Source organism: Mustela nivalis, assembly GCF_964662115.1.
Source record: "Mustela nivalis genome assembly, chromosome: 5".
Lineage (NCBI taxonomy): Eukaryota > Metazoa > Chordata > Mammalia > Carnivora > Mustelidae > Mustela > Mustela nivalis.
Window position 1 is genome coordinate 113,562,764 of NC_139024.1, and position 69,847 is coordinate 113,632,610.

Sequence of the window (69,847 nt, forward strand, 5' to 3'; positions counted from 1 at the left end):
CACAGGGCCTGGTATGTGATACAAACTGATAACTAGCTAACATTACCCTCAAATTCTGAAAAGTAGAATGACAGTGCTACTCTTTTTTTTTAAGAAGTTATGAAAGGGAACACCTGAGTGGCTCAGTTGGTTAAGCATCTGCCTTTGGCTCAGGTCATGATCTTAAGGTCCTGGGTGCAAGTCCTGCATTGGGCTCCCTGCTCAGTGGGCAGCCTGCTTCTCCTTCTGCCTGCTGCTCCCCCTGCTTGTATGTTCACTCTCTCTCTCTGACAAATAAACACATAAAAACCCATTTTTTTTTAAAGTTATGAAGGTAGTAAAAATGCTGTATCTGTTATGCCCCAATAATGGGTCCGTGATTAAAGGAGCAAGACTGATACAAAGCGAAGGTCAAGCAAAGCTTTATTTCGTGCCAAGCATCAAGAATCTAACCGAACGTTCAGGGACGCACCTCTTACAAGAGAGGACGACCCTTCCCTGTTTTACAGACTAGTTTTTAAGGGCAAAGGCCATGCGGTTAGGCCTGGCCATGCACAGGTAACCAGTGAGATTGTAACACACACAGGAAACTCCACAGTGATGCCAGGTGACCAACTGAATTACAATTTACCCTAGTAGACAGTAGAACCAGTACTAGCCTAGTAGGCTAGTAGAACCAGCCTATTACACCTTGATTGGGATTGATGCCCAAAAGGCTCCCAAAAGGTGGGACCCATATACTCCTTGATAACCAGGGAGACAGTATGCATCCCGTCACTGATGGGATGTCTCCACCTGGCGTGACCCACCTTTGTAACTGGGCTTTGTTACCTGAAGCTGGTTTCTGGGACTTGTTTTTAAGTGAATCCCGTGGGAAGGGGAGCAGGGACAGTTTCTAAATAGGTCCTTACAGTATCAGCACATAGTGAAACAGAACACAGAAAAACTATACTAAATGTGAGTTTGCTAGGGCTGCCATAACAAAGTAACAGACTGGGAGGCTGAAACAACAGATATTTATTTTCTCAAAGATCTGGAGGCTGAAAATTCAAAATCAAGGTGTCAGCAGGGTTGATTTCTTCCGAGGCCTCTCTCCTTAGCTGGAAGATGGCTGCCATCCTGTTGTCTCCTCACATGGTCTTCTCTATGTACTCCCCTATCTGTGTACATATTTCTTCTATCCATAAAGACCCCAGTCATATTCAAGAAGGGCCCACCCTTAGGACTTCATCTCATTTTAATTATCTCTTTAAAGGCCTCTCCAAATACAGTCGCATTCTGAGCTACTAGGGGCTAGGGTTTCAACATGTTACTTCATATAAAGGATGAAAATGTGTAGGATCACTTAGTAATTTAATTCTGGATAATTTTTAGAATTAGAATGTTTTAAGCATAACAGTAAAATAATGTTCAATGCCTTTGTAGATTCCCCACTAAAAATAACATGTAGGAATATTTTTAGCAAATTTCTGCAGGAGGAGAAAAAGCAAGAGTACCTAAACCTAAAAGTAACGGGTTGGGAGAAGGGGAAATCACACAGAAAATAATTAGTTTAACTGCACATGGTGAAAAATTTTCATATGCAAAATTTTGAGAAGGAAAGGGATGGAAAATACCAGTTATAATGGACTATTATTTGTTACAAAAGCTTGTACGGATGATAAAATCCATATCCTCAGAGTTTAAAGAATATAGGCGTGAATAAAGAAAAATGTAGAAGCATTTTATAAAAATGTGAAGCAAAGTAGGAAAACGTTCAATATCACTTATAATCAAAGCAGCACATTTTAAAAGACTTGTGCAAGGCACCTGGGTGGCTCAGTCGATTAAGCCTCCTACTCTTGATTTCGGGTCATTATATCAGGGTAGCGGGATCCAGCCCCACATCTGAGTAGTTCTAGTCTGCTTGGGATTCATTCTCTCCCTCTCTGCCCGCCCCCCACTTTTGCACAGCTCTAAATAAATAAATAAGTAAAATCTTTAAAATTAAAAGACTTGTTTTTGTGTGTTTAAACCCTTGTAAACAGCTAGAATCCATCATGCATAAGGATGAAGAAACTTCATGAGTTAAATCAATTCCAACTCTGTGCTGAAGCCACAGAGCTCTTGAAAATCTCTCTCCCAAGAATCCTGTTTCCTGAAAGTGGAGGCAGCAAGAGGTTGAGTTGTCTTGCACAAATTGGTCATAGCATGGTAATGGGTAAGGGAGAAACAGCCCAGTTCATGCAGGGCACCTGTGCAGGCCTCAGAAGAAAATGAGACAGCTGGCTTGGTGGCAGGATGCCTTCCAACAGCCAAGATGCCAAGGACCTTGGCTGTTCTCTGGTGAATCACAACGCTGAAAGAAGAAAAAACCGATTGCCTCAGCTTTCATGTTGCAGCACCCACCCATGTGCAGGGAGGAAGCCTCCACTCCAAGAAGAAAATGCACACTAGGTGCTATCCAGAGGCCAAGCCACCAACTTGAAAGTGAGAGCCTCAGAGGAGAAGCATTGGTATTACCTATGAGCTTATTAGAAATGCAAATTCACGGGCCTGTTCTTGAGGGCCTGACTCTGGCCATAAAATCATAAAAGGGTTAATAGATTCAAAATGATAGAGACAAAGGAAAGAACAAAAATAAAACCACTACCTATCAGCCTATTACCCACCCCACATATCAAGACATGAATGAACAGAATTAATCTTTCATATATTTGCTTAAATTTATGTGAGCAAAGATCGTTATGTCAACGGACAAAAAGGAAATTCATTTCTTTACTAGAATGGCACTACAAACTCACTTTTGCATCAAAATAAAACAAGACACAGAAAAAAAAGAATGTTGAGATGTATGGATACGTGCTTCTCTTGAACTTTAGTAGCAGAAGCAGGACCGTTTCTCACAATGCTCCTGAAAATACTTGTGCAACAGGATGCTCCGGTGTCTGGGGCTCTGACGCATGTGCCTTCAAGAATTCCTCAAGTTGTTTCATCTTCTCAGCTGAATAAGGAAAAATGCTTTCTGTTCCAGACTACTTCATCACTGAGGAGAGTATAGGGGAGGAGGGGAGGTCCTAGCAGTATCACTTCTCAGGTGGAGGTTCTGAATCTAAGGTGTGGAAATAGTGGTGAAACCAGGCTGCGTGGGCAGTGACAGGCCTGAATGTGTTAGATCTCAGTTTACTTTCCCAGGGTCCCACTTGGGACTCTTCTCACAAAGGGACGCCCAGGGGCTGCACACAGAACACTAGCGTTAGGAAACTGCAAAAAGTTTTGGTAAGGTAATAAAGGAAGAAAGCCTGGTACAGCCAGGTGGTTCACCCACATGTAGGACTTTAGAGACCCTCACCTCGGGCACGAAGTTTCTGGTGCCAGGATGCCAGGCTCAGGAGCACGCTCTTCACCCGATTTTGTACCCGGGGCCGTCCGAAGATGGTGATTTCAACTAAGTCCCCAGAGTTAACTATGTCCACCGTCAGCAGGACTTGGCTCATCCACTCCATTTCTGGAATTACGGCTCGGTCTGGGCCTACACAGAAAAAAAGAGACTCTGAGGGGAAGCATGGTCCAAGGTGAGTAGGAGCTAAATCTGAATGTTGGCCAGAGGAGGGAACAGCTGGAAGGTGGGCATCGTGGCGTCCAAGCTGCTCTGCCAACGCGGCAGAGACTGCTGAGAGTGGCTCTGCGGGGTCCCTCTCCTCTTGGACTGGAGGGGTCAGACCACCAGCACCAGGGGGGTGGCTCACCGAAGATCGAGTCAGCCAGCCACGCCTCCAAGTAAAACACCAGTGGGTCTCTCAGGTCCTGCACAGGAAACCACCACGGCCGGGTGCGAATCCGCGGTGCTGGAAGTGGTGACCTGAGCAGTCTGTTCAGGGACTGGGCGGGCGTCCATTTGTCCCCCTGGGCCTTAGCAGCACCTGCGTCGTCGACCATGCTAGGTCCAGCAGCCCAAGCAGAGCAAGGGCCAGGAAGCGCCCACGGAAGTCCAGGGAGGCGCGAAGGCTGTGCCCCCTTTTAGGGTTTCCGGCCAGCCCCGCCTCTTCCTGCGGCTCCTCGTCATGCGTTCCGGGTGAGCCGACCCAATGGACACCGGGAGACTTTCCTTGGTGGTGCGGGGAGCCAGCCCCCCGGGCTTCGACCCAGACCCAGACCCAGAGTTCATTTGCGTTTCGGCCCGCTCTCAGAAGCTCTCCGTGATCGTTTCCGCCGCGTCAGGTATCACTTAGCCTCAAAGGTCCCTGCGCCGGCGCACAGCTGATTGGCAGCGTGGTCTGAGTGGCGGCCTCGTTGACCGGGACTCACTTCCCCTGCCTGCGTTAAGCTTTCTGCGGTTCTGTCCAGAGGTAGGTAGGTGGATCCGGCCGAGGGCAGGCTCCTCGAATCTACAGCTTTCGCCCTTCTGCTCCCTGACGTCTCCCCACTCTCCTCCGCTCGGTTACTACTTCAAAATCCTTCAACCAAGTGTGTCGTGTTTTAAAATCTGGACATCGGAGGTGGTCCCTGTAGAACACGTAGGGACTATAGACGAATCCCCTTTATTTCCAACATCCTAAAACAACTAGTGTTGATGCATATTTCTTCCCAATGTTCTTAATTTTAACAAAAAATATAAATTATGAAAGATGTCACACCTTCAAAAAGTTGTGTAACCAGTATCTATGTAACAACCCCCACCACCGCGCCATTTAACAAGATGTTAACATTTTCCCACGTTTGCCTCACCTCTCTCTTCTTTAGAATAGCGCTTAAAGCATCTTTCCTTTCCCTCCCCACAGGAAATCATTGCCCTGAAGCTGGTGTGTATTATCCCATACTTTTTCTAGCGCATTTCTAGAAATCTTGTTTGGTAGTTGTTCTAGAATAGATAGAATATGCTGTGAAAATTTTTGTTCTTACTATTAGCTATGATATGTCTGTTTTAAAAATCCTTTCAATGGAAAATTTTGATCATTTACAAAAGGCTGATAGTATTAATGTCCTGAATTCTCTCATTCACATCAGCTGGGCTTCAAAGATTATCAGATAATCTCTATGAGTGGAGATATTGACTCTAACTTCAGTGGATATTTTTATTTCTTCAATTTAATTTTAAAAATTAATATATGTGCATTGTAAAAGAAAAGTTCTCCAGGATATAAAGTAATATATGAAAGTTCTCCCTTTCAGATATTCTCCCTCACTCTCTTACTAATCTTACTAATCTTACTAATCTTTTTCCAGTTGTATGTATTGTGAATGTCTTCAAGTTTAATTTTTTTTTCACATTAAGGTGTCTTTTGATAAGTGATATTTTTTATTTCAATATAGTCAAACTTGTAAGTCTTTCTAGTAAGTGCATTCTTCCTTAAGAAATCCTTCTCTGCCCTGAGATCTAAAGATAGTCACTATACTTTTTACTAAAAATGTTTACTAAGTTTTCTAAATATGTAAATCCTTGAATCATCTGGGGTTACTTTTTTTGAACTTGGGCATAAGAGATATAATTTCATCATTTCATAAATTAATAATTTTTTCCTTCAGTCATTCTCTAAAGGATGCATCTGAGCTGAAGCCACTTCAAATGATCTTGAAATTTTTCAGGCTCCTACTTATAGCATGAGTTAGCCACAAGGCTGGTTTGTAGTAATTAATTAGCAATACTAATTAATTAGTATTACTTAGGTAGTAATTAGATTAAGACATACTTGAGAAAGGCAAGACCTAAACATGTTCCTTTGCCATTCCCATCTAGATAGCAAAATTTATTTCTGATGTAGTTTTACTTTGGAAGTATAGCCATTAGGGGTAATGCAGAAACTCCATATTAAGTTTCCCACATCTAGCAAGCCTTGAGTTTTATTTCCTGACCTCATGGCAGCTTCAAACGGAATTTTTTGGCATTTAGCAGAATCTGCCAAGAAGAATCACTCTATCTTCTTAATTTAATTTTGACAGGGAGGGGGCATGATTTGAATAGTGCTCCAACATTTTCTAGCTCTGTGGCTGAGTGCAAGTTACTTAAGCTCTCTGCACTCTATAAAGAAAAAAATATCACCCAGAAGATGTCAGCAGACCACATGATTTCATTTTCTTTGCTTAGCCCTGGAAGAACTAGTCTGAGGAACTTTGGGTTCAGACAATAAAGTATGTGAGTGAACTGATTCTCAATGAAAAGCTTTGTTTCTTAACTTCATTTCTTGTCATTTTCAACTCTTAAGAAATCTCTGTACAATAAAAAATGTTACAAATAACAACATCAAAATATATAGATAGGAAAAATGGTTAAAATGGAGAAAATAAACTAGTAAAGAGATATTTAACAGATTACAAGCAAGGAGCAATCATGCAGAAAAAGAATACAATAAAACCCTAATAGTTCTGAATATAGGACATTTTCCTAATGTTTTCCTAATGTTTAGGAGCATTACAAACAGTAATTATATACTGGTTCCCTCAGATGGTTGGACAGATAGATGGATGGATGGATAGATAAGGACACTTTATATCACACTCCTAAATAGTCAAATAAAGTAAGAAACGAAAATCATGACTGATAGTCTGTTTAGAATATAAGAATAATTTACAAAGTCCATTTCAAAAACATGGAAAATGTATATTCAGAAAAATCTAGTTTTCAATCCCTTCTTGTTTATCCTGTCTTCTTCCCAATATAGTTAACTATTATCCATTTTTGGATTATCCTTCCATTGCACCAAATGTAGATACAAGTATCTACATTTTTACTTTTACTTCTTTGGGAATTTTTACTTTTACTTCTTTGTAATATTACATGTATTTTATTGTATTCCTTTCCCACCAATTTTTTATTTTGAAAAAAGTATGGGAAATGTATGAGAAAATTATAAATATAAGAAAATTATAATTATATAATTTATATATTTATATAATTTATATAATTATATAATTATAAGAAAATTATAAGAATATTAAATTTACATTCTGTACTTTTCAGTTTTACCAGTTAACATTTCTTTCATTTATTTTATCTCTACCTTCATATAGTTTTTCATGTTTATAAGTTGCAAACATCATGACACTCTATTCCAAGTATTTCAACAATATCTCCTAAGAACAAAGATATTCTCCTACATAACCATTTAAAATTCATCCAAAAAATATAACATTGATTCAACACTCTTTCTAATATATTGTCCAATTTCAATTCCCCAATTTTTCCAATAATGTACTTTATAGCTAATTTTTAAAAATCTACAGTCCAATCAAGGAGCATGCACTGCATTTACTTATGTCTCTATTCTCCTTTAATCTAGATTAAATCTCCTTTAATCTAGATTCACTCTCTGTTGTTTAATTTAATCTTTAATGACACTGACAGTTTAAAAATATTTTAAATTTTGTATTGTGGAAAATTCTAAACATACAGAAAATGTATCTGGCCATTGTTCACTTATATATTCAGTCTCTCAGTTCCCACTTTTGGCCATTCTCTCATTTTTGAGGTGTTGACAAGTTCAGGGAAAATGAGAGATCCAGATCTTCACTTTTTGGAGACCTTCTTTTGTCTTCATAATCAATTATATTGCAAGATCTTGCTGCCTTCTTTGTTCATGGATCATCTTAGAGATCATCTAGTGAGAGTGTGACTGTGTAGAAGCACAGGACTCTGGATAGAAGGTGTCAAAAGAAAATTCAGAGAACTTTACATGAGACAAATATTTTGAGTGGGAGACAAACTGTTGGGAAATAGGAAGACTTCCAAACCAAAAGTGACTTGAAGCTCAGTTTATAAAGCATAAATGAAAGCACCTTGTTTTGTGTTGTGATTGGCTCCTAGAAATACATTCCTTTTAGGATAGTAGTACCACGTAAGCTTACCTGTTTGTACCTGATTAGCTAGGAAGCTACAAGGTTATGTTGACATGAAAAAAGCTTAGGTTTTGTTTCAGGTCAGAGTCAGAATTTTAGGGAAATCAGAGTAGCTTTAAGTTTTGGTGACGCGCGACGATGAGTGTTTGATGCAGAGGTGTATTGAAACTGTGGCCTACTTTAACACATACAATAGAACAACATGAGGCTATTATGACAAAAACGAGAACAATAGGGTACCTGGGTGGCTCAGTGGGTTAAGCCTCTGCCTTTGGCTCAGGTCATGATCTCAGGGTCTTGGGATCAAGCCCCACGTAGGGCTCTCTGTTCAGCAGGGAGCCTGCTTTGCCCTCTCTGCCTGCTTGTGATCTCTGTCAAATAAATATATAAAATCTTTTTTTAAAAAAAGAACAATTAATCCCTGTAAAATACTTTGGAATCAGGAATCTTAACTGTCCCACCCAGGCCAAGAGAATGAATTCTGGAGACCATGAGCTTGTCTGGCTCACTCATGCAAAATTTCATGAAATGACTTTTTGCAGTTAGTGGTAACCTGGGGAATGAGGCTGTCAGGATCTCAGCTCAGCAGGGAGCGAGAACTGAGCGCCCAGGTGTTGGAGTAGCCAGTTAAAGCTACAAGCCAAAAAGGAAAGAGTTAAACCTTTAATCACTTATTGCAGTTGTATAAGCAAGAGGCAAAAAGCAGTGGAAGCGCTGCCTCTGTTCCATTTCCCTCACGGAATGTGGTCAGGTCCATAAACCTGGACATAGGTGTCTCACAGTTGAGGGAAAACAAAAAGCTCTGGCGGTTTTATGGATCCTGAGGTGGGTGGGGGCAGAGGAGGAAAGAAAGAAGGAGGGGCTCAGAGTGGGAAAGTAGTAGCTACTGAGTGAGAGTGATGAAAAATTTCTTCATGGTTTCCTCCTCCTTCCTCTCACTTCCCCTTCAACTCCTACAGAAAAAGACCTCTGACTGGGAATGTAAATATTCAAAAGAGCTTGATGGGTCTGGATGGGCCCGGAGTCCCTGACTACAACTCCCTGCAGAGACTGCGATGCACTGGCTGCACATTCTCAGGAAGGAATCTTATCAGTTGACTTCTTTTGATGGAATATATTCTCCTCTTCCTGGAAGGTAAATGTGTTGACAGTTCAGATGCCCAAAAATGTTTTTAAATTCTCCATCTGTCCATAGTTTGGTTGGGTTATATTCTGAATTTTCAATAATTTTCCTTTAAATATTTAAGGGAATTCTTTATTGTCTTCTGGCCTCTAACGTTGCAAGAGTACTGAGATGCCATTCTGATTTTCATTCCTTTTTTTTAGGACTATCTTTTAGAACAGGTTTAGGTCCACAGCAAAATTGAGCTGTGAGGGGCACCTGGGTGGCTCAGTGGGTTAAGCTGCTGCCTTCAGCTCAGGTCATGATCTCGGGGTCCTGGGCTCTCTGTTCAGCGGGAAGCCTGCTTCCTCCTCTCTCTCTGCCTGCCTCTCTGCCTGCTTGTGATCTCTCTCTGTCAAATAAATAAATAAATAAATAAATAAATAAATAAAGCTGTGAGTTCCCATATACCACCTTCCACCTTCACACAACACAGCCTCTCCACGAGCAACATTTTACCCCAGAGTGGTACATTTGTTAACAATCAGTGAACCCAAAAAAAAAAAAAAAAAAAAAAAAAAAAAACAATCAGTGAACCCACAGCGACATATCACCCAAAGTCCATGGTTTACATTAGTGTTCGCTCGTGTACATCCTATCATCCTATGGGTTTTAACAAAGTATAATAACCACCATTGCAATATTACACAGAATAGGTTCCCATATTTTGGACCTTTTTTTTTTTTTTTAGTCCTTTAGCGTTCTGATGAAGTGTAATTTTTTCGGTGTAATTTTCTTTTATCCATTGTGTTTACCAGTCAGTGTGCCTTCAATGTGTCTTCTCTCAGTTCTGGGAAAGTCTTTGAACTACTTTGAACTATTTTTTTTTTTTAAGATTTTATTTATTTGAGAGAGAGAAAGAGATCATGAACAGGGGAGGGGCAGAAGAGGGGCAAAAATAGACTCCTCACTCAGCATGGAGCGTAGTGCGTGTGGATGCCAGGACCCTGACATCTTCACCTGAGCCAGAGTCAGACACCTAGTGGACTGAGCCATGCAGGTACCCCTTTTTGAACTATTTCTTTGACAGTTTCCTCCTCAACATTTTCTCTTATTTTCTGAAATCTTTGTTAATTGATTGCAGCATTCCATAGTGGATCTATTAGACTCTTCCCATATTTTTCTTATACTTACTTTCCTACTTGATAACCCTCTTTTAGTCTTTGAATATTCCTTTTATAATGTTCTTATTTCATGAATTTAATGACTTTCAGATGATATTAATGCCTTTGCAAGTTTTCTTCTGTTTACTACATTGTTTCTGTTTTCAGATTTCTTTTTATCTTTTGTCTCTTAAGTTAGAGATTTTCTTGAAACATTGCTCATTATACATGGCTGTTCCTGTGTAAGAGTCAATCTCTTAAAAAAACCTGATTGGCAGCTTTGTAACTAGGGGTTTACTCAAGGGCTTTATTGTAAATTAAACTGTCTCAATAGTTTGTAAACTTTAGCTACAACAAAATCACCTGGAGGACAAGTTATAAAACACATTACTGCCCCACCACTAACTCCCAATCTCCAGAGTGGGGAGCTGTTCCTAAGGATTGCTCATCACTTAGGAAACTCAGTAGGCAAGTCTTTCCTTCTCAGTTTCAGGGTTTTGTGTTTGTGTTTTCTTGAACTAATCAGTTTCACAAGGGGAATTATCCACTTTTCTGCCTGGAAAGTGTAACCCTATGTCACAGGATCAGTTGAGCCAAATAGGGATGGAAGAGTTGTATTAATCTCCTCATTTGCTCTTGCACCTCTTTACCCTTATAGCATCTGTTGGCCCAGAGTGTAGAACCGTTCTGGATCTAGACCAATCTCAGACCTTCAGTCAGTGCCGGGAACAGAATGGTAGGAGGAGGAGCAGTCCTTCTGCCTCTTGTATAAACTTTGAATAGTTCTTCTACCCTCATCCTCACTTTGAGAGGTACTTTGTGCCTCTCATTTCTGAGGCAGACTGAGATTCTACAGAAAGATACACAACCTTTTTCAAGGCTTAGTTTATGGCTTTCTCTGGTCTTAACCAAATACCACACTTTGATCTGCTTTCTAACTTCCAGTAAAAATTTTTTTTCTTCCTTCATCCTGCCCATTCTTTATATTCTTATGCCTTTATGTCTTTTAATAATCTATTTACTATCATTTTAGAGTGATTTTGGCAGAGTGCATGATGAATGCTGTGTGTTTCAATCTGTCATTATTTTAGGTCTTTCACGTGTAGTATTTTTAATCTTCCTTCATCTTTCTTTTTTTTTTTTTTCTAAGAGAATCTTAAACAGGCTCCATGCCCACCACGAGGACTGAGTCAGGACCCAGTCTCACATCCCTGAGATCATGACCTGAACCAAAATCAAGACTCAGACGTTTAACTGACTGAGCCACACATGTGCTACATAAACTTCCCTCATACTTGTTGAATAGTCTGGGTATAGATATAAGATTTAAGTTTTAAATAATACCTAAAGTATATTTTACATATGAAGCTAATGATACATGTCCAGATTTGCACTCTAGAGTCCTATGCTAAATGCTTTCAGTCTTTAAAAATGAGAGGAAATAAATGAACCTTGAAGTGAACACATGCCTTTAGAAAAAGAATAACCCTCCAACTCCAGAACAAAGTAAAATAGGGCATTAATAACACGTGTAAATGAAATGTTAAATGGTTGAAATTTTTATTACATCAAGAGGAGAAGTAATATGAAATGAATATTGGGCATGAGAATTAAACATGAGATAGGAAAAGCCCCCAAAAGTGATACGCATATCACAAAGTCCTTAAGACTCCCCTAGGACAAGGCTACCAGAGGGCCTCTGTCAATTCTCTGCCTCATGCTTATTAGTTCTACTTAATCCCAGCTCTCCCTACTTTACATCTCTTCCCTTTCCTTCCAACTGTCTGCCCTGAAGTTTTCCAGTTACAGCATCCATGCAAAGATAACTGCCTTACAAAGACTATTTAACCAGCTTCCATAATGATGTCAGGTCAGATCCTGACAACAAAGGGGAAAATTTGTCATTACTAGCAGATGATATGATTGTTGAGAGAAATAAATAAATAAAACTAATGAAACTAATGAAAGAGTGTAGCAAGTTTATCAAATACAAGAACTACATATCAAAATCAAATGTGTACTGGTATACCAGCAGATAGTGATAAACAGAAAATATAACAACTTATATTCAAGAAAATTTCAAATAATCAGGGCATCTGGGTGGCTCAGTGGGTTGGGCCGCTGCCTTCGGCTCGGGTCATGATCTCAGGGTCCTGGGATTGAGTCCCGCATTGGGCTCTCTGCTCGGCGGGGAGTCTGCTTCCTCCTCTCTCTGTGCTTGCCTCTATGCCTACTTGTGATCTCTCTGTCAAATAAATAAATTTTTTAAATCTTTTTAAAAAATAAATAAATAAAAGAAAATTTAAAATAATAAAAAATAAAGCACCTAGTAATAAATCTAGACCTATATGAATAAAATGATAAAAGTTTACTTCAAGATATAAAAAAAGGACCTAAACAGAAAAAGAACTATATCATTCGAACATAATGACTGTCCAAAACCAGTCAAATTCTCCCAAATTCCAACAGATTTAGTCACTCTGAAAGCTGACATGGCATTACCTTATTATGCTGAAAACTGACATAGAAAGGGGAAGAACCAAGTATGTACACCACCTTTCTTGTAAAAGCTCTATTTCAGGATAATCAAGATAAGAAAAGTACTTTGTTTAGAACTCAAGCCAATAATAATGAATAAAAGGATAAAAGGTGGAATTAAATTATTATCATTCTGCAATCCCTGATGAGATAACAGACCAAAGCAATGATCATCAATGAACACAAAAACCATTAGATGAAAGACTGATGGAAAATTTCATAATAGGTGAATCAGTATGGTAACACTTGAACTCACTAATTAATTTTTATATTAGAAGTCTACAGACAACACATGCATCCTGATTTGCAACAGGAAGTAAAGAGCACCACATATAAAGTCTTCCTTTCAAAAATAAAATTGAAGCTAAAGCTATTCAAGCTTCTTGTTCTAACTACCAGTTTTTAGGAAACCTGGAGATGGAAGAAACAAGAATACAAGAATAGAATCAGCCAATGAACATGGGAGAATAATCTGGTTTTCTAGGTCATACACATGTTCTAAATTTTATTTTATTTTATTTTTAAAAAATATTTTATTTATTTATTTGACAGGCAGCAAGAGAGAAAACACAAGCAGGGGGAGTGGGAGAGGGAGAAGCAGGCGTCCTGCTGAGCAGGGCACCCCATGCAGGGCCCGATCCCAGGACCCTGGGATCATTACCTGAGCCAAAGGCAGGCACTTAACTTGACTGAGCAACCCAGGTGCCCAGTATGTTCTAAATTTTAAAAAGACTGAAGGAGAGCAATCAAATGTGATAGGTAGATCTTTAACATCTGGATTCAAATAAATTAACTGTACACATTTGGTATGATATATTAATGAACTAATGTTAATTTTATTAAACATGATAATGGCATTAAAGTTATGGATTATCCTCTACTCTATTACCAGTCTTGACTTTTCCATGACCCTCCCTTTAAAGCATAGTGTCCTGAAGAGCCCATCCTCTGGTTTTCTTCTTTCTCTTCCCACTTGGCTCCTAAGAATTCTTTTTTTTTTTTAAATAAACATATAATGTATTTTTATCCCCAGGGCTACAGGTCTGTGAATCACCAGGTTTACACACTTCACAGCACTCACCATAGCACATACCCTCCCCAATGTCCATAGCCCCACCCCCTCTCCCAAACCCCTCCCCCCAGCAACCCTCTGTTTGTTTTGTGAGATTAAGAGTCACTTATGGTTTGTCTCCCTCCTGATCCCATCTTGTTTCATTTATTCTTCTCCTAGACCCCAAACCTCCATGTTGCATCTCCACTTCCTCATATCAGGGAAATCATGTGATAGTTGTCTTTCTCCGATTGACTTATTTCACTAAGCATGATACCCTCTAGTTCCATCCATGTTATTGCAAATAGCAAGATTTAATTTCTTTTGATGGCTGCATAGTATTCCATTGTGTATATATACCACATCTTCTTTATCCATTCATCTGTTGATGGACATCTAGGATCTTTCCATAGTTTGGCTCTTGTAGACATTGCTGCTATAAACATTTGGGTGCATGTGCCCCTTCGGATCACTACGTTTGAATCTTTAGGCTAAATACCCAGTAGTGCAATTGCTGGGTCATAGGGTAATTCTGTTTACAACCTTTTGAGGAACCTTCATGCTGTTTTCCAGAGTGGCTGCACCAGCTTGCATTCCCAACAACAGTGTAGGAGGGTTCCCCTTTCTCTGCATCCTCGCCAGCATCTGTCATTTCCTGACTTGTTAATTTTAGCCATTCTGACTGGTGTGAGGTGATAGCTCATTGTGGTTTTGATTTGTATTTCCCTGATGCCGAGTGATATGGAGCACTTTTTCATGTGTCTGTTGGCCATCTGGATGTCTTCTTTGCAGAAATGTCTGTTCATGTCTTCAGCCCATTTCTTGATTGGATTATTTGTTCTTTGGGTGTTGAGTTTGTAAGTTCTTTATAGATTTTGGACACTAGCCCTTTTTCCAATAGGTCGTTTGCAAATATCTTTTCCCAGTCTGTCAGTTGTCTTTTGGTTTTGTTAACTGTTTCCTTTGCTGTGCAAAAGCTTTTGATCTTGATGAAATCCCAATAGTTCATTTTTGCCCTTGCTTCCCTTGCCTTTGGCAATGTTCCTAAGAAGATGTTGCTGTGGCTGAGATCAAAGAGGTTGCTGCCTGTGTTCTCCTCAAGGATTTTGATGGATTCCTTTCTCGCATTGAGGTCCTTCATCCATTTTGAGTCTATTTTCATGTGTGGTGTAAGGAAATGGTCCAATTTTATTTTTCTGCATGTGGCCGTCCAATTTTCCCAACATCATTTATTGAAGAGGCTGTCTTTTTTCCATTGGACATTCTTTCCTGCTTTGTCAAAGATTAGTTGACCATAGAGTTGAGGGTCTATTTCTGGGCTCTCTATTCTGTTCCATTGATCTATATGTCTGTTTTTGTGCCAGTACCATGCTGTCTTGATGATGCCAGCTTTGTAATACAGGTTGAAGTCCAAAATTGTGATGCCACCAACTTCGGCTTTCTTTTTCAATATTTCTTTGGCTGTTTGAGGTCTTTTCTCATTCCATATAAATTTTAGGATTATTTGTTCCATTTCTTTGGGAAAAATGGGTGGGATTTTGATAGGGATTGCATTAAATGTGTAGATTGCTTTAGGTAGCATAGACATTTTCACAATATTTGTTCTTCCAACCCAGGAGCATGGAACATTTTTCTATTTCTTTCTGTCTTCCTCAATTTCTTTCATGAGTACTTTATAGTTTTCTGGGTATAGATTTTTAGCCTCTTTGGTTAGGTTTATTCCTAGGTATCTTATAGTTTTGGGCGCAATTGTAAATGGGATTGACTCCTTAATTTCTCTTTCTTCTGTCTTGTTGTTGGTGTAGAGAAATGCAACTGATTTCTGTGCATTGATTTTATGTCCTGACACTTTACTCAATTCCTGTACAAGTTCTAGCAGTTTTGGAGTGGAGTCTTTTGGGTTTTTCACATATAGTATCATATCACCTGTGAAGAGTGATAGTTTGACTTCTTCTTTGCCAATTTGGATGCCTTTAATTTCTTTTTGTTGTCTGATTGCTGAGGCTAGGACTTCTAGTACTATGTTGAATAGCTGTGTTCCTGACCTTAGCAGAAAAGCTTTCAGTTTTTCTCCATTGAGAGTGATATTTGTGGTGGGTTTTTCATAGATGACTTTGATAATATTGAGGTATGTGCCCTCTATCCCTACACTTTGAAGAGTTTTGATCAGGAAGGGATGCTGTACTTTGTCAAATGCTTTTTCAGCATCTATTTAGAGTATGATATGGTTCTTGTTCTTTCTTTTATTAATGTATTGTATCACATTGATTAATTTGTGGATGCTGAACCAACCTTGCAGCCCTTGAATAAATCCCATTTGGTCATGGTGAATACTCCTTTTAATGTTCTTTTGGATCATATTGACTAGTATTCTTTTTTAAAGATTTATTTATTTATTTGACAGGCAGAGATCACAAGTAGGCAGAGAGGCAGCCAGAGGGGGGGGAGCAGGCTCCCCGCTGAGCAGAGAGCCGGATGTGGGGCTCGATCCCAGGACCCTGGGATCATGACCTCAGCCGAAGGCAGAGGCTTTAACCCACTGAGCCACCCAGGTGCCCCTATTGACTAGTATTTTGGTGAGAATTTTTGCATCTGTGTTCATCAAGGATATTGGTCTGTAATTTTCTCTTTTGATGGGGTCTTTGTCTGGTTTTGGAATCAAGGTAATGCTGGCCTCATAAAATGAGTTTGGAAGTTTTTCTTCCATTTCTATTTTTTGTTACAGTTTCAGGAGAATAGGAATTAGTTCTTCTTTAAATGTTTGATGGAATTCCCCTGGGAAGCTGTCTGGCCCAGGGCTTTTGTTTGTTTGGAGATTTTTAATGACTGTTTCAATCTCCTTACTGGTTATGGGTCTGCTCAGGTTTTCTATTTCTTCCTGGTTCAGTTGTGGTAGTTTATATGTCTCTAGGAATGCATCCATTTCTTCCAGATTGTCAAATTTGTTGGCGTAGAGTTGCTCATAGTATGTTCTTATAATTGTTTGTATTTCTTTGGTGTTAGTTGTGATCTCTCCTCTTTCATTCATGATTTTATTTTATTTTTTTTTTAAAGATTTTATTTATTTGTCAGAGAGAGAGAGAGGGAGAGAGAGTGAACACAGGCAGACGCAGAGGGAGAAGCAGACTCCCTGCCGAGCAAGGAGCCCGATGTGGGACTCGATCCCAGGATGCTGGGATCATGACCTGCACCAAAGGCAGCTGTTCAACCAACTGAGCCACCCAGGCGTCCCATTCATGATTTTATTTATTTGGGTCCTTTCTCTTTTCTTTCTGATAAGTCTGGCCAGGGGTTCATCAATCTTATTAATTCTTTCAAAGAACCAGCTTCTAGTTTCATTGATATGTTCTATTGTTTTTTTTGGTTTCTATTTCATTGATTTCTGCTCTGATCTTTATGATTTTTCTTCTTCTGCTGGGTTTAGGCTTTCTTTCTTGTTCTTTCTCCAGCTCCTTTAGGTGTAGGGTTAGGTTGTGTATTTGAGACTTTTCTTGTTTCTTGAGAAAGGCTTGTACTGCTATATATTTTCCTCTCAGGACTGCCTTTGCTGTGTCCCACAGATTTTGGACAATTGTCTTTTCATTATCATTTGTTCCCATGAGTTTTTTCAATTCTTCTTTAATTGCCTGGTTGACCCATTTATTCTTTAGAAGGATGCTGTTTAGTCTCCATGTTTTTGTGTTCTTTCCAAATTTCCTCTTGTGATTGATTTCTAGCTTCGGAGCATTGTGGTCTGGAAATATGCAGGGAATGATCCTAATTTTTTGATACTGGTTGAGACCTGATTTATGACCCAGGATGTGGTCTATTCTGGAGAATGTTCCATGTGCACTAGAGAAGAATGTGTATTCTGTTGCTTTGGGATGTAATGTTCTGAATATATCTGTGATGTCCATCTGGTCCAGTGTGTCATTCAAGGCCTTTATTTCCTTGTTGATCTTTTGCTTGGATGATCTGTCCATTTCAGTGAGGAGAGTGTTAAAGTCCCCTCCTATTATTGTATTATTGTTATGTGTTTCTTTGATTTTGTTATTAATTGGTTTATATAGTTTGATACTCCCACATTAGGGCATAGATATTTAAAACTGTTAGATCTTATTGTTGGATAAGTATGATATAATGTCCTTCCTCATCTCTTATTATAGTCTTTGGCTTAAAATCTAATTGATCTGATATAAGAATTGCCACCCCAGCTTTCTTCTGTTGTCCATTAGCGTGGTAAATTATTTTCCACCCCCTCACTTTAAAACTGGAGGTGTCTTCGGGTCTAAAATGAGTTTCTTGTAGGCAACATATTGATGGGTTTTGTTTTTTTTTAATCCATTTTGATTCCCTGTGTCTTTTGATTGGGGCATTTAGCCCATTAACATTCAGGGTAACTATTGAGGATATGAATTTAGTGCCATTGTATTGCCTGTAAGGTGACCGCTACTGTATATTGTCTCTATTCCTTTCTGATCTACTACTTTTAGGCTCTCTCTTTGCTTAGAGGACCCCTTTCAATATTTCCTGTAGAGCTGGTTTGGTGTTTGCAAATTCTTTCAGCTTTTGTTTGTCCTGGAAGCTTTTTATTTCTCCTTCTATTTTCAATGATAGACTAGCTGGATATAGTATTCTTGGCTGCACGTTTTTCTCATTTAGTGCTCTGAATATATCATGCCAGTTCTTTCTGACCTGCCAGGTCTCTGTGGATAAGTCTGCTACCAATCTAATATTTTTACCATTGTCTGTTATAGACTTCTTTTCCCAGGCTGCTTTCAGGTTTTTCTCTTTGTCACTAAGACATAAATTTTACTATTAGGTGACGGGGTGTGGACCTATTCTTATTGATTTTGAGGGGGGTTCTCTGCACTTCCTGGATTTTGATGCTTGTTCCCTTTGCCATATTAGGGAAATTCTCTCCAATAATTCTCTCCAATATACCTTCTGCTCCCCTCTCTCTTTCTTCTTCTTCTGGAATCCCAATTATTCTAAGGTTGTTGGTATCACTTATCTCTCAAATTCTCCCCTCGTGGTCCAGTAGCTGTTTGTCCTTCCTTTGCTCAGCTTCTTTATTCTCTGTCATTTGGTCTTCTATATCACTAATTCTTTCTTCTGCCTCATTTATCCTAGCAGTAAGAGCCTCCATTTTTTTTATTGCACCTCATTAATAGCTTTTTTTATTTTAACTTGGTTAGATTTTAGTTCTTTTATTTCTCCAAAAAAAGGGCTTTTATCTCTCCAAAGAGGATTTCTCTAATATTTTCCATGCCTTTTTTGAGCCCAGCTAGAACCTTGAGAATCATCATTCTGAACTCTAGATCTGACATATTACCAATGTCTGTATTTATTAGGTCCCTAGCCTTTGGTACTGCCCCTTGTTCTTTTTTTTGTGGTGAGTTTTTCTGCCTTGTCATTTTGTCCAGATAAGAGTATATGAAGGAGCAAATAAAATACTAAAAGGGTGGCAAAGACCCCAGGAAAATGCACTTTAACCAAATCAGAAGAGACCCCAAATTGGGGGTGGGGGGAGAAAGTGGATAAAAACAAGTTCAGAAAAAAAAAATTTTTTTAAAGAAAACAAAAAATATTAGAAAAGAAAAAAAAAATATATATATATATAAGAAAAACTAGTTTAAAAACGTTAAAAAAGAAAAGGGTAAAAGTTAAAAAAAAATTAGCAGAAGAGAGGCGCCTGGGTGGCTCAGTGGTTTAAGCCTCTGCCTTCAGCTCAGGTCATGATCCCAGGGTCCTGGGATCGAGCCCCATGTCGGTCTCTCCGCTCAGCGGGGAGCCTGCTTCCCCATCTCTCTCTCTGCCTGCCTCTCTGCCTATTTGTGATCTCTATCAAATAAATCAATAAAATCTTTAAAAAAAATTAGCAGAAGAAAAAATATTTAAAAATATTAAATTAACCGCAAGACTAAAGAAGCATGGGGAGAAAGCCATGAGTTCCATGCTTTGCTTTCTCCTCCTCTGGAATTCTGCTGCTCTCCTTGGTAGGTAAACTTGGTCTTAGCTGGATTTCTTGTTGATCTTCTGGGGGAGGGGCCTGTTGTAGTGATTCTCAAGTGTCTTTGCCTGAGGCGGAATTGTACTGCCCTTCCCAGGGGCCAGACTAAGTAATCCTCTCGGGTTCGCTTTCAGGAGCTTTTGTCCCCTGAATGCTTTCCGTAGAGTTCTGGAGGACTGGAATGAAAATGGCGGCCTCCCAGTCTCTGGCCCGGAGGAGCCAAGAGTTGGGGGCCCCACTTCTCAGTGCACCCTCAGAGAAACGAGACCAATCACTCCCATCTCCCTGGCCTCTGGCTGCGCTCTGAGCTCACCTAGCCTGTGACCAGTTCAAGGTAACCCCGAGCTGAGAGCTCACTCCTCGGCTCTGTCTCTAGCTGGCTTCCCCACCCTAATACCTGTGAGCTCTGCAACACTCAGACACCCCTGATCCTTCCATGACCCCATGGGACCTGGGGCCATGCTGACCCCATGTGGGCTTCACCCTGGTTTAGCCTCTGGAGCAATGTCTCTCAGTGGAGCCGACTTTTAAAAGTCCTGATTTTGTGCTCCGTTGCTCCGCCACTTGCCAGGAGCTGGTCCCTCCCCCTGCAGTCTATCTTCCCATCGCTTTGGATTCACTTCTCTGCCGGTCCTACCTTTCAGAAAGTGGTCAGTTTTCTGTTTCTAGAATTGCTTTTCTTCTTGTCTTCAATCTCCCGTTGGATTTGTAGGTGTTTGCAATGGTTTGATAAGCTATCTAGCTGATCTCCTGCTACCTGATGTAGTCTCAGCCTGCTACTTCTCCACCATCTTGACTCTTCCCTCAGCTCCTAAGAATTCTTACTGATTTCCAAATTTGACCAGGTTTCTAAACCTTGATCTCCACCCAGAACCTTTCTTCTGATGCTACCAGATCCACCAACTATGAAGTCCACAGGATATTGGAAATTCTAGTTGCCTGTGTCAACTCGGCATCTCATTCCTTCCCCTTAACTTGCTTTCCAGAACAGATGACCAAAATAATAACGCTGAGACATCTTCATCAACTTGATTTTACCAATCCCACCTACCTGGTTAAATCTTGAAGCACCTGATGTACTTCTGTGGAAGGGTGCTCTTCACCAACTTCGAATAAAAGGGATATACTTTTTAAAAGGATAATTGGACAGTCACCTACCAAAATGTGATTTGTAGCCTTTATGATTTAGTAGTTCAATGTCTAGGATTCCCTCTTACAAAAACTCAAAAATAAATAAAACAACATGAATAGTTTTTCATTCCAGCATTATTTGCCATGGTGTCAAAGTTTTGAACAATTATCCAAAAAGAGAATGATGAAAATTTGAGAACCAATTATCTGAACCACATACACATATTGCAATACACTGCAGACGTTAAAAATAAGACAATAGATTGAATGAACAGAATATATTTGATGTGATACTCAGTAAAAAGATTAAGTTATAGATTCCAACAGCGTGACCTCAATTTTGTATCAAGCGCTCAATAGCCATGACACCGGATGGCGGGAGCAGCCGAGACTGGAGACGCTGGAGTTCCACGGGTACAATGGGGCCAAAGCCTAGAGTGCGAGTGTGAGCCAAGTTGGTCCCAGCAAGAAACAGTCAGCAGGAGCCGTGCAGGACTGGCGTTGTGGGTGCCAAGTCAAGGGATGAGGTGCCTTGTGACCCAGCCACGTCACCTACTGCTTCCCCAGGGCCCCACAAGCAATGGCACCTGCGCAAAGGACCGGGGCTCATGGTAGCCATTTCTGCGCCTTCAGAGACCGACCCACCCGGGTCTACTTAGGACTGAAGTAAAGGACACAATCAGAAGAGGAAAAAAGAAAGGGAAAATCGCTCCTGTCTGGGCGGACCGGTCTCTTGGACACCTGCTGACTGCGGAGTGCGTAGGGGAGCAGCCTGCTGCGTGGTCTGGCTGCCCAGAACGCCTGGCCCTGGCCCCGCCTGGCCAGCACTTAAGGCTAATGAGACCTGGGGGACTCTGCTCGTGATGACCTTGGAAATTGGGCTGCCGGCTGTTTTCTGCAGGTGGCTGTGCTCACCCTAGGTGAGCCGGGCTTTGGTTCCTCCTTGCGGTCTGGTAACGTCTGACTTTAATTCGTGCCTGTACTAGACCCGACCGTGGAAACTTAGGGAATAGGGTGGTGATCTCTTCCATTTGGAAGCAGGGGAGGCTAAAACGGGTTTTGGTCAGTGAAAACAGCGGTGATGCCTCCCTGCTCCCTGGCCCAGCCGGCACCAGGGACCCCAGTCTGAGATGTGCTCCCTCTGGGATCTCCCTCAACTACCCTGCAGGTTGTTTGTACTTCCCCCTTGCACCTCTGTTCTTCCCTCACACAGGCTTCAACCTTGAGCCAAACCTAATAGAGAAAGTGGCCAGAGCTCGGTGGGGCTTGTAAACTCCAGCTCAAAGCTGAAGGAGGGGGATCACTGTAGCGCTGTGACGAGGCTGGACTGGTGATCCAGATCCTGGATGGGTGGAGTTGCTTCCTTTCTACCTCAGGCTGAATCGTGGCCAGGGAGGGTAGAATGATTAGCCCAGGGCCCACTTCTCCAGTAGGCTCAGTAGGCACAGTGCCTGTGACCCATGAAAATATTTTAATTAAAAAATATTTTAGGGGTGCCTGGATGGCTCAGTCAGTTAAGCTTCTACCTTCCGCTAGGGTCATGATCCCAGGGTCCTGCTGGGCGGGAGCCTATTTCTTTCTCTCCTTGCCACTTGTGTTCTCTCTCACTATCTCTGTCACTGTCTCTCTCTCAAGTAAATAAATAAAATCTTTAAAAATATAGATATTTTAATAAGAAAAATGTGAGCATTATAATAATGAACCCTGATACTCGTTTTTATGGCAACACTGTGGTAAAATACAATGTTTATTTACTTGGTTGTTTTTAATGGAGTTAGTACCCAGGGCCCATGAAAATAATAACACCTTTATCTGGTGATGTGGAACCACAGAGAACAAAGGACAGTGACTAGAGCGCTTTTGGGGACTCAACTCAGGTGTACGTCTAGAACTCCACTTGATGTGGCACAAAGATGGTCCAGAGCAAAACTCAAAGCTAACCAGAATCCTTCAAACTACAAAGGTTAGTGGTTGCTGAGGTGTCAGGGGAGGCTCAGATTAGAGGCCTGGTCTGGGTCCTGAAACTGTGGACAAACATATTTGCATTTTTCCACCTTACCTTACCCCCCGTATTTCCCTATGTGATTATAGTCTGGAGTTTTGTTGTGTGTGTATTTTTTTTTAAATTTGTTAGAGAGAGTGAGCGAGCACACAGGCAGGCAGAGTGGCAGGCAGAGGCAGAGAAGTAGGCTCCCCACTGAGCAAGGAGCCCCATGTGGGACTCGATCCCAGGACCCTGGTATCGTGATCTGAGCCAAAGGCAGCTGCCTAACCGACTGAGCTACCTAGGCATCCCTAGTCTGGAGATTTTATTGAAACTATCAAAAATGCATTTCTTAAACTCTGGATTGATTGATGGGGGAGGAGAAACTTATCTTGTACTTAAATCTTTTTAAAATTAGATTTTCCTTGCAGACATACTGACTTAAAGTGGTCCTGGCACAATAAAGATAAAGCTAAGCTCTCTCACCATTCCTAGAGTCCCTTTCAAGCCATCTCTTTGCTGACAGAATTAACCTTTTCCTAGGTAACAGAGAAGAGGAAGAAGGAGGGGGAGGAGGAAGAGAAGGAGGAGGGGGGGACAGGGAGGAAAAGGAAGAGGGAGGAGGGGGGAGGAAAAAAAGGAGAAGAAAAGTCCACTGCCCTGCCAATTAGCAGGGCAAGAGGACAGGCACTGATACAGCTAGCTGCCAAGTTAACAACAGTGTTTCTCCCAAAGACATGCTGCATGCATAAATTCATAAACTGTCATCATCTTTCCTCCCTCCTTTGAATGACTACTGCATTCTTATTCAATCAGAAACTTCATTTTCTGAGATCATAGACCATCAGAAACTTGGCCACTGGAAATGCTATCAGTAACAATGAGACATCCCACTCGTGCCTGGAGAAACGACATCACTTTGACAGAGAAGTGGCCTTGATTTACAACTCAGTTGCAGAGTTTCAATTAAGAGGTTACTGTATGTAACATTCTAGGTGTATCTCAATTTTGTAGTTTCCAAGGAAATAGAACTCCACAGTGAAGATCTGATGTGGACCTTTGACTCACAATCCAAAGCAGTAGTTTTTTTTTTTTTTTTTAAGATTTTATTTATTTATTTGACAGAGAAAGATCACAAGTAGGCAGAGAGGCAGGGAGGGAGAGAGAGGAGGAATCAGGCTCTCAGCTGAGCAGAGAGTCCGATGTGAGGCTCGATCCCAGGACCCTGGGATCATGACCTGAGCCGAAGGCAGCGGCTTAACCCACTGAGCCACCCAGGCGCCCCCAAAGCAGTAGTTTTATTTAAAGTTCAGCTACACTTCATTCTTCCCCAAAATCCTACAAAAAGAAAAAAAAAGTGATTTTGTTGGTGAGATGCACCATGGTTTTCTGTCATGCACTGTTCCTCACTGGAATGAGCCAAAAAACTGTTTTTGTCAGACTAAAGTTTGTCCCCAGTGGCCTTATACTGACTAATATTTGGAGTAGGACAACTGGGAGGAGGTTCTGTTGAGGCCTCACTGCCACAGACTGGAACCTTCCCCTCCACCCCATAATAAGACCAAGGCCCTCATGTTTCATTTGCTGAGGACTCTGTCCCCAATTGTATGTTTGTTGTTTCTTCCTGATTTCAGACTCTTTCTTGTCTGTTTAGCACTTTGATATCAAATTTATTTCGTGAGATTTGGAGCATCCTCTGATGAAGTATGGCATTCAGCTTTGTCTCCCTTCAATGTACTTTGTGGCCATCTTGTATATTGTCTCTCTACATTTCTCCAGTCTTGTTTGTGCATGAGAAATTAGTTTGGGAAGGAGCTTCTGTCCATATTCTGCCTCCCAGAAGGATGCTGATTTCTCGGGCCAGCAGTTGGGGTGTCCATACCAGAACTAAAGTGAAGTGCCTAGGATGCCAAATTTAAGGAGGCTGTCATCCTAGGGTCATGTAAGTGCAGTGATGATGGAGTTTTCTCCTAACGGTTCAAATTTAAATTTTTCCAAATGAGAGGAAAAGAGAGGGATAGAAAGGAAGAGAGTAGTTTCAGATACATATGGAGTTATCATTGAAAAAGCCCAATTATCTTTGTACTTTGTTTATCAGGAACAATCATAGTGTATATCATGATACAAATCTAAATCAAAAGGTCCTGGAGATTTCTCAGTATCCTTTCTGCTCATAATACGTTGACCACAATCTTATAGGATTGTTACCATTACAATGCCGTTTCTTCCATTCTGCTATTGCTGATTAACATAATGCATTTACATAATGCAGACATATTTAGCTTTATTCTCATGACAGAGACAAACCAACTGCAGTCATTTTTTTTTAAGATTTTATTTATTTATTTGAGAGAGAGAGTGAGTGAGAGAGGAAAGAGCACAATCCAGGGGAGGGGCAAAGGGAGTGGGAGGAGCGGACTTCCAGCTCCTTGAGCTGGAGCACAATGGGGACTGGATGGACTCTAGTCCAGGACAGTGGGACCATGACCTGAGCCAAAGGCAGATGCTTAACCGACTGAACCACCCAGGTGCCCCAATCAACTACAGTCTTATACCAGCCCTGGTGGGATATTTTAAAGATATACCCAAAGAAGTTTCTAGTGATGTCCTCCTTGCTGACAATATAATCCAGTAAAAAACGAAACAAAAATTCAAGACCCCTATAAACTCTTCCAAGTAGTTTTTATCATGCTTCCACCAGCACTAGGATTTCATGTTTAGTCATTACATGTGTGTCTATTTTTAGGACATATCAAAGCTTTTCCAAAATAAAGTAGCTGGGGGCGGGTATATGAAGATGCTTGACTTTGTGTTTCCTGCCTAGGAAATCCTGAGCTCTCTCTCCAGCAATAGAGACACTAGAACTATTATGAAAGGGCTTTGTAAGATATTACATTTTCCTCATGATCTCCCTATCCATCCCACCTTCACTCTTCAACACTACAACAGAAAGAATAAAAAGAACCTTCTAACCTAAGCTAGCCAAACTTACCGAAAATTCTAAATTTCTTTGGTATAAATTGTTAATGATAAGGACAACTCCCTCAGGAGCTCACTGATTTTTTTCCCTATAAACTGATAACCAGGCTTTCCTATATGTCTGGAAAGACTGCCCCTAATCTCAGTGTCTATCATATTTAGGCTAACATAATTAAATATTACAAGTACACACTGAGATATCAATAAGTGTCAAATAGCATTTCAACAACATCCTCTAAAACAGCCACTTCTCAATTTAAATCTTCTAAAAGAGACATCAGAGATCCAAAGACCTTACCACATACAATTAACAACTACCACAGCAGTAAAACTCCAGTGTTGAGCCTTGAATCGACTGTCTCTCAGTTTAAAGATAGCACCCTCAGATCACTGGAAGATTGGATCAGCTGGAGACCTCAAACAAGGAATTCTTAGCAATCCTTCAGAAGCAAATGATGGCAGGAGGTGACCCCTTTCATCTAAAAAGGCCAAATGTGGGGACACTGATTGCAATTCTTTGACACATTAGCAGTTTCTTCGTGGAACCCACATGCCTGCTTATTTTATGAACACACTCACATCTTGTGAATCAACAACTTGACTCCTAAGTCTACTACAGCATGAGTAAGTTAAAGAACACTGTATGAGCACATGTGATGAGCACTAGGTGTTGAATATAAGTGATGAATCACTGAATTCTCCCCCTGAAACCTATTCCTCTGTATGTTAATTAGAATTAAAAATAAATTCAAATAAAAATTTGAAAGGAAAAAAAAAATTTATTTTTTTTTTAATTTTTTTTTTTTTAAGATTTTATTTATTTAGTCAGAGAGAGAGAGCGAGAGTGAGCACAGGCAGACAGAGTGGCAGGCAGAGTCAGAGGGAGAAGCAGGCTCCCCGCGGAGCAAGGAGCCCGATGTGGGACTCGATCCCAGGATGCTGGGATCATGACCTGAGCCGAAGGCAGCTGCTTAACCAACTGAGCCACCCAGGTGTCCCGGAAAAAAAATTTTTTTTTTTAAACCAACAAAAATAAATTATTAAAATCAGAAATTGAAGATGCTATCCCTGACCTTACAAGCTGGTGTAACCACTCTGGAAACAGCATGCAGATTCCTCAAAAAGTTGAAAATAGAGCTACCCTATGACCCAGCAATCTCACTACTGGGTATTTACCCTAAAGATTCAAATGTAATGATCCGAAGGGGCACATGCACCCGAATGTTTATAGCATCAATGTCCACAATAGCCAAACTATGGAAAGAACCTAGATGTCCATCAACAGACGAATGGATAAAGAAGATGTGGTATATATACACAATGGAATACTATGCAGCCATCAAAAGAAATGAAATCTTGCCATTTGTGATGACGTGGATGGAACTAGAGGGTATTATGCTTAGCGAAATAAGTCAATCGGAGAAAGACAACTATCATATGATCTCCCCGATATGAAGAAGTTGAGAGGCAACTTGGAGGGTTTGGGGGTAGGAAAGGAATAAATGAAACAGATGGGATCAGGAGGGAGACAAACCATAAGTGACTCTTAATCTCACAAAACAAACTGAGGGTTGGGGGGGGGTAGGTAGGGAGAGGGTGGTTGGGTACCACCCTCTCCCTACATTGGGGAAGACATTGGGGAAGGTATGTGCTATGGTGAGTGCTGTGAATTGTGTAAGCCTGATGATTCATAGACCTGTACCCCTGGGCTAATAATACATTATATGTTTATAAAAAATATTTTTTTAATTATAAAAACTAAAAAAAACCAAACCTTCACAAGAAAACTACAGACCAATATATTTCATGAATATTGATACAAACATCTTCAACAGGAAGCAAGCAAATAAAATAAATCCAGCAACATTAAAAAATTATACACCATGAGCAAGTGAGATTTATCCCACAAATGCAAGGTTAGATTAACACTCAAAAGTCAGTTAATGTAGGGACAACTGGTTGACTCAGAGAGGCATGAAGCTCCTGATCTCAGGGTCTTAAGTTCAGGCCCCACACTGGAAATAGAGATTACTTAAATAAATAAAACCTTTTTCAAAAGTCAAGTAATATAATATACAATGTTAATAGGATAAAGAACACATGATCATTTCAACAGATGCAGAAAATGTATTCGACAAAATCTAATATCCAGTCATGATAAGAACACTACTAGGAATAGAAAGGAACTTCCTTCGTCTAATAAAAGCCATTATAAACACACACACACACACACACACACACACACACACACACAGTTAGCATCATAGATCATACATAATGGTGAAAGACTGAACTGTTTCCCCCAAAGAGCAAGAACAAGGTAACAATGGCTGCTCTCACTTTTATTTAACATTGTATTGGAGGTTCTAGCCAGTGTAATCAGGCAACAAAAATAAATAAAAGGGATGCATACCACAAAAGAAGTAAGACTGTCTTTACTCACCAAGATTTTGTATGTAGAAAATCCTAAGGAATACACACACACCCACACACACACACAACTATAAAAAATGAGTTTAGTAAGGTTACAGATGCAAGATCAATATGCACAAAAGCCAGTTATGTTTCTGTATACTAGCAACAAACAACCTAAAATGAAATTAAGAAAATTCAGTCATAAGAGCATTAAAGAGCAGGGCGCCTGGGTGGCTCAGTGGGTTAAGCCACTGCCTTCGGCTCAGGTCATGATCTCAGGGTCCTGGGATCGAGTCCCGCATCGGGCTCTCTGCTCAGCAGGGAGCCTGCTTCCCTCTCTCTCTCTCTGCCTGCCTCTCCATCTACTTGTGATTTCTCTCTGTCAAATAAATAAATAAATAAATAAATAAATAAATAAATAGCATTAAAGAGCATTTAGAAATAAATTTAGTAAGTACAGGACTGAAAACTGCAAAACTTTACTTAAAGAAATTCAATATCTAGGAGTGCTTGGGTAGCTCAGTTGATTGTGTCTGCCTTTGGCTCAGGATAGAGCCCCATGTTGGGCTCCCTGCTCTGTGGGAAGCCTGCTTCTCCCTCCTTCTGCAGCTCCCCCTGCTTGTACTTTCTCTCTCTGTCAAATAAAACTTAAAAAAAAAAAAATTAAATATCTAAGTAAATGAAAGTATTTCATGCATGGATTAGAAAACACAAAATATGAATTTAGACCCTTAAAACATACACAAAAATTAATAATTTGGAAAATGACTGCAGACTTGAATATAAGAGCTAAAACTATAAAAACTTAGGAACCATTAAAGTAAACTTCCAGAGGTGCCTGGGTGGCTCAGTGGGTTAAAGCCTCTGCCTTTGGCTCAGGTTGTGATCCCAGGGTCCTGGGATTGAGCCTTGCATTGGACTTTCTGCTTGGCAGGGAGCCCTCTTCCTCCTCTCTCTCTCTGCCTGCCTCTCTGCCTACTTGTGATCTCTGCCTGTCAAATAAATAAATAAAATCTTTAAAAAAAAAAAAAGTAAACTTTCATGACATTCATTTGGCAAAGATTTTTTTAAGTAAGCTCTATGCCCAACATGGGGCTCAAACTCACAATCCTGAGATCAAGAGTCACATGCTCCATCAACCGAAGCAGCCAGGCACCCCTAGACAAAGATTTTTTAAGACATAATACCAAAAGCAAAAGTGATAAAAAGGTGTCAAGTTGGAGTTAATCAAAATTAAACTTGGTCCTTTAAAAGATACCTTCAATAAAGTGAAGAAACAAGCCACACAATGGGAGAAAAAGGAGATAAGATATATCTATATATAGATAGATAGAACTTACAACTCATTAAGACAACCAGTTAGGGGCTCCTGGGTGGCTCAGTCCTTCAGCGTCTGCCTTCTGCTCAGGTCATGCTCCCTGTGATGGAGCCCCACATCCAGCTTCCTGCTCTGCAGGAAGCCTGCTTCTCCCATTCCCATTCCCCCTGTTTCTGTTCCCTCTCTAGCTGTGTCTCTCTCTGTCAAATAAATAAAATCTTAAAAAAAAAAAAGACAGCAATTAGAACTAGATAAAAGAAATGGAAATGGATAAATAATATTAATAGATCTTTTACCATATTAGAGAAATATTAATAGATATTTCACCATTTTATCAACAAGCAGATAAAAAGATCCTCTATATCATTAGTTGTTAAGGAAAAGCAAATCAAAAGCACAAAATAGCACTACAGCACCCAAAAGATCTATAATCAAAAAGACAATTATAGTGGCATCTGGTTGGCTCAGTCAGTTAAACCTCTGCCTTACACTCAGGTCATGATCCCAGGGTCCTGGGATGGAGCCACATGTCCTCTAGCTCCCTGCTTGGCAGGGAGCCTGCTTCTCCCCCTCCTCCCCACTCTTGCTCTCTCTTACTATGTCTATCTGTCTCAAATAAATAAAATCTTTTAAAAAACAAAGACAATTATAAGTATTGAGGATGTGGAGAAACTAGAACACTCATACACTTTTGGTGGAAATGTCAAAAGCCACTCTGAGAACGTTTGCCTATTCATGACCATTGCTGGATATCTACCCAAGAGAATGAAAACAAAACATTGTAAGCAAATGTTCATAGCATTTTTTCATGACATCCAAATGACAACAACCCAAATGTCCATTAGTTGGTTAATGTATAAACAAAATGTACTATATCCATATAATGAAACACTAGTTGGCAATTAAAAGGGAGGAAATACTGTTGCATGCCATAGCAGGGACGAACCCTGAAAACATTACAGTAAATGAAAGAAGCCAGACACAGATAATTATTATGTGATTCTTTTTATATAAAATCTTTAGAGATGGAAAGTTTGCCTATGGATAGAGCTTGGAGTGACTGCAGATGGGCAGAAAGATTCCTTTTGGGAGTAATGGAAATGTTCTAAATTACACTGCAGTGGTGATTTCTAAAAGCACTCATTATATGTTTCATAAAGAACTGCAGTCCAAAATATCTGCACTAAATATGCTGGCAAAAAAAGAAGTGAAATTGTATTTTTCTTAACAGAACCATTTGTGATCTTTTTTTAAAAAATTATTTATTTATTTGACAGCACGCAGGAGCGTGCACAAGCAGGGGAGCTGCAGAGAAAAAAGCAGACTCTCCTCACTGAGCAGGGAACCCCTGTGGGGCTGGATCCCAGGACTCTGGGATCATGACCCCAACCAAAAGCAGAAGGCAGAAGTGAAGACGTGAAGATGCTTAACCACTGAGCCACCCAAGCACTCCTCTCCCATTTGTGATCTTTAAAACAAGTTTCTATCGGGCGCCTGGGTGGCTCAGTTGGTTAAGCAACTGCTTTCAGCTCAGGTCATGATCCTAGAGTCCCGGGATCGAGTCCCGCATCAGGCTCCCAGATCCATGGGGCTCCCAGATCCATGGGGAGTCTGCTTCTCTCTCTGACCTTCTCCTTGCTCATACTCTCTCTCACTGTCTCTCTCTCAAATAAATAAATAAAATATTAAAAAAAAAACAAGTTTCTATCAATAACAAATGAAAGGTAACAGAATGACACCCCAAAATGACTGTAGGAGCTCAGGACATGCCATCCCCAAGTAAGCTGCTTTGATATATTTTGAGCAAATGCAGGAAGAGGCTTTCTCTGAACTCCCCTTTTCTGCCTAAGGGTAGATGCTCCAAAAGGAACTCAACTGGCATAAATCCCATCTTCACGAGGCTCCTCAACCCATAAGACTGATAAAGATGGACATGACACCCAGACAAACTTTGTCACAAATTATCATTCCTCCCATCTATTCTTGGAAGTGCCCATTCATCTTCCCTAAAAATGACTTACTAGCCCCTAAGAAGCTTACATTCCTTCTCTTTCCCCCATTAAAACTGTATTTAAGCCCCAATCCTAAAAGGGTGGGTAGTGTTTCTTATTTTTCCCTGGATAGCTTTCTCTTGTTAGTCTTTTATTACAGGGGTCTCAGCCAAGAACTGAGAAAGAGTAGAGGGCAAATTATCCCCCCTATAACCACCACCAAAGTAGGACAGACAAATTCTACGAGAGAACTTCAAATTGATTCTAGGCCTCTTGGTGCCCACACGGTGCACCCACAAGACCCACCCACCCTCACTTTGTGTTGAGGTGAGCAATCAGATTAAGGAAAAGCCTGGCGTCTTAGAGTTCTCACCAGCAGCTAATATACACGATCCTCATGGATTCCATCAGCTTCTTTGCCTCTGAGGAAAAAAATACAAATGGATTTTCAGTAGTTCACAGGGCCACCCACAATCTGGCTTGTCGCAAATCCCTCTTCCATCATAAGTGGAACCAGAGTGAGCCTGCTGCCCTGCTTTTTCTTGGGGCTAAGTTGGGCATGTGGTGAGAACCCTATGAGGTTAGGCGGGTACATGGGATGCAGAGGGTGGCACCGATCTCTCCCCTTCCATCTAACTTCGCTAAATCTTCAGGACCCGGAGGATTGCGATTTCTGCATACAGAGTGGTAGGAACTCGGTCTCGAGAAAGCTCCCGAGCCCATGCGGAAAGGCAAACTGCGCTCCCCACCCAGGCAGGTGCCTTGACGTATCCCCATTCTGCCCTTGCACTCGGATTCGCCTCGCCGCCCTGGGCCTGCAGCTGTCCCTCCCATTCTCAGGCGGCTCACGGAGGAGGAGTTGCCTAATTCTGCAGAGGATAATGGATTAAACCTTTTCCTTCTAAAGCGGTCGGAAGATGGAGATCCTGCCCCTGTCCTTGGGGTCCAGAATTCGTACTTGCAGGAGGAGCTCGGTCCATTACTAGAAGTGTGGAATTTGGTGCCTGGGCGGGGCGCCCTGCGAGCTGGGGGCTTGGAGTGCTTTGGCGGGAGCTGGCTGAGCGATAGTACCAGAGGCGGCCGGAGGAGAGGGAGCGCGCATAAGGAGGCCTGGTAGGGGGGACCCCATCCAAGCACTCACCAAAGATCTCTTGATGCCTGCTCTGGGGGTAGGTCAAACACCGCCGGCGTTGCAGGTGCTTCTCTGGAAACCCGTCGGGAGAAATGCGCAGATCGACGCGTCCTGGGCCTTGCGGGTAAATCCTTCCTCTCCTCCCAAGGAGGAGCGAGGCCGCGGTCAGGTCCGGGAGGAAGCTGTAAGCCACAACCCGCGGGAAACCGAGAACCCCTGGGTGCGGCCCGGCGCGTTCGGGTGCTGTAGGCTAGGGTGGTGCTCTCGAGCAGCCCAGTCCGCAGTCCAGGGCTGCAGGCGAGATCCCGGCGTGCCCAAGTGGCCAGGATTCGCCGAGGGCGCGCTGCTGCCTCGGGTCAGGCTGTGCCGGGAGGCGTCCCGGAGGGCAGCTCAGCGCGCTCTCCAGCCGAGAGGGACGGCCCTGGGGGCCCCGATGCTGGAGGCGAGGACTCGCGCGAGCGGCCAGAGACCGTGCTCCAGACGGCTGGGGCTGCTTTCGAACTGCTGGTTTCCCCTCTGCCCACAGGCGCCAGAGGAGCGCAGCACCTTCCGCGTAAAGCAGCGTGACACAGACAAGGCTCACAGCTTGTTTGGGACCTCCGAAGGCACAGGGTTGGAAAGAACGGTTCGATCTGCCTTTGATTGCTCAGATAGGCGGGAATTCATGGAGAACGGGGACCGTCTTCTTTCCCCAGCTGGTTCTAGCACGTAGTACTGCACCTGGCACAAATGTTTACGGAAGGGATAGAGAGCTGGGGATTTCAGCTCCGGCGTTGCCACTCACTGGATTTCTGATTCTGAGCTGCTTATCTAACTTCTTTGTTCTTCAATTTCCTCATTTGGAAATGGGAACCTATAAAAATAGTAGGACTTGTAGGATTGCTCAAGAGATTAAATTAATTTAATGCATGCGAGGAGCTCAGGACAATTTCTGGCTCATAGTATTTTCCTAATTCAATTAGCATTATACACCATGATTACCAGCACGTTTCGACTGTCTACAACGTTCTGCTATCAACAATAACTAGTTGCTCTGAATTCAGGAAACTGCTTTACTCACACACACCCCTTTTAAAAATCTCTTTCTACACTCCCTCCTCCACCACTACTAACTAGCTGTGTGTGACCTTGGGCAAGATGTCTAACCTCTCAGGTCCTCATTTTTCATCTGTACAACCGGGATGATAATAATAGTACCCTGATCCTAGAATAGTTCCTAGATCCTAGAATAGTACCTTGTGTTTAAATGAATTAATGTATATAAAGCCCTTAATTATGCTAAGGAAGTGGAAAACACTGAATAATAAATATCAGCTGTTACTATCTGCACATATAAAAATTGTTTTCTTTTTTTCCTTTTTTAAAAGATTTTATTTATTTATTTATTTGACAGAGGGAGACAGGCAGGGAAGGAACACAAATGGGGGAGTGGGAGTGAGAGAAGTAGACCTCCTGCTGAGTAGCATGGTGGGGGGGGGGGGTGCACAGGCAGGGCTCCATCCCAGGACCCTGGGATCCCGACCTGAGCCAAAGGCAGATGCTTAATGACTGGGCCACCCAGGCACCCCCAATAAACTTGTTTTCATGTTATAAATATTTCCATTAAGAAAGAACTTCAGGGGGCATCCCCCAAGTTTTGCATCTTTTAAAAGGCAGTGCTGTTAGAATATATAGATCAATGTTCATACAATTTGAGGGTAGAGAACCAGATCATGGGATCGAATTCTGTCACCGTAAACAAACAATGATAGCTTTTTGCTGAATTAGAATTAAAGCTTTTGATGAAAAAAAAAAAAAAAACTCCCCTATGCCTTGCCCTCCCAAATGTGAAATAAAAAGACAAATTATAAACAGAGAACATGCAGTATATAATTAAGAAATGCATGTTTAACAACATGGGGAAGTGCCTGTTTTATAAAATTTAAGGGTAAAAGACTACAAAACAACACATGGGTCCTTAGGGGCAACTAGTGCAGCAGGATATGACTGGCTTTGGCATCACATCCACTCGGGTTCCCAAGCACAGTGGCTCCTTGACCTCAGTTTCTTCCTCTGTGAAATGGGCCACCCAAACCACTTCACCAGAGTTTTCTAAGAATTCAATGAGAAGACGACCCTGGCTGGTTTAAGTGTCCTACATAAGATAATGCTACTCTCCCTCACTCAGCTGAAAGTTAAACCCTACAGGGTCTATTTTCCAAAATTAGGGTTCCCACTGAATTCACACTTTGGTCTGTGCCTAAACTCAAGTTGAATTTGCTCATCCAGCTCCTTCGAGAGCCAAGGGAGCTGCTGTTCCGCTGCCTTCTTGAGAGATGGTGGTTCCCTGCCGGGTAGAGAGGGGACCCTGAGACTTCCTCAGAGAAACGGATTAGGCCTCTAAGCCCATCCCCGCAGCCTATGCAGGCGGGGCTCACCGTAACCCCGCGATAGGGCAGTCAAGGAGCCACCGCAGGTTGGGGACCTGGGCGGTGGCCTCCAAGCGTCGCACTGCCCGGAAGGGGCGCCAAAGAGAGAGCGGGCCATGGAGCGCCTTCCCCGCTTCCGACCCAGGAGCTCCGGCGACCGCCCGCCACCGCGGGCCGCGGAGAAAGGTGCGAGCTCGCTTTCTGAGGCTGAGAGGGTGGAGAGGAAAATAGAGCTGCGGACTGGGGCAGGTTTAGCTTGGGTCTCCCGAGCGGGAGAAGTCCCCCTCTCTGCCCCAGACCCCTCCCGGAGGTCAAGGTGTGAGCGAGTGGAACCTTCAGTCTAAAGAAAGAACGAGCCAGCTCCTGGGGTCCTCAGGTCAAACTCGCACTTGAATTCCGCCTTTTATCTTTATCCGTGCCTGGAGGGGAAAAGTAGACAGCTGACCCCACCTGAAATCCCCACAATCATCCTCATTTTCTGCTTGCTTAGAGAATGTTCTTCCAGGTCCTAGTTGGGATATAGAGTAAAAGGTTTCACTCCCCACCTCCATCGCAAAGGGCTTAGTAGCACAGATTTTGTGGGGACAGGGGATTCATTTTGCTCTAATTTAGGAATAATTTAAAATACAGAAAAGTACCTGTAATTACCATTTTAGATACGTCTTTCCTCAGCACCTCTCACCAAGCGAGAAAAGAGAATATTGGAATGTTATTATTTATTGGTCAAGTGCCCAAGGGGCAAAAATTAGCTTATCAAATTAAAAACAAAACTAAAATGAAAAACTTGACACAAAATTCCTCTTTTCAAAAATGGACTATTTTCATAAAGCAGTTTTAGGTTCATAGCAAAGCTGATCTGTAAGTCCACAGATTTTCCCCTCTCTCCCAACACCCAATATACATACTTCTTCATCATCAACATCTGCCAGCAGCATACTGGTACATTTGTTACTACGATGAACCCACATGGACATACCACTACCACTCAAGTCCACAGTTTACCTTAGGGTTCACTCCTGGTGTTAGGGTAATTTTGACCTCATACAATGAGTTAGGAAGTATTCCTTCTGCTTCTGTCTTCCTCATATTTGGTAGAATTCACCTTTATGTGGCAGGATAAAGGGAAGGAAGTCCTTCAGAAAGTAGAACAATTCTGGGGGTGCCTGGCTGGCTCAATCCATAGAGCATGCGACTCTTCATCTAGGAATCAGAAGTTCAAGCCCCACATCGCTTGCAGAGATTATTTAAAAAAAAAACAAAAAACAAAAAACAAAAACCAATGAACAAATAAAATAGAACAATACTGAAAATTTAAAACATCTGCTCTGTGAAAGACATTGTTAAGAAAGTGAAAAGAAAAGGGGTGCCTGCTTTGCTCAGTTGCCTTCTGCCTTTGGCTCAAGTCATGATCCCAGGGTCTTGGGATCAAGCCCCCTGTTGGGCTCCTTGTTCAGTGGGGAGCCTGTTTCTCTCTCTGCCACTTCCCTTGCTGTGTGTCCTCTCCCCGTCTCTTTCTCAAATAAATAAATAAAATCTTTAAAAAAAAAAAAATAGGAAGGAAGGAAAAAAAAAAAAAAGTGAAAAGACAAGCCACAGACCCAAAGTGCTTAGAGGGAAATTTATAGCCTTGAATTCATATATTAAAAAAGAAGAAAAATCTAAAATCGATCATCTGAGTTTCCATCTTAGGAAACTGGAAGAAGAGAGGAGCACATTAAATACACAATAAGCAGAAGAAAAGAAATATAAAAATTAGAGTAGATATCAGGGCCACCTGGGTGGCTCAGTTGGTTAAGCATCTTCCTTCTGCTCAGGTCATGATCCCAGGATTCTGGGATCTAACCCTGAGTCAGGTTCTGCTTGCGGGGGGGGGGGGGGGGGGGGGGGGGGGGGGGGGGATTCTGATTCTCCTTCTCCCTCTGCCCACTGCACCTCCCACCCCGCTCCTGCTTTCTCTCTCTCATAAATAAATAATAAAAACCTAAAAAAAATTAGGGTAGATATCGATTGAATAAAATTGAAAACAGGAAATCAGTAGAGAAAATGGATCAAATCAAAAGCAGTTTCTTTGAAAAGAGCAATAAAACCATAAACTTCTAGCCAGGCCAACAAAGAAAAAAAGAGACAAGACATAAATTACTAATATCAAAAATGAAAAAGGGGACATCACTACTTATCCCATGGACTTTAAAAAAATAATGAAGGAGCATTATGAACAACTCTATGTCCACAAATTTGACAATTTAGATGAAATGGATCAATTCCTTGAAAGGCACCATCTGCCCAAACTCATAAGAAGAAATTAGTTGAATAGGAAAGACAAAAAGAAATTAAATCAATGCTTAACTTTACAAAACAGAAAGCAGCAGGCTCAGATATATTCACTGGTGTTTTCTACAAAACATTTAAAGAAGAAAATATACCATATTTTAGCATAGTTTAAAATAGAAAAATTTAGATACATAAAATTCCATCCAAGAAAGGACTGGTTAAAGAAGTGGTAGCAGGGGTGTTCGCAAAGTTCTATTTTTTTTTACCTGGGTCATGGTTACACAGGATTCACTTCATGATAATGATTTCTTTAAATTTTATTTATTTTAGTAACCCCAACCCAATGTGGGGCTCAAACTTATGACCCCAAGATTGAGTCGCACTCTCCCCCAACTGAGCCAACCCTTACTGCATAGTTATTTATTTTTTAAGTTATATCTTTGTTCTATGTACTTTCTGTATGTATAATATATTTCACAATAAAAGTAGCTAAAATTAATACATCTATGTTTAGGAATACTGTGAAATACTATCCAATCAATAAAAGAATAGGTTAAACCAAAGAGAAGAAGGAGAAGGAAGAGGTGGAGGAGGAGGAAGAGGAGGAGGAAGGGGGTGAAAATATACAAATTTTCTACAATCTCCTCCAGAAAATAGATGATAAAGGAAAACTTCCTAACTAATTAACCCCGTACCAAAACCAAAGACTTTGTAAAACTACAGACCTCTTTCTCATGGACCTAGATGCAAAAATCCTCAACAGAATATTAGGATTAGATTGGATTGGATTAAACTAGACTAGATTAGATTAGTGAAAGACCCCTCTCCCCTTGCTAAAGGCTTGTTTAAGTAACTTGATGTCCCCAAAGCACCCCCTATCCCCTTGCTGAAGGCTTGATTGTTCCCATAGTCGGATGGCAACACATACCAGGATATCTATTGTCTGTGATCACCCGGTCTGTCAAAAGAAAAGACAAATGAGGAATAGAGTGTACCTGGGACTTTCCAGAGTGCTGAGCCAAGGCCCACCAGAACAAACCGTTGTGTCCTTGCCTTAAACCCAGCGCCTGACAATGCTTGATTTAAGTTAACCAATCAGATTCCTGTAACCAAGCATCTGCTTCTGTAAGCTCACTTCCCGCCACCCCAACCCTTGCCCTATATAATCTGCTCCCCAATCTATCCTGGCGCCCTCAGCCCACAAAGGCTGATGCCTCCGCAGGCGCCTGTGTAACCAATAAACCTCTTGCAACTTGCATCCAGTGGAGGCTTGGTGTCTGCTTCTTGGGTGCGGATCGAGGGTCTTTCAATTAGAAATCTAATTCAACAAAATCCCTCTCTAAAGGTCATTAATACTATCCATTTCATATAAAGTATTAGATAATGATATTAAATATGAGACACATTTATGCGTTTATCTATTTTCTGGGTGCTTTAGTAGCACTGTAATCCTATTTCTCCAGAGATGTTACAGTTAATCCCATGTGAGTTAACCTATTCAACCTGTATGGAGCAGGTTTAGTTAACGGTTTTCCTCTTTTTCATTCCCCAGCACAACATATTAGATAACTACTTTGATAGGTGAGTGAACTGAGATTTGTTTAGATAATTCAGAGATCCTAATCAAAGAAGGGGCACTCCTAGCTGACTTACAGCACTGAAATATTGTGTTCAGCCACAGAGCCACCGTGCAATGATGGGAGTGCTTCAAGCATTTATTAAATTTATTTCGTTAGCTCTAATACTACAGCAACTATTCAGGTCAAGTGTTGTGTGCAGTGTTGAAGCACCATTTTTAGCCCAGGGATTTTTAAGCTGTGAGTCATTTTATTTTGTGGATTACAACCAATATTTTAAAAATGAATATAGGGTTAAGTATATCAAGTGCTACTCTGATAGCAATAGCAAATGCTGTTTTGTCACCCCTCTGTTTCAAATTTTTTTATGTATGTACTGGGTCATGTTGCAAAAGGGACTGATGTTTACGAGTCACTGAGATGGGTACTTGGAGTGGGAGTTCAGCAGGGCAAAGCAAAAAGGGAGACCCCGGTGTCCCACGCCTGAAAAGGAACACGAAGCCGGCGCAATGACACGTTCAAGGAGCGCTCACACGTTAAAGAGAGTGGATTGGTCAAACCTTCAGAGTCCCGCCCACGACGTCTCCTGCACCAATGGCTGTGCGGCCAGGGCTGGGCGGGGCGGGGAAGGGGCGGGGCGAGCCGCGAGCGGGCTCCTTAAGTAGCGGCTGCGTGGAAGCACTAGTAGAAAAGTCTACGACGGCACGGTGGAGTGGTGTAGAGCCAGACGGGAGCGACGTCGGACGCGCCGGATCTTCCTCACGGAACCATGTCAAGGCAAGAAGGAGGCGCTAACGCCTCCTCGTGGGTCGTTGCCTCCCGGCGAAGCTCGGCAGTGTTCCGTGCTCCGGAAAGGAGGCCGGCGGAGGACCCGAGTCTGAGAGGTTCGGAGGCCCGTAGGGGCGGCAGAGGTGGCGGCTTGAAGAACTCCGGCCTCCAGCAACCTGTGACCGCGGGCCTCCGAGAACCGCCGCTTTGCTTTGGATTGAAGAACGTGTGGGTGGGCGCTGTGATCGGTGAGTGAAAGAGGATGGGTGTGCGGGACAGGGCCGGGGGCGGAGCCTGGGCAAGGAGTCCATGCCCTACTCTCCTCGCCTCCGATCAGCCGCCACTTAATGAATTCAGGACTTGACCTGGGTTATTCATAATACCTTAGGATGCTGTACTTAGTCATTTAATGCACATTTGATATTTCGTGGAGACGATATTTTGGTAGAACAAACAGATGTATGAAATCTTTGGGATGAAAGGTCAAGGCTTTTCACAGTTTACCCCAAAGTGAACAACAAAGCAGTCCTGAGTACAGTCTGTTCCTTTGGGCACCATTTAGAGCCATTGAACAAGGTTTAGGATATTATGGGGTTGTTCAGACCATTGGCCATATCTTGCACTTAGTTTCTGAAAAACAGGATCTTTTTTCTTAGTACATCTTGAGTCTTCCAAATTCACCTTTGAGAAACATTTAGAAACAATAGGAATAGAGATTTGCCCCCGTTTGTGACCATTAAGACTGAGGATAAATTCCAACATTTTCCCTATTAGGTATGGGAGCTAATACTTTGTTTACCCTCTTTTAAACCTGGTTTAAAAACAATAACCACGTTTTTTTAGGCTGCTATTAAATAGCGCATTAGGAGATTGATTGCTAGACCAGCTAGAGATCAGTGTTCCGTCAAGAAGGCTCAGGCTCGAAGATCTGACAAGTGATGCCCTTTAAGTGAAAGCCACTAGGTTTGAGCTGAAAATCACTAAACACTTATTGAGCTCCTGTGACAGTGCTAGACGGCACCTGCTTAATGTTGGTCTGGAACTACTTTTTTTTCCTTAGTGTAGTTTAAAAAAAATTAAGCTTAATTTTAGGGTTACAGTGTGCGGTACAGTACTTTTAACTGTAAGAACAATGTTGGGTGACAGAGCTGTAGAATGTTGTCATGTTGCATGACTGAAACTATCCATTAAACAACTAACTCCCTATTACCCCCTTTTCCCATCCCTGGAAAATACCATTCTATTTTGTTTCTTTGTTGGACTACATTAGATACCTCCAAGAAGATCATGCTCTATGTGTTTTTTGTGATTGGCTTATTTCATTTAGCGTAACTGTCCTCAAGTTTTATTCATGTTACAAATGATAGAATTTCCTTTTTTAAGGCCTAAATCTTCTCTAGCATGTATATACTATGTTTCTTCATCCAGTCATCTGTTGGTAGACATTTAGCTTGGTTCCACCTCATGACTATTGTGAGTAATGCTGTAATGAACATGGGAGTCTAGATAGCTCTTTGAGATAGTGGTTTTGTTTCCTTTGGATATAGATCCATAAATGGAATTGCTAAATCCTATGGTAGTTATATCTTTAGTTTTGGGGGGGGGACCCTGCATGCTTGCACCAATTTATATTCCCACCAAGAGTGCACAAGTCTTCCCTTTTCTGCACATTCTCACCAACACTTATCGCTTATATTTTTTAAGATTATTCATTTATTTGAGAGTGAGAGAGCAGAGTGAGTGTGCATGAGTGGGGGGAAGGGGCAGAGGGAGAAGCAGATTCTCCACTGAGTAGGGAGCCAGACAAAGGGGGCTCCATCCCAGGACCCTGAGATCATGATCTGTGCTGAAGGCAGCCACTTAACCCACTGAGCCACCCAGATAACCCTCTTGTATTTTTCTTTCTTCCCTTCTTCCTTCCCTCCCCCATTCCTTCCTTCCTTTCTTTCTTTCCCTTTTTAAAGATTTTATTTATTTATTGGAGAGAGAGAGAGACAGAGATAGCGAGAGTGAGAAGCAGGTTCACTGCTGAGCAGGGAGCACAATGCGGGGCTTCATCCCAGGACCCTGGGATCAAGACCTAAGCCGAAGGCAGCCGCTTAATCAACTGAGCCACCCAGGTGCCCCACTCCTTTCTTGTATTTTCGATAGCCATTCTAATAGGTATGAAGTGATACCCAATTGTGATTTTGATTACAACTTTTAAAAAATTTTATTTTTAAAAATAGGTCGTGGGGGGTCAAAAATAAAAGACATCCAAAGTACAACAAACACGAAAATACAGGTAAGTGGTCTGAGATCTTAAATCCTCAAAGAGTGTAGTTCTTTTCTAACTTTACTTTTTGTTTAGCTATTAACATAACTGTAGTAATTTAGTAGCAATGTAGTAATTTCACATACTGTGGTCCATTCCAGGTCCAGGTTTTGTGACTCCTGGAGGAAAAATCTTTACAGATAATCTCCACTGACAAATGAGATCGCTGAGGAAATATTCATTATGCACTTCCTGGCTCTCATGTCTCAAACATTGACCCACCCCTGTGTTCCCAGTCTCAGCAGCAACATCATTCACCCAGTCCCGGAGCCAGGAATCTCCGATAACTTCCTGTTCCTTATCCTGTAACCAGTGCTTTCTATTTCCTGGTGTTCTCAAGGAGAATCCCATCATTTGGGGTGTTCTCCCCTAATGGTTCACCCTGCTTCCAGTCTTACCCCCTTTAACCATCCTCTGCCATGACCAGGACAATAATTGTGTTCATAATTTTTCTTTTCATGCATAAAAACTTTTTCTGATATCTCAGGGTCTTAAGAAGTCCAGACTTCTTAGCATGGTCCACTTGATCTAGCTCCTTTTCCTTCACTCCTTCCTCGAACTCTCTTTTGAGTGTCACCAGCTGGACTCCTGCCACACTTTCTCCTATCTTAGCTGTTAGAACTCCTGCTCCTAAGGGAGGTCTAAGACCTTCTGCATCCCCATTCTAGGTAGGTCTCTTTCCCATCTTCTCAGCATCAGTTTCAGCCTCATTGAAAAACTTCCACAGAGTTGTCTGTAAACAGTGCCAATGGCAAGCTCTGAATCACCAGTCAGACAGCATTTGGTGCAGCAGTTTCTAGTTACTATTGAATCAGTGTGGGTATCTGAGATTTATGTACACTGAAAAATGTGACTTGTAGATCTTATCCTCCAAATGTCATCTCAGCCTCGTAGTAAGTTGGTTCCATTACCATATATGTGGTGAAAGTAGGGCATTCCCTCAAGTCCAAGAGTTCCTGTAAGTAACCTGACAGTTCAGTCAGCTGGTATTTATATACCACAAAGCAAATCCCTACAGTTGAGCAAGATTTGCCAAATTACTATTTGATAGTTAAGAGGACAGATTAACACCTTAATCTTCTAAAACTTGTTGCTGAATTTATTCTCTAGTGGTCACAGTAGCTTTTACTTACTTTTTTAAAAGATTTATTTACTTGAGAAAAAGTGAGCGGGAGGGAGAGAGAATCTAAAGCAGACTCTACACTGAGCATAGAGACCAACGTGGGACTCACTCCCACTGTGCTGGGATCATGACCTGAGCTGAAACCGAGAGTCAGATGTTTAACTGACTGAGTCACCCATGCACCCCTGTCAGAGTAGTTTTTAAATTTAGATTGTCCTGCTCCTTTTCATCCAAACAGGGGATGAATCTCAGGATAAATTTGTTGACTGTAGAATGCCTTCAAAAATTAGAAATTAAGGGGCACCTGGGTGGCTCAGTCATTGGGTGTCTGTCTTCGACTTGGGTCATGATCCCAGGGTCCTGGGATCGAGCCCCGCATGGCAGGGGCTCCTTACTCAGTGAGGAGCCTGCTTCTCCCTCTCCCACTCTTCCTGCTTGTTGTATCTCTGTCAAATAAATAAATAAAATCTTCTTTAAAAATTAGAAATTAAGATACTGACTGATAGCAATACTATATTTCCTTTAAATTTTTATACTGTTTGTAGCTGAGTGATTTTTGGATGTGGGGGGCATGGTAAGAGGACTTCAGTCTCACCTATTTTTCTGCTGCATCTAGATAATAAAAGGTCATTCAGAAGAAGCAGAGGTCAGAATCTTTGGCGACAAGGTGATGCAGGTGAAGGCCAAAACAGTGATAGATAATCTTGTTAAAAAACAAGAAAATTACAGTTCAAAGCTCAGAGCTGGTAAGTAATTTTTGCTTACTGTATATAGCCTTATAAAATTAAAAAAATTGCATTCAGTGTTATAAGGCATTATAGTTGAGGCTTCTCTTGATAACAAAGCTTCAGACTGCCATCATTAAATCTTATCTTCTAGGGACTTTTTTTTCTTTGAAATCCCAGAATACTGTTTTCCTCAAATTAAGACACTTAATCTCTGTGGTTAAGCCTAGCAGTTTTACTTTTAGCCACAGATAGGTGAAAACAAAAATAACCTTTTAATACATTCACTCTTAATGGTAGAAGAAGGATTATTCTGACCTTCTGATTCTATGGTCTCTTCCTCTCTGGAACCTGACTGATTTTGGAAAAGTATCTAGTTATTTGGTATTTAAAGAATCTCTAGGGTACCTGGCTGGCTCAGTCAGTATAAATGCGATTCTTGATCCTCGGGTCACAAGTTTAAGCCCTAGGCTGGGTATAGAGTTTACTTAAGAAAAATCTCAGATTTTGTTAAAAACAAAACAAAAACAAAAATTCAGACCTGCTTGGACTAGAGAAAAAGCCATTATTGAGCCATTTCCAGAAGCAACGTGAAAGTAAAAAGAACTGCATTTTAGGTTCAGAGGGCAGTGTTGCCTCATATAGTGTTTCTTGGGAAGGGAACTTTAGGAAAGCCTTTAAAACTCTTCATCTGTTAACCTGGGGGGACATCTGGCTCACAGGATTCTTATAAGCTTAACATGATTTATCAGCAAACACTAGGCTCTCCTAATTTTCCTTCTCTTCAATAAATGTATTTTCCTCATTTATCCTCATAATCTGGTATTATCCTCATAAATATCCTCATAAATCTGGTAACTGACAAACCATGACTACTACTGTCATAGCATTGGAGTACTAAAACCCACATTTTATATTTTAAGCATTATTGTCTTGTTTTTAAACAAAATAGTAAAGTGGTTTGGGGGAATTTGTACAATTAGGATTTGTTTTGAAACTAATTCGATAAAAATATTTTAACAGATGTTGTTGCATTCCAACCTTCTGTTGGAAGAGATGTAAAGACAGATAGTAATGTTACAGAGAATCAGCCATTGATTGATTGGGATCAGATTCGAGAAGATGCTTTGAAATGGGGGAGAAAAAAATGGGAAGGTTAGTGCTATATCCGAACATTTACATGTGGTGTTGATGTATCACTTGAGCTCTTGTTTTTTTTTTTTAGCCTCTGAGGTTTTTATCCTATAAAATGTCTTATTTCTAGTAATGAAATTAATACGAAAAATGATAATAAAGTATTAAGTGCTACAAATAGTCTCTAGGGCAAGATTTTTTTCTGTGTTGTCTGTGCCGTAATCTATGTTCTAAGTGGGAAATTAAAATATTATACTTAACATTTTGTCTTATTTTAGGTAACTCACAGAAGGAGTTTAATAATAAATGGAAAGAAAATGGGGCATAAGGGGAAAATGAAGGTGATAAACATGCCAACCATAAGTGGTTTAACATTGTTGCCTACGGTTGAATAAAAATTGATCCTGGAGTGTCCTGGTTGACAGCAGCAAAATAAAAAGGGAAAACCGTTTAATAAAGAAAGAAACATAGTTCTTGAGATTTGGGTTTGTCCATTTGCTTTAGTTTTAAATGACTCTCACCTGGAATTATATACAGAGTGTTATGTTTCATGTTATAGTCACTAAATTTCAGGGTAAATTCAGGTAACAATTCTGGCTATCAGAGTGAGGCGGCAACACAACCTTTATTAAAAATTTAAAAGCTAATGGACTGAAAAATTAAAAGGAAAAAAAAAAGCTAATGGACTGATAGTGACCAATATTAACAATGACTAATTCAGGGGTTGGTCTATGTGCATGTTGTTACCAGTGCCACCTGGACAGGATATGTGGTGGGAAGATATGGAGTAGGGAGGCCAGACAAAGGATTTAGATTCAGAGGAAGTTTTTAAGGCATATAATAAAACAAAAAGTAGCCTCAGAAAGTGGAAAAAGAAATACTCTATTCCTAGACAGAAATGGGACAGACCATCAAAAGAAAAGAAAAAAAAAAATCAGTCTACTGTGTTTTAGAGAAGATTAATCAATTGGGATGATTGTCTTATAAGCCATACTTTCTTTTTTTTTTTAACTATGAAAAATGTTTATTTGTTATAAAACAAGTAATTTCATCCCAACTTAAGAATAATAAAAATTGTACCAATACATACAGCTTTCTTTTTAACGATGGGTTTTTAAAAAATTCTTTATTTTTTTCTTTTATATTAAACTTAATTATTAAAATTCTTTCTTGGGTAAAAAATGTGATCAAAAGGTAAACTAAAACAGATTTCAGAGACTAGCATCAGCCTGACTGGCAAAGAACAGATATCTAAAATTGTAAGGGTGAATTTAATAAGTATTTTAGTTTTATTTCTGTTACTTTGAATATGTTTCAGTGAAATGTAAAGTCTGATAATTTATTGAAGGTTTAACTTTAATCTTTGTCCCAGATCTACCGCCAATTAAGAAAAACTTTTATGTGGAGTCAGAAACAACAAGTTCAATGTCCCAGGTGCAAATAGACACTTGGAGGTGGGTGCTTTTATTGCCTTAAGTATTTGTATAGTTGCTACTCATTAGGGAAACCTTTAAAGTGATTACATTTGAAGGCTACACCTCTGGTGTTAACATGAACTTGATTGCATCCTACATGATATTTTAGAACATTGCTCTTCAATAAACCTTTCTGTAAAGATGGGAAAAGAGCTATATTTGTATCTGATAGAGCAGTCATTATCTATATAGCTACTGAATACTTAAAATATGACTAGTATAATGGAGGAACTGAGTTTTCCATTTGAAATTTTAAAAGACTCATTTGGTTAGTGCCTGCTGTATTTGACAACACTTTTAGAGAATTATTTCTACAACTGTTGAAAATGAGTTGATTCAATGCATTTCTTATTCTTCAGTACTTACTATCTGGAATTAAAGGTCCTGACAGCAACATTTTTTTTTTCTCTCAAAGTCTGTTGTAAAACTAAGTATGGTACAGCAGAAAGAAGAGTTATTCTAGCTCAAACTTTGGATAAGTAACTGATGATCACCTGTCAAAGGAGAATGATTACCTTTTAGCAGAATTGTTGAGGACAAGGTTCCATACTTATTTTTGTGTCTGCAAAGTCTTATTTGAATCATGAAGTATGTGATTTTCAGGCTCTATTCCTATTTCCATGAAATTTCACTGGCCCCTTCATAAAATGGAATTTTTTCCCCTCTTTTTTTAAAAGATTTTATTTACTTGACAGAGTATGAGTAGGCAGACTGGCAGGCAGAGGGAGAGAGAGAAGTAGGCTCTCCACTGAGCAGGGAGCCGGACATGGGGCTCGATCTCAGGACACTGGGATCATGACCTGAGCTAAAGGCAGACGCTTAACAACTGAGCCACTCAGGCACTCCTTTTTTCCCTTTCTGATAACTATTCTGATTAGAAAAAGATGTGTTCACTTCTATTTCTTTGTGGTTACATCTTACTGTAACTTTACAGTTGCAGTTGAATTTCTAGATACAATGAACTAATGCTGGCAAAAATTTCTGGCTTAGGGAATGAAGTGACTAAAGCTGCTAAGATTTGTTCTATTTTTCCTTAAAGGAAAGAAAATTATAATATAATGTGTGATGACCTGAAAGAAGGTGAAAAGCGTCATATACCCAATCCTACCTGTAAGTTTGAGGATGCTTTTCAGTGTTTTCCTGAGGTTATGGAAAACATTAAAAAGGCAGGCTTTCAAAAGCCAACACCGATCCAGGTATGCTTTTCTCCCTTTCTTTCTTTAATTCCAATATTTTGCTGACAGTTACCCCTACCAAACAATATCTGATTAATTTTTTAAAGATTTTTTTTTTTTGAGAGAGAGAGAGTACAAGTATGGGGGTGGAGAGGGAGGAGGGAGAAGCAGACTTCCCATTGAGCAGGAAACCCACTGTGGGGCTCCATCCCAGGACCCTAGGATTATGACCAGAGCCCAATGCAGACCCTTCACGGAGCCATGCGGGCACCACAATATCTGATTATTAGATGTTAAATCAGCAGGGAGTAACTATCCCTTCTGAGCATTCCCCTGAAACCCCCCTGTACCACCAGTGCCTAGCACTTAAAAATGTTTATTGAAAGAAGTTTGGGCCTAGGAGAGGAGGGGCATGTGACTAGAAGATGTACTTTTAATTTTAATGTTGATCTTTCTTTTTTAGTCGCAGTCATGGCCGATAGTTCTACAGGGCATAGATCTTATAGGAGTAGCCCAAACTGGAACAGGGAAGACATTGTCCTACCTAATGCCCGGATTTATACACTTGGACTCACAGCCTGTGTAAGAATTTCTGCAACGGGGTTCTCTTTATGGGGGGTTAGCAGATATGGATACCAAAAATGCAAGTTTCTTTTTGTCTGTTGCATTGGTCAAAAAGTAATGCCAAGCCTCAGGGAAATGCACTTGTACTGTGGTGGTGAGAGTATAAATTGTCAAAACATTTTTAGAAAGCCATAGGTAGTCTTAATAGTGAAATACCAATGTTTAAATTATCATTTCCAATTATGTGAGACAATGTTGACCATGCTAAATGAAAAGATTGGTATCTGAACCCTTGGGAGTCTTTTAGTGTGCTGTTCTTCAATATTTTTACATGTTTTGTAAATGTGTGTGACATCCATTGCTACAAATTCTGAAAGCACTGAGCAAATATACTATGTACCTGAATCAGGTACTTTAACAGTTATTTTCTCTCCAAAGAATTAGAGGAGAAAGGAATGGACCAGGCATGTTAGTCCTTACACCTACCCGCGAGTTAGCACTTCAAGTAGAATCTGAATGTTCTAAGTATTCATACAAAGGCCTTAAAAGGTAAGTCATCTTTGTCCCTTCTTGCATCGCATTGTAATAAATCCTAGTTTTATACATTCTCCCTATTATTTTTCACACATGTAGAGAATCTGAATGGCTTAGCATGGGTCAGGCATTGCCGCAGTCCAAATCAATGGTAGCCAGGGCAGTGAGGTCAAGTAACAGTGATGCAAATGTCGCTCTTGAGGACACATCCTTGTGGGCTGATGGGTATGGATGGTTTTAGAATGGGGCTAATACTACCCAGAAGGTATCTGATACTCTTTCTGACATACATTCTTTTTACTGTGTTATTTTATACCCAAAATGCTTTGGTTAGTTGGGATTTTGCTTTGTGGTGGGACATTCCTTACCTGAACATGAACCCTTTTTTTTTTTTTAAGTGTTTGTATATATGGCGGTGGAGATAGAAATGGACAAATACAAGATCTGAAAAAAGGAGTAGACATTATTATTGCAACTCCTGGAAGACTGAATGATCTACAAATGAATAACTTTGTTAACCTCAGAAGTATAACCTACTTGGTAATGATGGAGGGTTTGGGATACTGGGAGGAGGAACTGAACTCTTATTAAACTCTTTTTTTTTTTTTTTAAGATTTTATTTATTTATTTATTTGTCAGAGAGAGAGAGAGAGTGAGCGAGCGTGCACACAAGCAGGCAGAAGCAGAGAGAGAAGTGGGCTTCCTGCCAAGCAAGGAGCCTGATGTGGGACTTGATCCTAGGACACTGGAATCATGTCCTGAGCCAAAGGCAGTGACTTGACCGACCGAGCCACCCAGGCGTACCCCCCACCTTTTTTTTTTAAGATTTTTAAGTAATCTCTACACCAAACCTGGTGTTCAAACTTGCAATCCTGAGATCAAGGGACACTAGCTCTACTGACTGAGCCCGCTGGGTGCACAGAACTGAACTCTTATTAAAACAGTTCTTTAGAATGGTTGTCCATTTTATAATGGTTTCAAATCCTAGGGATAGTTTCCATTCCCTCTAGTATATTAAAATAAGGATTTTGAGAATTCTATTTTAGTTTTTTTTTTAATAAATGTTGGAGAATGTAGAGTTGTATAAAAGAAAATTAAAATCCATGTGTTTTTTTTTTTTACTCTTTATTTTTTATAAGATTTATTTTAGAGAACACATGCACGTGGGGTGGGAGGGGATGGTGGGTGTGGCACAGAGGGAGAGGATCTCAAGCAGACTCCTGCACTGAGCCTAGAGCCCATTGTGGGGCTCAGTCCCCAAATTCCAAGGTCAGGCGTCCCTCCATGTGGATATTTAAGACATTTAAAGTTTTTCTTAGATCTAGAAACTGTTAGCCAACTTAAAGAATCAAGTCAGTCTATTACAACTGTAGATCACTTTGTCTTGAAGAAACTAAAACAGTGGCTTAAGTAATAGGGGAAATGAGAGAACAGTTCCCTTACCATGGTATTCTGTTCATAAAGAGAGCATATTTCCCATATCTAAGGTAGCCGCTGTTGATTTTGATGCAGGTACTAGATGAGGCCGACAAGATGCTAGATATGGGATTTGAACCTCAGATAATGAAGATTTTATTAGATGTGCGCCCAGACAGGCAGACTATTATGACAAGGTAGGTGTATGCCTAACTGCTAGTCTGTAAAATAGAAATTGGTGGCCTGAACCCTATTCTTTTGGATTTCTGCAGAGGATTTTAGAGCATTGTTTGAAGGTGTCTTGAGATCCTCAGGTAAAAGATTTGTCATCACTTAGGAATAGCAACTCAGTGTAACTGCGGAACAATGACTGGGTTTCCTAAGTTACAGAGAGACTTTTTTTTTTTTTTTTTGGAGCGGACTTTTTTTTTTTTTTTAAGATTTTATTTATTTATTTGACAGAGAGAGATCACAGGTAGGCAGAGAGGCAAGCAGAGAGAGAGAGAGAGAGGGAAGCAGGCTCCCTGCTGAGCAGAGAGCCCAATGTAGGACTCGATCCTAGGACTCTGAGATCATGACCTGAGCCGAAGACAGCGGCTTAACCCACTGAGCCACCCAGGCGTCCCATGGAGCGAACATTTTTAAAAAAGATTTATTTGACAGAAAAAGTGAGAGAGCATAAGCAGGGGGAGCCTCAGAGAGTAAGGGAGAAGCAAGCTCCCAGGGAGCCCGATGTGGGGCTCAAATCCAAGACTGGGATCATGACCTGAGCAGAAGGCAGATGCTTAACTACTGAGCCACCAGGCGCCCCACAGAGATTTCTATAAAAACCTAAGGGGGGGGACCTCTCCTTGGAGAGGAGATTTTATATCATAGTGGTGGTCTCAAATTTGAATGATCACCTGTCCTTAGAGATAAACCTTTGATTGCCCAGTAACTTTTGCGCAATATAAAACTGAGAAACAATGATTGTCATTTAAACACAGACTGATCTATAGACTATTATCTCCTGGGCTTATATGACCTATGTGCCATTAACATAAAAAAGAATAGTATATAATTGGAAAATACATTAAATTTTCTCACTTGTTTTGTTTTTAATACCACTCTCATTTGTTTTTTGCTAATATTCCCATTATTGTAATTACTGTGAAAGTACAAAAGATGATTGCTTTCATAATATATGGATGAAAAAACATTTGAAGTTATATGTTCTTTCATCAGTACACTTCATATGCCTTTATTTTGCATATGCATCTGGTTTTTTGCCTGTTGACAATGAATGCTAACAAAATACTAGGGTTTTTTTTTTCTGTTTTTCTTTAATGAAGGCCAAGAAAAAACTAATCTATGAATTCATTTTAAATTATTAGAATTTAGGTTAGAATTTAAGGTGTAGGTCTCCTTTACCTTATAAACCTTATTTAAAGGTTTCATGTAGTAGCTTTGTTATAGTTGAGCTATTCTTTGTGAAATATACATTGTCTGTAAAGTCTCCCTTCTTTAAAAGTACTCAGGGTGTCTTTCATGAGTAATCTGGCTCATAGCATCCTTGGAAAAACTTATTAATATTTGACTTAGAATACAATTTTAACATTTATATCTTGTTTTATTTCCAGTGCAACATGGCCATATGCTGTCCGTCGCCTTGCACAATCTTATTTGAAAGAGCCAATGATTGTATATGTTGGTACTTTGGATCTAGTGGTAAGCTTGTTTATTATAAAAATATTTGTTATGAAAATTTTAGTTACTTTGTGTTTTGGCGTATCTCCTCTGCCCCCTCCCTAATTATAAAGACCCTAGATACATATGATTTTATTCATAAATAATTCAGTATATATCTAAGACTAACTTTTAACATCTCAAGTTTAAAATTTTAATAATCCCTTAGTACCATCAAATATCCGTTTCTTATTCTTATTTTCCTGATATCTCATTTTTGTTTAATCCTGTTAAAATCAGGTTCTAAACAAGGTCAATGTAGGTGTATGTATGTAAGTCTGTTGTTGTCTTTTGGTGAAGTCATGATGGATCATTGGGTTCAGATGTCAGTAATTATACGATTCATGAAGGTCTCTGGTATGTATCCCCTCCATTATAAAGTTATCTGGACTTTCACTTAATTGAGATCCGCACTTTCAATTAATCATTTTTTTTTAAGTGTATTTATTTGACAGAGACACGGCGAGAGCGGGAACACAAGCAGGGGGAATGGAAGAGGGAGAAGCAGGCTCCACGCCGAGCAGGGAGCGGGAGGCTGGGCTCGATTCTGAGACCCTGGGATCATGACCCTAGCCAAAGGCAGACACCCAACAACTGAGCCACCCAGGCTCCCCTCAGTTAATCGTTATTGAAAAAAATGACCTTTTACTTAATCACCAGTAATAGTGAAAGATCATTGCCAAGATTCACTTCATCAGATTCCATGAAAAGTGAGGCTAGAGATGTCATTCTTTACTTTCATTAAATGCTACTAAAACCTATTTTAGGGGTCCCTGGGTGGCTCAGTTGTTGGGTGTCTGCCTTTGGCTGGGGTCCTTATCCCAGGGTCCTGTGATCAAGCCTCACATCAGGCTCCCTGCTTGGCAGAAGGCCTGCTTCTCCCTCTTCCACTCCCCCTGCTTGTGTTCCCTCTCTCACTGTGTGTCTCTTTATCAAATAAATCTTTAAAAAGAAATAATAAAAATAAAACCTGTCTTACTTCTGGGTTAAAAAATTGTATCAATTATATTTTGAAATTTTGCATTAAGTTGTCAAAATCCTGAGTGGGAATTCTTGTGTCCTAAGCTAATCATCTTCCTTTATTGTAAGGACTGTACCCAAATTCATGATGCAAGTTTGGCCTTACTCCATGGTTCTTTTCCAACAATAGTAAGCAATTACTTTAAACACACTGCCAAGCATTCAAGTTTCCAGCTCAGCTTGGGTGAATGAGCAAGAAGCAAAAGGCTGAGCTACAAGTCTGAGTAGGTACAGGTCATTTTGCAAGGACCTGCCTCTTCTTGTTAGCAGTTTATTAAAACTTAACCAGGGATAGAAATAGACGTATTCTGAGCCAATGTATAGGGTTTGCCCATCAGTTTTGACGTACTGTGATCTTTATTCCTTTAGGCAGTAAGTACCGTGAAACAAAACATAATTGTCACCACGGAAGAAGAGAAACGCTCTCATATCCAAACTTTTCTAGAAAGCATGTCTCCCAAAGACAAAGTCATAGTGTTTGTCAGCAGAAAAGCTGTGTAGGTATTTTTCTTTTACATCCTTAAATCATCCCGTTGATTTGTTTAGCATTAGCTCTCTTTGCATATTAATTTCAAAAGGGGGATTGCATGCATTCTAGTATGTTAATTCAGTCTTCTACTAATACAAGTAAAACTAGTGAATTTTCTGGTGGCATCAGAAGAAGCACTTCAGATTGCTGACTTCATCTTTTGCTTCAGGGCTGACCACCTGTCAAGTGACCTGATTCTGCGACAGGTATCAGTGGAATCCCTTCACGGTAACAGGGAGCAGAGTGACAGAGAGAGGGCATTAGAAAACTTCAAAACAGGTATATTTATGCAAGATGTTACTTGTGGCTGCTGAAGGGTGCAAGGCCTGGGCATGGCTGAATGACAGCACCTTTCCATGGAGCCCATTTGTAAGATCTATCCTCAGCTTGCAGAGCCCAAAATATACTGGTAAGAGCTCTGAATAATAATCAGATCTTCAGAACCATACAAATTCAAAGAGCAAATATTTCAACCTGGATATCAAGGTAATAATTTGCGATGGGGTTATTTTCGTTAATTTCCCTGCAAGGCATAGATCTTTGTCATGTGGTTCAGGTGATTCAGGGGTTGGTTGCTGAACCATGGTGTGTTCTGTGTTGTAATTCGCCATCAGTTCATTTATTTTTTTTTAAGATTTTATTTATTTATTGGACAGAGAAATAGAGCACACAGGTAGGCAGAGCAGCAGGCAGAGGGAGAGGGAGAACCTGGCTCCCTGCTTAGCAGAGAACCCCATGCAGGGCTCAATCCCAGGACCCTGAGATCATGACCTGAACTGAAGGCAGAGGCTTAACCCACTGAGCCACCCAGGTTCCCCATAATTCGCCAGCAGTTTAAAAGAAAGTCTATAAATGCCCGTTTCTCATTTTCACTCTCTGAAGTGTTTTAATACTGAAAATAACCGCTCACCTAATTAGATATTAGGGGAAGATTATAATTTTCTGCTATGTCTTGGGTTGGTTTACACCAGCATGTATATTCATGTATATTTTGGTTTTATTCTTTAGGTAAAGTAAGAATATTGATTGCCACAGACTTGGCATCTCGGGGGCTCGACGTCCTTGACATCACACACGTCTATAACTATGATTTCCCCCGGAACATCGAAGAATATGTGCACAGAGTAGGCCGCACCGGAAGGGCAGGGTAAGTCCGCACAGTCTTCCTGTGAAAGGAGCCAACTTTGGGGTGCCTGGGTGGCTCAGTGGTTTAAACCTCTGCCTTCAGCTTAGGTCATGATCTCAGGGTCCTGGGATCGAGACCTGCATCGGGCTCTCTGCTTGGTGGGGAACCTGCTTCCCCCTCTCTCTCTGCCTGCTTCTCTGCCTATTTGTGATCTCTCTCTCTCTGACAAATAAATAAACAAATAAAATCTTTAAAAAAAACAAAAGAAGGAAAAGAAAAGAAAGAAAGAAGCCAACTGTCACTATGCCCTTCACAGGCTATTCTTAGCCACAAAATGGCTTTTCTATTGCCTGTGAATTGTCTGGGCCACCTGCTGTGCTACTTTATCCCTTTCTTAACTGGCCTGTTCCAGAGTCAGCCAGACCCTTTGATTAGCTGCAGCTGTTTCTTATTCCAGTCTCTGCTTTCTATCTGTAGTGTCACACTGAGCTATACCCAGTTGTTCCTCTACTGTCCCCTATAAGAAGACCTTTCTTGCCACTGAGAGCACTACTATCAAATCCCCTGCAAGCACACTGTATGAACAGCTCCAGATTATTGAGTTCTAAATCGGTGTTTGAGTGATGCTAACTTTCTTTTTTTTTTTTTTTTTTTTTAAAGATTTATTTATTTGACAGAGAGAAATCACAAGTAGACAGAGAGGCAGCCAGAGAGAGAGAGAGAGGGAAGCAAGCTCCCTGCCGAGCAGAGAGCTCGATGCGGGCCCCGAGATCATGACCTGAGCCAAAGGCAGCGGCTTAATCCACTGAGCCACCCAGGCGCCCCATGCTAACTTTCAATATATAATACATATTTGGGCTTATGAAAAAGTTGCAGTTTTGCTATTTTTAGTGTTTTGCTAACTGAACCATGAGTATACATGAAAAATCAAATTACGTGGCACCCAGGTGGCTCAGTGGGTTAAGCCTCTGCCTTCGGCTCAGGTCATGATCTCAGGGTCCTGGGATCGAGCCCCACATCGGGCTCTCTGCTCAGCGGGGAGCCTGCCTCCCCCTCTCTCTCTCTGCCTGTCTCTCTGCCTACTTGTGATCTCTCTTTCTCTCTGTCAAATGGATAAATAAAATCTTTAAAAAAAAAATCAAATTACATGAGTTCCTTCCCCCCACCCCACCCTTTTATAGGAGGACGGGGATATCTATTACTCTCCTCACTAGAAACGACTGGAGGGTTGCTGGCGAGTTAATTAATATTCTGGAAAGAGCACAACAGGTGAGATTATACAACTTAGAACTCTACCTTGTATCACTTTTCTAATGTTCAGATAATCTCATTGATTCCAAGTATGGGCTTACTGCGTGCCAGGGTAAACAGATGTTACATGTGTTATGAGGGCCATAACATGGCAAAGACAAGGAGCTGTAATCCAGAATTAGGGAGCCTAATCTAATGGGAGTAAGCAGCAGTGGGAATCATAATGCGGAAGAAGCCAGTGGAGTGGAGGTTGGGAGAATTGTTGTACAAGAATGGGATACAGATTCCAGCAGGGGAACATATTCAGGCCCAACGGACAGAATGCCCCAGAACGTGGCACCAGTTAACGCCTGTTCAAGGCCCTGAGAAGCAACTGAGGGGCCATATGAGCAGGAAGTGGTAGCACCAGGGAAGTTGAAGATCAGTCTGGTTTTCTAGCTGCAAGACAGATTTCAGAGCCTAGCGTGCAAAGAGACACGTTTCATTGTTGGAAAGACGTCATGGAACTGGGGAGATTTTCTAACTGAGATGATTTGAAAGTATTTTAGCATATTGTAGAAAAGCTGTTAACAGAAAGAAAAATCTCCTAATAACACATTTAATGTTTCAGAGTATCCCAGAGGATCTTGTGGCAATGGCTAAGAGGTATGAGGCGAATAAACTGAAAAAAGAAATGGAGAAAAAAATGGGGAAACCCCAAGGAAAACCCCAAAAGTTTTATTATTAATGTCCTTGTTGAAAAGTGGTACCAGCCTACTGCGAAGAGGTAAATAACACTTCAAATTTTAGACTTTCAAATGGCTGCATTCCTTAACTACATTGTTGCTGTGTTTATTGAAATCAGCATTATGTCTAAGAGTCATTTACATAAAGTATTCAGGGTAATTCTTTACCAATTACCTAAGTTCCAGTTAATTTTTTTTTTTTCTTTTAAAGATTTTACTTATTAGAGAGAGAGAGAGTGCACAAGCAGGAGGCAGGGGAAGAGGGAGAAGCAGACTCTCCACCAAGCAGGGAGCCCAATGCAGGGTTTGATCCCAGGACCCTGAGATCATGACCTGAGCTGAAGGCAGAGGCTTAATCTACTGACCCACCCAGGCGCCCCCAGTATTAATTCAGGAGTGGGCAAACATGCCATGTTCATGGCAGCTTTACTCATAACAGCCAAAAGGTGAAGGCAACTCAGGCATGAATGGATGGGTAAACAGGTTGGCCTGTCAAGGGGAATTCTGACCTGAGACACAACATAGGTGAAGCTTAATGACACTACACTTGAATGAAATAAGTCAAGGACAAATACTATGTAATTCCACTTACATGAGATATCTAGAGTTATCAATTCACAGAAGCTGAATGGTTTTCAGGAGCCAGTGTAAGGGGGAATATGGAGAGATGTTTAATGGGTAGAGATTTTCAGTCTTTCAAGATGAAAAAAATTCTGGAGGTTATGGAACAGCGAATATACAGCACACCAAACTATATATTTAAATGGTCAGGGTGGCAAATTTTTATGTGAATTTTATCAGTTTAAAATTCAAAGGCTTGGGAACAGCAATTTACATTTTTTCTTTTTCAGATCTCAAGATATGTGGAAGTGTGAGAAACATGCTGGCACTATGAAGAAATAAGTGATTCTTAATAGTGTTTAAAAATGTAGAATTTGTTATTTTATACTTTCTTTAATAAAATCAGAAGTACTTAAACGAGTTAAATTTTTTTCATGGATATTAAGCAATGTAGCATTGAACTTTTTCACTTTTTACTGTCCTTATTTAAAAATGTAAATTTTATCTCCTGTAATGTTGCTGTATTAAGGTCGGTCTTTAAAGAGTTAAAAGCCTGTTCAGATGTCATGGCAGTGAAAGATACTGTTAAAAATAAATGTTTTTCTATGATAAAAAGGTAAAAGGATCTGTCTTTTTGAATAGCCTTTTAATTTTGTTTGGTAATAGTATCTTATTTGGGAGTACTTTTCTTAAGGGATTATGTTTCACCTACTTCTAAATGAAAAAAAGGATTTCATGAGACCAAAATATGCAATAGTTTTTTTCTTAAGTTTCAGCCCATAGGCTAAAATAAATCCTAGGAAAATATTTCATTTTCATGAAACTTCTTTGACTAATCACATTCTCCAACTTCAGGTTTTTTTTAGTTAAGGTTTTATTTATTTATTTGTCAGAGAGAGCAAGCAAGGGGAGCAGCAGGCAGAGAAAGAAGCAGGCTCCCCACTGAGCAAGGAGACTGATATAAGACTCGATCCCAGGACCCCAGGCTCATGACCTGAGCCGAAGGCAGACACTTTATCAATTGAGCCACCCAGGTATCCCCAGTTTTTTCTTTTTTAATTAACATAAAACATTTGTTTCAGGAGTACACGTCTGTGGTTCATCAGGCTTACACATTTCACAGCACTCACCATAGCACATACCTACCCCAATGTCCATAACCCAGCCGCCCCATCCTACCTAACCCTCTCCCCTCCAGCAACCCTTAGTTTGTTTCTTGAGATTAAGTTTCTTATGGTTTGTCTCCCTCTCTGGTTTCATCCTGTTTCATTTTTCCCTGCCTTCCCTTATGATCCTCTGTCTTGTTTCTCAGATTCCTTCTATCAGTGAGATCATATGATGATTATCTTTCTCTGTTTAACTTGTTTCATTTAACATAATAGCTTCTAGTTCCATCTACGTTATTGCAAAAGGCAAGATTTCGGTTTTTGATGGCTGCATAGTATTCCACTGTGTGTGTGTGTGTGTGTGTGTGTGTGTGTGTGTGTGTGTGTGTAATATAAGTACACCACATCTTCTTTATCCATGTATCTGTTGATGGACATCTAGGTTCTTTCCATAGTTTGACTTCTCCAGCTTCAGTTTTGAGTTGTTTTCTGTTCTATATATGATAGTTACTTGTGTTAACACTTAGTGTTTATTATAGGTATTTATATTTGTATATGATTAGCTAGGGCTTCACCTCATCTTACACAATAATAGTTTCAGAGCATAGGGATAGGAAGATTAATAAGAACAGAAGGGAAATAAAAGTAAAAGAAATGAGTCAAAATGGAGTTCAGTGAAAACCAACAGCTGATTCTTAAAGCTGACCTGTGAAGGAAGTTTCTAGTACCTCTGAGTGGAGAGGAGGGTACAGCTCTCCCTGTTCTGGCTATCTTTATAGAGATCAAGAGGCATAAAATTGTAAGGGCACTGTATAATACTATTTCAATAAATATAAATTTAGCAGCTTGACTATATTTTCCTAAGTTAACCCAAAATAACCCACGTAGTTAAGCTGAATAGACAGAAGAAACATGAATGGTAATCAAGGGCCTTCAACAAGAGGGTTAAATCTTGTGCAGAATGTTAAAAAGGATGAGTCTTCAACTAATTCTATAAAACTAACATAATTGGTACCAAAACTGAAAAATTGTATTATCTCAAGCTATTCTGGTAACGTAGTCTCTTGAAAGTAATAACAACCTGAGTGCTGCAATGGAATAAAATGCAGACTAGAAAGGATGAGACAGGTTTTTTTTAAAAAGATTTTATTTATGCGATAGACACAATAAGAAAGGGAACACAATGGGAACGGGATAGGGAGAAGCAGGCTTCCCACTGAGCAGGGAGCCCCATGCGGGACTCGATCCCAGGACCCTGGGATCACGACATGAGCTGAAGACAAACACCTAACAACTGGCCTCCTCAAATTGAGGCAGTTCTATCCATAACAAAGAATCATCTCAAAGTGAAAAATGTTTTATTAGACTGTGTATATACACAAAAGCGTATTCTTAGTATATGTAAGAAGTATTAGTAATTGTCTCTGGGAAGGCAAATGTCTGAGTAATTGGACAGTTGACACTTTCATTGCATTTAGGTACTTCTTGAGTTTTATTTTGGCATTTGCATGCATCAACTGTGAGCAAAAACTGAAGAGTAATGAGATATGTTCATGACATAAAACTTACAAACACCTATCAAAGTGTGTAAGAACCCATTTTTGTAATAAAAATTATACAAACATAAGCATTAAAATAAGTGAAAAATGGCTAACATTACTATGGGTTATAGACAGATTTTCAGGAAAGATGGTCTAGTCTAAGAGCTGAACTGTCCTTACCAAAATTCAGGATTAAATATAAAGGTCTTAAGTACAGGGTTTCTTTTCAAGGTGAGGAATTACATAGGAAATACATATCCTGGAATTACATAGAGGTGACTTGGCTTTTTCGTGTATTTTGTTTTTTGTTTTTTGAAGATTTTGTCAGCACAAGCAGATCAGCAGGCAGAGGGAGAAGCAGTCGGGGAATCCAATGCGGGAATTGATCTCAGGACCCTGGGATCATGACCTGAGTTGAAAGCAGATAATTAACTGACTGAACCACCCAGGTGTCCCCATAGAGGTGATTGCTAGCACCACTTTTTGAATATACTAATAATCACTGAATTATATTTTAAATGGATGGATTTTATGTTAGTAAATTATGTTTCAATAGAACTCTTATTTTTTTCAGAGTGGGAATGGAGGTGAGGGGCAGAGAATTTTTTTTAAGGAGTGGGGAGGGTCGGGCAGCAGGAAAAGGAGAGAAAGAATCTTCTTTTTTTTTTTTTTTTAAGATTTTATTTATTTATTTGACAGACAGATCACAAGTAGGCAGAGCGGCAGCCTGCCTGTTGAGCAGAGAGCCCCATGCGGGGTTGGATCCCAGGACCCCGGGATCATGACCTGAGCCAAAGGCAGAGGCTTTAACTTACTGAGTCACCTAGGTGCCCCAAGAATCTTTTTCTCTTAAGGATTCATTAGAATGTAATGAGCACTGGGTATTATGTAAGACTGACTAATCACTAAACTCTACTCTAAAACTAAATGTTAGTTAATTGAATACAAATTTTATAAATTTTTTTTTAAAGATTTTATTTATTTATTTGTCAGAGAGAGAGCGAGCGAGAGCGAGCACAGGCAGAGTGGCAGGCAGAGTCAGAGGGAGAAGCAGGCTCCCTGCGGAGCAAGGAGCCCGATGTGGGACTCGATCCCAGGACGCTGGGATCATGACCTGAGCCGAAGGCAGCTGCTTAACCAACTGAGCCACCCAGGCGTCCCTGAATACACATTTTAAAAAGATGTAAGAGCTTAAAAGTAAAGCACGAAATTAAAAAAAAATTATTTATTAGAGTGCGTGTGGCAGTGGTTGGGGGATAGGAGGGAAGGATGGCACAGAGAAACCCAAGCACACTCCCCCCTAAGTGGAAATCCTGACAAGGGCTCAAGCTCATGGCCCATGAGATCATGATCTGAGCCAAAGACAAGAGTCAGATACTTAACCCACTGACCCACACAGGAGCCCATAGAGATCTTATTTTATACATCTCCTTAAAGTCAGAAGCACTAGTAGGATAGTAAGGAACTTATGTTATAGGTCTCTTTTCAAGCCAACGAGCTGATAGGATAGTAAGGAACCCAAGAAGGTAAAGCCCACCCAAACCCCTTTTGGATGTAATGACATTTGATGATCCTATTCTGCTAGACCATGGAGGAGGGAGGCTCAGTGGCACCTTCCTAGGCTAAATTACACATATTCAGTACCACCAACCACCATACTTAGCATCAAACTCATTCAGGAGCATGTGCGAGGAACCCCAGCTTGCCAGGGAAGCACTGCTGGGTGTTCATGGGAAGAGTCCTTGCAGAAGTCCCTATGACCAGCCTGAAGCCAGGATCACTGGCTCTCCCAGGTGACACTTAAGGGGCAGGAGACTACATCCACCTCGTGGGCTTGAGGTCCACTTTGACTTGGTAGCTCCAGGACCCACAGGAGCCAGCATCTCTCATAAAAACTTCTCAGGCATAGATTCCCATACTGAAAAACTGAATTCTTACTTTGGTGACCAAAAAAATCAAGGACCAAGTTCAACTAGAGATGAAGAAATTTTTTTAAAAGATTTTTATTTATTTATTTATTTGACAGGCAGAGGTCACAAGTAGGCACAGAGGCAGGCAGAGAGAGGAAGGGAAGCAGGCTCCCTGCTGAGCAGAGAGCCTGATGTGGGACTCGATCCCAGGACCCTGGAATCATGACCTGAACCAAAGGCAGAGGCTTTAACCCACTGAGCCACCCAGGTGCCCCTGGAGGTGAAGAATTTAAATAAGACCCTCTTCACATTAAATGAGGACACCAAAAGGCTATTTAAGGCAAGGTAAACCAAAAGTAAACTCACTTTCAACTTTCTGTAAACAAGAAGACCTTGGCACTAGGAGAATAGGAGTTAAAATGAAAAGTGAAAAATGGTGTTGAGAATTATAGGCCTGTTACACAGATGTGAAGACTAAGTTCATATTGCCTGGGTGATCTAAGAAGGCTCTAGAGGTAATCTTTTCTTTTAAAAGATTCTGTATATATAGAGAGAGAGAGCGTGCACATGCATACATGAGTAGGGGAAGGGACAGAGGGAGACAGAATCTCAAGCAGACTGCGCAGCTCAACTGACTGAGCCATCCAGGTGCCCCTAGATAAAATCTTAATTTGAGGTGCTTTGTTGACTGCAAATGTCCCCCAGAAAGCTGACAAATGCAAACAACTCTTCTCTAGAGGGAGGCACCCTCAAACTAGGCTAAAAAGAGTCTCCACAAATAGTTCCTTAAGAATAACGACCAGTACTCAGAAAAAGAAAAAAAAAATGTAATCATGCACCACAAATGAGACTCAGAAGAAACGACAGAAATAGCAGAAGTAAACTACAAACACTGAATTAGCAGATTATAAAACAGCTATGCTTATTATGGTTAAATAAATAAAACGAGACACAGCATATGAGAAAAGGAACCAGATGAAGCATCTAGAAATGAAAAAAATATATAATAATAAATTCAAAATCTGACCACAGATGAAACCAGAAAGTGAAATGATACTGTTGAAGCCAGGTGGCAGATATAGGATAGATAATCTATTATCCTCTCAACTTCTGTGTATATTTGAGTATTTTCATAATAAAAGTAATAAAAAATGAGTTTGCCAGAGTAGACATCATTAAACACTGAATATGTGATCCTGTAAGTCAGAATCCAGATTGTAGCACAGAAAGATAAAAAAAGATTGAATATACAAAAGAGTTAAACAATGAACACTACATCAAGAACTATTAATGTACTATATGTTAGCTAAATGACTTTTAAAAAAACGAGGGTTAAATAATAGGAAATTTAGTTAGTTCTAGCATACATCTAACTGGAAACCCAAAGAAGAGAAAGTGACTGGGGTCCTGCCAATATTTGAAGAGATAATGACTGAGAATTTCCCAGAACCCATGTAAAATATCCACAGAATCAAGCTCAGTGAGTCTCAAGCAGGATAAATAAAAAGACTTAAACAGTTATACATATCATAATGAAATTCCAGAATACCAAAGACAAAAGTCCGAAAATTACACAGAGAAAGACAATTAGGTTAACAATGCTATGCATCTGGATAGTATATAAATAATTTTCACATATTTACACTTAAATGTGAACATCTGATTTTGTTATAGTGGACACATATCACTTTAATTTCATTTTTATCAAAGTCATATATGCATGTAGTATAAAAGGCAAAATTTCCACATGACTTTTTTTCTAGCTTTTTAATCAGATTTTTAAAAAAGATTTTATTTAGGGGCATCTGGGTGGCTCAGTGAGTTAAAGCCTCTGCCTTTGGCTCAGGTCATGGTCCTAGGGTCCTGGGATCGAGCCCCGCATTGGGTTCTCTCCTCAGCGGGCAGCCTGCTTCCTCCTCTCCCTCTGCCTGCCTCTCTGCCTACTTGTGATCTCTGCCTAATAAATAAATAAATAAATCTTAAAAAAAAAAAAGATTTTATTTATTCATTTAAGACAGAGCACGCAAGCGAGCAAACACGAGGAGGAGGGACAGAGGGCAAAGGAGAAGCAGACTCCCTGCTAAGCAGGGATCCTGGCTCAGGGTTCTATTCCAGGACCCCAAGATCGGGACCTTAGTCAAAGACAGATGCTCAATGGACTGAGCCACTCAGGTGCCCCTTTAATCAGATTTTATATTTTAAAAAAATACAATTTTTTCGGGGAGCCTGGGTGGGTCAGTGGGTTAAAGCCTCTGCCTTTGGCTCAGGTCGTGATCCCAGGGTCCTAGGATTGAGCCCCACATCATGTTCTCTGCTCAGCGGAGCCTGCTTCCTCCTCTCTCTCTCTGCCTGCCTCTCTGCCTAGTTGTGATCTCTGTCAAATAAATAAATAAAATCTTTAAAATATATATATATACAATTTTTCCTTAAATTCCACAGTCTTGGTTTTTCAGGGACAGAGAAAATTTGCAATGATGACATCAACCCCGTGTTATTTGGTGGCTCCTGACTCTGCAAGACTAAAAGGAGTTGTGCCTCAAGAGCCAGTGAGGATATGAACTCTGAGCTGTTCTCCAGAAGCATCTGAGCCCCGGCAAGGGGGCTTGCTTGCAGGGTCTGACAAAGCATTGCACAGGTAGCCCAGGATTCCCAGGCCTTGCCAAGGCTTTTATTAGCGCCCACCAGGCCTGTGCCAGTTCATCAAGTATCCTAACCAAGCACGCACCCTTCTTTCCTGACACTCTGCCACCCACTAGCCCTGCCATAATCCTCTTAGCCTACTTCCCTGACCCCGTAAATGGCAAAAGGTGCACCAGCCTGGAGTATAGCAGAAGTTGTGGTGGGGCAGCCTCTGAGACCGTGTTAGTGAGTATTGATAAACGAGTGGGGCGGAGTGAAGGGGGTGGAGTTAAGATGGCGGAGGAGTTGGGGGACTCGAAGTTTGTCTTGTCCCTGGAATACAACTAGATATCAAGTCATTCTGAACACCTGAGAAATCAACTGGAGGTCTGAGAAAACAAATATTGCAAGTCTACAGGTAGAAAAGCACCACCTTTTGGAAGGTAGGGATGCAGAGACTTGAATCCGGTGTGATATGGTTGAGGGGATATAGTGGCAGGGAGGGAGCCTGCTTAAGGAGGCGGTTGCAAGGTATTATAAGCAGGGGAGCACAAAACCAGAACTTCCAGAAGTCTGCTTCAGTGCGGTACGTGCCTCACCTAAGGGTGCTCAGGTGGCGAAGCAGGGCAGAATCCCAGCTGTGATACCTTGATCTGAGGATCCACTGGGTCACAGACAGAAGGGGTGGTGCCTAAGTGATGCCCTGTTACCAGTCTCAGCAGTGGTGAAGCTGGCTGAGAACAGTCTAGGTGCCAGCTCTCTGTTCTGTGTTGCCATGAACTGCAAACTGCTGTGTGGTCAAGCGACCGCTTTCCTGGGATAGGTCCAGCCAAAGGGAGAAGCGTGGTGAGACCCCCTTCCCTCCAGGTGAGACAGTACATGTCCCAGTTTTTAACAGTTTTGAAACTCAAGTCCCCGGCCTGGGATAAAAAAGCACAGAGGTACACAGGATGAACACAGAGGTCTGACAGAAACTGGGGAGACAAGAGTGATTAATTGCTCTTCTGTGAGGGCTCACTGAAGAGTGGGGTCCCGAGTGCCTGGGTGGCTCCATTGGTTAGGTGGCAACCTTCAGCTCAGGTCATGATCTCAGGGTCCTGCAATGGAGTCCAGCATCTGGCTCTCTGCTCAGTGGGGAGTCTGCTTCTCCCTCTCCCTCTGCCCCTCCCTGCTGCTCGTTCTTGTTCTCTCTCTCTCAAATAAATAAACAAGTAAAATCTTGAAGAAGAAGAGGAAGAGGAGGAAGAAGGAGAGGAGTAGGGTCCCGAATTTTCAGCTCTGTGGCTAGAGAGTGGGGCACCACCATATTCATCCTGCCCATCAGTACTGAAAGCCTTCAGGGGGAGCAAAACAGCACCACCTAGTGGAGTCTGGCGCAGCTTACACCAAGTCCAGCCTCCCTTGTGCACTGAGGGTGCGTTTCCACAAGGGCAAGTCCACCTGAGAATCAGTGCAACAGGCCCCTCCCCCAGAAGACCAGCACAAACAACTCACTTATATCAAGTTTACTGGTCATAGAGGGCTCCAAAGCTTCAGCTCTGGGGAAAATAGTATCTAGTATCTTTATACTTTAATTCTTTGTTTTTTTATTATTCTTTTCAGTTTTTTTTTTTTTTTTAAGATTTTATTTCTTTATTTGACAGACAGATCACAAGTAGGCAGACAGGCAGGCAGAGAGAGTGGGGGGTGTAAGCAGGCTCCCCGCCAAGCAGAGAGCCCGATGTGGGACTCCATCCCAGGACCCTGAGATCATGACCTGACCTTGAGGGCAGAGGCTCAACCCACTGAGCCACCCAGGTGCCCCATTTTCAGTTATTTTTTATTTTCTTAATTTTTACGTATATGTTACATATTTTTTTTCCTTTCGTTGTATTTTTATATATACATCTTTTCTTTCTTTCATATTTTGAGCTCTTGTCCCTTTAACTATTATTATTTTTTAAAGATTTTATTTATTTATTTGATAGACAGAGATTACAAGTAGGCAGAGAGGCAGGCAGAAAGAGAGGAGGAAGCAGCCTCCCTGCTGAGCAGAGAGCCCGATATGGGGCTCGATCCCAGGATCCTGGAATCATGACCTGAGCTGAAGGGAGAGACTTTAACCACTGAGCCACCCAGGCAGCCCCTCTTGTCCCTTTTATTTTTTTTTTTATTTTTTTTTTTAAAGATTTTATTTATTTATTTATTTATTTATTTATTTATTTATTTGACAGAGATCACAAGTAGGCAGAGAGGCAGGCAGAGAGAGAGAGAGAGAGGAGGAAGCAGGCTCCCTGCTGAGCAGAGAGCCTGATGCGGGGCTCGATCCCAGGACCACAGGATCATGACCTGAGCTGAAGGCAGCGGCTTTAACCCACTGAGCCACCCAGGCGTTCCGGTCCCTTTTAATAAGCAGACCAAAACACACCCAGGATTTAGTTTTGTTGTTGTGGTTGCTATTGTTTTTTCTTTTTCTTCTTTTCTGGAAAAAATAATGAGATGGATAAATTCAACCCCAAAGAAAGAACAGGAGGTAGTACTTATAGCCAGGGATTTAATCAATATAGGTGTAACTAAGATGTCTGAACTGCAATTTAAAATAACAAATATAAAGATACTAGCTGAGCTTGAAAACATAGAAACACTAGAGAATCCCTTACTGTAGAGATAAAAGAACTAAAATCTAGTCTTTTCAAGATAGAAATTAAAATGCTATAACTTAGATGTAGTCCCAAGAGGAGGCCCTAAAAGCAAGGATGAATGAAGTAGAAAGGTGAATTAGTGATATAGAAGATAAAATTATGGAAAATAATGAAGCTAAAAAGAAGAGGAAAAGGAAATTATCTGGTCACAAAGGTAGACTTAGGGAACTCAGTGATTCCATAAAGCAAAATAATATCCAGGGTGCGCCTGGGTGGCTCGGCGGGTTAAGGCCTCTGCCTTCGGCTCAGGTCGCGATCCCAGGGTCTTGGGATCGAGCCCCACATCGGGCTCTCTGCTCGGCAGGGAGCCTGCTTCCTCCTCTCTCTCTGCCCGTCTCTCTGCCTACTTGTGGTTTCTGTCTGTCAAATAAATAAAATAAAATCTTTAAAATAATAATAATAATAATATCCACATAATAGGGGTCACAGAAGAGCGGGGGAAATAGGGGCAGAAGGTTTATTTGAATAAATTATAGCTGAGAACTTTCCTAAGGTGGGGAAGGAAACAGGCATTCAAGTCCAAGAGGCACAGAGAACTCCCCTCAAAACCAACAAAAAGAGGTCAACACCATAAACTTGCACATTACAAAGAGAAAGAGAAAATTCTGAAAGCAGTGTAGGACAAGTGTTCCTTAACCTATGAGGGTAGGCACATAACACTGGCAGCAGATCTGTCCACAGAGACCTGGCAGGCCAGAAAGGACTAGCATGATATAATCAAGGTGTTAAATGGGCAAAATATGCAGCCAAGAATACATTATCCAGCTCAGCTGTCATTCAGAATAGGAGAGATAAAGAGGTCCCAAGAAAAAACAAAAAACTAAATGAACATGTGAACACTAAACCAGCTCTGCAAGAAATATTAATGCGGACTCTTTGAGTGAAAAGAGAGACCAAAAGTAAAAGAGACTAGAAAGGACGAGAAGCAATCTATAGGAACAGCAATTCTACAGGTAATACAATGGCACTAACTATATATTTTTCAGTAATTACTGTGAATGTAAATGGACTAAATGATCCAAATAAATAAGGTATCAGAATGGATTAAAAAAAATACAAGACCCATTGATACGCAGTCTACAAGAAATTCATTTTAGACCTAAAGTCACCTCCAGATCACCCATCTCCAGTGGGTGGAGAACCATTTATCATGCTAATGAGTATCAAAAGAAAACTGGGATAGCGATCCTTACATCAGACAAACTAGATTTTAAACCAAAGACTGTAATAAGAAATGAAGGACACTATATCATAATAAACGGTTCTATCCAACAAGAAAATCTAACAATTGTAAATATTTATGCTCCTAACTTGGGAACAGCCAAATATATAAATCAGTTAGTAAAAAAAAAAAAAAAAATTAAAGAAACTCATTGATAATAACACAATAATGCTAGGGGACTTTAACAACCCACTCAACAGGAATGGACAGATCATGTAAGTAGATCAACACGGAAAAAATGGCTTTGAATGACACACTGGCCATGATGGACTTAATAGATATATTCAAAGTATTTCATCCTAAAGCAGTAGAATATACATTCCTTTTGAGTATACATGGAATATTTCCCAGAACAGATCACATACTGGGTCCCAAATCAGGTCTCAACCAGTACAAAAAGATTGAGATCCTATCATACATTTTTCCAGACCACAGTGCTATGAAACTTATGTGTCTTGAGACACATAAGAAAAAACTTGAAAGGACCACAAACACACGGGGATTAAAGAACAGCCTACTGGGGTTGCCTAGGTGGCTCAGTCGGTTAAGCCTCTGCCTTCAGCTCAGGTCATGCTCCCAGAGCCCGACTGAGCCCCACGTCGGGCTCTCTGCTCAGTAGGGAAGCTGCTTCTCCCTCTCCCTCTACAGTTCCCCTGCTTGTGCTCTCTTTCTCACTCTCTTTCACAAATACAAAATCTTTGTAAAAACTAAAAAAGCAAAACAAAACAGCCTACTAAAGAATGATTGGGTCAACTAGGAAACTAAAGAAGAATTTTTAAAAATATATAGAAGCAAACAGAAATGAAAACGAAAACATGATAGTCCAAAACCTTTGGGATATACAGTAGAGACGGTACTAAGAGGGAAGTATATAGCAGTACAGGCCTGTCTCAAGAAGCAAGAAAAGTCTCAAATACACAACTTAAACTTACACCAAAGAAGCTGGAAAAAATAAATAAAGCCTAAATCAAGCACAAGAAGAGAAATAATAAAGATTAGAGCAGAAATCAATGATACAGAAATTTAAAAAAAAAACAAAAAACAGGGCGTGCCTGGGTGGCTCAGTGGGTTAAGCCTCTGCCTTCGGCTCAGGTCATGATCTCAGGGTCCTGGGATTGAGCCCCACATCAGGTTCCCTGCTCAGCAGGGAGCCTGCTTCCCCACCCCACCCCGCACCTGCCTCTCTGCCTACTTGCGATCTCTCTCTCTGTCAAAGAAAGAAAGAAAGAAAATAAAGAAAGAAAGAAATAAAGATTATAGATAATCTTAATAAATAAATAAATAAATAAATAATTTTAGAAAAACAACTGTAGAACATACCAATGAAACTAGGAGCTGGTTCTTTGAAAGAATTGACAAGGTACATAAAACCCTAGCCAGACTTAACAAAAAGAAAAGAGAAAGGATCCAAATTAATAAAAGCATGAATGAAAGAGAGATCACAACCAACACCAAAAAATGCAAACAGTTTTAAGAGAATATTATGAGCAGTTATAGGCCAATAAATTGGGCAATCTGGAAAAAATGGATAAATTCCTAGAAACATATAAACTACCAAAACTGAAATGGGAAGAAATAGAAAATCTAACCAGATCCATAATCATCAAAGAAATTGAATCAATAATCATAAGTCTTCCAACAAATAAGAGTCCAGGGCCAGACGACTTCCCGGGGGAATTCTATCAAACATTTAAAGAAAAGCTAACACCTATTCTGAAACTGTTCCAAAAAATAGAAATGGAAGGAAAACTTCCTAACTC

The 69,847-nt window shown here is 40.8% G+C and overlaps 2 protein-coding genes across 5 annotated transcripts; one reads left to right on the forward strand and one right to left on the reverse strand.

The window, feature by feature from the left end:
- Positions 1–2,685: 2,685 nt before the first annotated feature.
- LOC309864359 (oocyte-expressed protein homolog) lies at positions 2,686–3,953 on the reverse strand. 2 transcript variants are annotated; one of them, XM_082729788.1, is made up of 3 exons: positions 3,708–3,953; positions 3,311–3,490; positions 2,686–2,962 (listed from the first exon to the last, which is right to left on the reverse strand). In XM_082729788.1, the coding sequence occupies exons 1-3, from the start codon at positions 3,895–3,897 to the stop codon at positions 2,862–2,864; spliced, it is 471 nt and encodes a 156-aa protein (XP_082585914.1). In that variant the 5' UTR covers positions 3,898–3,953; the 3' UTR covers positions 2,686–2,861. The 2 variants fall into 2 exon arrangements, with proteins under 2 accessions (XP_082585914.1, XP_082585915.1); XM_082729789.1 differs by lacking the exon at positions 2,686–2,962 and adding an exon at positions 3,004–3,070.
- Positions 3,954–4,151: 198 nt separating this feature from the next.
- On the forward strand, positions 4,152–57,553 carry DDX43 (DEAD-box helicase 43). 3 transcript variants are annotated; one of them, XM_082729781.1, is made up of 17 exons: positions 4,152–4,307; positions 41,840–41,895; positions 43,665–43,794; positions 44,797–44,928; positions 46,280–46,361; positions 47,422–47,578; positions 48,021–48,139; positions 48,560–48,670; positions 49,054–49,195; positions 50,168–50,268; positions 51,691–51,778; positions 53,186–53,313; positions 53,515–53,624; positions 54,354–54,492; positions 55,653–55,740; positions 56,333–56,488; positions 57,299–57,553. In XM_082729781.1, the coding sequence occupies exons 3-16, from the start codon at positions 43,719–43,721 to the stop codon at positions 56,447–56,449; spliced, it is 1,590 nt and encodes a 529-aa protein (XP_082585907.1). In that variant the 5' UTR covers positions 4,152–4,307; positions 41,840–41,895; positions 43,665–43,718; the 3' UTR covers positions 56,450–56,488; positions 57,299–57,553. The 3 variants fall into 3 exon arrangements, with proteins under 3 accessions (XP_082585907.1, XP_082585905.1, XP_082585906.1); XM_082729779.1 differs by lacking the exon at positions 4,152–4,307 and adding an exon at positions 39,513–39,859; XM_082729780.1 differs by lacking the exon at positions 4,152–4,307 and adding an exon at positions 39,513–39,859 and having other exon boundaries at positions 48,566–48,670.
- Positions 57,554–69,847: the final 12,294 nt, after the last annotated feature.

Coding starts and splice junctions, on each gene's coding strand:
- DDX43 (XM_082729779.1), top strand. CDS start 39,613: ATGTCAAGGCAAGAAGGAGGCGCTAACGCCTCCTCGTGGGTCGTTGCC. Junction 53,625..54,353: donor ATTAGAAAACTTCAAAACAG/GTATATTTATGC, acceptor TTTATTCTTTAG/GTAAAGTAAGAATATTGATT. Junction 54,493..55,652: donor GGCCGCACCGGAAGGGCAGG/GTAAGTCCGCAC, acceptor ACCCTTTTATAG/GAGGACGGGGATATCTATTA.
- LOC309864359 (XM_082729788.1), bottom strand. CDS start 3,897: ATGGTCGACGACGCAGGTGCTGCTAAGGCCCAGGGGGACAAATGGACG. Junction 3,491..3,707: donor GCTGGCTGACTCGATCTTCG/GTGAGCCACCCC, acceptor TTTTCTGTGTAG/GCCCAGACCGAGCCGTAATT. Junction 2,963..3,310: donor CCAGAAACTTCGTGCCCGAG/GTGAGGGTCTCT, acceptor TTCCTTATTCAG/CTGAGAAGATGAAACAACTT.